At 51.4% G+C, this 56,046-nt stretch overlaps 1 pseudogene; it reads right to left on the bottom strand.

Annotated features, from left to right (window-relative positions):
- Positions 1–7,495: 7,495 nt before the first annotated feature.
- Positions 7,496–26,291, bottom strand: LOC127028267 (olfactory receptor 14J1-like; annotated as a pseudogene).
- Positions 26,292–56,046: the final 29,755 nt, after the last annotated feature.

Genomic DNA, 56,046 nt, shown 5'->3' with positions numbered 1-56,046 from the left:
GTCGCAGGCTACAGCGGTGATGATGAGGCGTTGCCCAGGAGGGCAAGCCAGGTAGATGCCCAGCAAGAGCCAAAGTGCAAGAGCTGCAGCTCCCGTGTCTCTGCGAATGCCAGGAGGAGGAACTCGTGATGGAGCTGCCGTTGGACATCTGATCCTTTTTCCTGAGGTACTGCCAAAGGAAGAAAGCACACTCACAAGTAGACTGCTCTGAGCAAAACTCTTCCCTTTCCCTGCCCCTCCAGCACCCCACCCCACCTCCCCAACACCCATTGCCTATATCCCTTCTTTCAGGACCTTCATGCATCCCCCAGGCTGGAGCTCAGGTTTGTGCTGGCTGAGTCTGATGTAAGGAGTAGGGCTCTGCCCATAGTCTCCCGAGGACTTGTCCCTGCTCTACAGCACTGGGAATGGGGGAAAGGGTGACAGCTGCTGAAATTCACTTTCCCTTAGGCTTACACAACCTAAGGACACGGCAGGACAGTTTGGAAGTGCGGAGAGACCAGCACTGAGAAGACCACGTCCAGCTGCTGTCCATGGCCAGTAGCTCCAAGGAAGCAGCCCTGACATGCAGATTATATCGGTAACCCCCTTGTAATATAGAGGAGCTGCTCAGCATCTTCCGGCAGCACAAGCCCAGGGAAACTCCTGGATTGCTAAAAGTGTAGGGACCTCAGCAGAGCCAGCTCAGTCCCCAGCCCCACACACTGCACTGTCCAGAGCCCCACAGCTTGGAAAACTGAGGCACTTTGCTCCCATGGACACAGCATCGCAGGACCTGCAGTTGGTGTGTGCTCTGCACCTGAAGCCTCCTTGTTGCCAGAGAGTCCGAGGGTAAGACCAAGGGAAGCATGGACAGGAGGGCGAGATGGAGAAATGCCTCAACACTCTTGCCAAGGGAGCACTCGGAGTTTCTCCTCCTTGGGCTGAACCTGCAGAGAATTCGACTCAGCTTGAGAACCCATGCCTTGATGGCAGAAACTCCGCCGGGTGGAGAGGAAGACCAGGGGTTGCTCAGCGGAAGGCATCTGCACTGCAAGGGACAGCAGGGAGGTGCCAGAATCCCCTCCCAAGACCTTGATGGTAGCAGCTCTCTCTCCCCTGCCCATGTCTGCTGCCTGAGCTGTCCCTGCCAGGAACCATTTCCCTGTCCCCACGCCTCCCCTCAGTGCTCACAGACCCCATCCCACCGCTCTGTGCTCAGCTCTGCCCTGCAGACCCCTCCTGGCAGCAGGGCACTGCCCAGGGCAGCTCAGGGTTGCAGGCTCTGATGGGAACATCAGACCAACCCTGAGGAGGCTGCCAAGGTGCCCTGGTGCTGTCGTAAGCAGGGTGTTGATTTCTGATACTCCCAGGTTGATTCATCTCAAGAAACAGATTTGGAGTTTAATGCTGCTCCCAGAGAGGTGACTTTCTATGTCCCATTGCCCACCAGACACCAAGAGAAAACAGAAAGAACGGAATCCTGAGCTTTCAAGTAGACATTGCCTTGATGTTCTTGAAAAGCCCTTGGAAATGTCCTGAGGGTGATGTGGGGCTGTCAGCAGCCTTGACCGTGCAGCACTCTCATGAAAGCAGAAGGATCGTGCCCTGTCAGGTGTTCCTTCTACCATAGCTTCTCCCCACACGCCATGGGGAGCCCAGTGCAGGGACCCTGCTTGGAAAGGACAGCCCTGGGCACCCCTGGCTGCACACCCTTCACACCCATGCAGCTGCCCTGGGAGAAGGCAGCTGCCATGCCCTCCCTCTATGGTGCAGGGCAGGGAAGCCTGCTCTGGAGCATCCTTCTGTACACCAGAGAGACATCCCATAGGCTGGGCTTGCCAGCTTTAGGAGATCCCTCCAAACTGCATTTGCATTGCCCTGCAGCCAGAGACTTACCGTGTCAAGGGCTGTGAAGGTTTCTCCTTGTTGAGCTCTCAGCATCCTCCCATCCCACACTGCCTTAACCTCTCTCTTTCTTGCATGTCTCCCCTCGGTGCCTGCAGGCAGTGCCCTCAGCCTTGCTGTGCTTTGCAGAGAGCCGCTCCTGGGCAGAGCTGTCTCTCTGTAGCACACTGCCCACTTGCCATGAGCTCCCTCCATCCCAGGAGCCCAGCCCAGCTCAGCAGCACAGGACCAGCCCAAGGTGGCTTTTTAATGACCCCTCTGGTGGGTTTGGTGCCGACTCCATGAACCTCAGACAGTGAGAGGAAGTTGAAGAAACCTCTCCAGAAGTCAAAGTCAGATGCAAACTGCAAAGTTCAAGGAGTTAATGGGTCCCACTGAGGGACATCATTACTGACAAAGCCTCCCTGGGTGTGGTTAGAGCACAAACTGGAGGCAGTGATGACAGGGAGGCAAAGGAAAGGAAAAGATGGCTCTCACGTTGACTGAACCTGGGTGTGTTCTATTAAGTCAAAGGCCAAGCCCTGACCCGCACCCTTGGGAGAGGAGATCCTGTCCCTCACTCATTGCTCAGGGCTCTTCCTGGGGCAGTGTCATGTGGGGATGTGCAATGCCTAGAGCAGGACTGCAGTACCATCTCTTCCAGGCTCATGGGTTGCCATGAGGAGGCAATGAAGTCCTGGTGCTATAATGATAAGGTGTCTCCTCCCAGGCATCAACTGCACAGGGAAGAGCCATAGCCCACGCAGAGCAACAGGCTTCCAGCCTTGCCAGAGCCTTCAGCTCTCTCAACCACACGTGTCCCACACCTGCACCTCTTTCCCTGCAGGCTGGTGACATCCACCCTGCTCACCAACCCTGGTCTCACCTGAGCATCTTCCTACCCTTACTGAGATCTCTCCATCCTCACAGAGTGCTCGTTGAAATACAAAGCTTTGGCTAATCCAGACTCTCTCTGGGTGGTCTATGTAACAGAGAACTGCACTTGGAGTGACATTTCTTTCTCCTCATTCCAATCTCAACCTCCTGTCCTGGTTTCGGCTGGGACAGAGTTAACTTCTTTTTAGTAGCTGGTACAGTGCTGTGTTTTGGATTTAGTGTCAGAATGATGTTGGTAACTGTCCTGGTTTCAGCTAGGACAGAGTTAATTTCTCCTAGTAGCTGGTATAGTGCTGTGCTTTGGATTTAGTAGGAAAATAATGTTGATAACACACTGATTTTTAGTTGTTGCTAAGTAGTGTTTATACTAAGTCAAGGATTTTCAGCTTCTCACGCCCAGCCAGCAAGAAGGCTGGAGGGGCACAAGAAGCTGGGAGGGGACACCCAGGACAGCTGACCCAAACTGGCCAAAGAGCTATTCCATACCATATGACATCATGCCCAGTATATAAACTGGGGGAGCTGGCTGGGAGGGGGATTGCAGCTCGGGAACTAACTGGGCATTGGTCAACGAGTGGTGAGCAATTGCATTGTGCACCACTGCTTGTATAGTTTAATTCTTTTAGTATTACTATTGTCATATTATTATTATCATTGTTTCATTCCTTCTGTCCTATTAAACTGTCTTTATCTCAGCTCACGAGTTTTTTTTCCTGATTGTCTCCCCATCCCAGGGGTGGGGGGGCAGTGAGCGAGCGGCTGCGTGGTGCTAGCTGCTGGCTGGGGTTAAACCACGACAGTAACACTCTGATTTTTAGTTGTTGCTAAGTAGCTTATCTTAAGCCAAGGACTTTTCAGTTTCCCGTGCTCTCAGCAAGCAGGTGTGCAAGAAGCTGGGAGGGAGCAGAGCCGGGCAGCTGACCTGAACTAGCCCAAGGCGTATTCCATACCATGGAACGTCATGCCCAGTATATAAAGGAGGGGGGAGCTGGCCGGGAGGCACGGATCGCGGCTCAGGAACTAACTGAGCATTGGTCAGCGGGTGGTGAGCAATTGCATTATGTATCACTGTTTTTTTCCTTCCCCCCACTTCCTTTTTGTTCTATTCCTTTTCATTACTATTATTATTATATTCATTATTACTATTGTTAGTATTGTATTTTACTTTAGTTAATAAACTGTTCTTATCTCAACCCACGAGTTTTACTTTTTTTCTTTCCTTTCCTCCTCCTCACCCCACTGGGGAGGGGAAGGGGCTGCGTGGTGCTGAGTTGCTGACTGGGGTTAACCACGACACCTCCCAAGCTCCCTTTGTGACATTTTTTCTTTCCCATGATTCCCAGTTTGGAGAAAAGCTCCACCTTCTCTGAAGCCACCCTGCAAGCAGTCTCAGGCTACTCCTATACTGCCCTGAGCCTCTCTGCTGCTGGCAAAAGGGCCAAAGAAGCCCAGGTCTCTCAGCCCCTCCACACAGGCTATCAGCTTAAGGCCCAAACCCCACCTTGCCACTTCTCCTCTACATTCTCCAGCTCTCCCAACTCCATCAAAATAGGGAGCTGATAACTGGGGCAAACCCGTGTGTGTGGGTCCCTACCAGTGCTGTGTCAAGGGGCAGAATGACTCCCCTGGTCTGGGTGAACATGCTCATCCTATGCACCCCGTATGCAACTGCCCTTGTTCCTGAGCATAAACCACTGGCTCATACGGCGTCCTCGTAGTTCCCAGGTCCTTCTCCTCAGAGTCACTCCAGAGGTTTCTGTGGGCCACACCGCTGAGTTTCTCAAGGTCCCCTGGACTGAAGCTCCATTTGGCCAGCTTTCATGTCTGTGTGCAGGTGGCTCCCCATGCTGCTGGGCAGGCTCACCATAACAGCCTGAGGAGCTGCAGGTCTCTCCAGAGCCAGGCAGGAATTGCCATGAACACAATCTCCAAAACACCAAAGGAGGGGACAAAGCAAGCAAAAGCAGGGTCAGCGGAGAAAGGGTAAATGAGGGTTGGGCTGTTTGTGTGCAAGGCTGTTTGTGGAAAATGTGTACCTATAGAGACAGACAGACAAATTAGATCCCTCCAGGAGCTGGTCTGAGACCCTCTGTCTATGTGGGAGCTGGCCCCACGATCCTCTCATCCCCCCATTCCCCCATGCACAGACACACACACATGCAAATGGCTCTCTCCAGCACAGCAGCACAGAAGCCTTGAGGCTGGAAGGCAGCCAGCTTCCACTTTCTCTGGGCTTCCTCTTCCTGCTTGTTTTTTCTCAGGAGCTCCTTTCTCATCCATGCCAGCCTCTGCCACCTTTGCTTGACTTTCTGCATGGGGGTGGAGCATTCTGAAGCTTGAAGAGGAGATCCTTGACCATCAAAGAGCACTCTGCACCTTCCTGTCTGCAGGGCCGTGTCCCATGGGATTCTGCCAAGCAGGTCGCCCAGCAGGCCAAAGCCTGCTCTCCTCAGTCCTGCTCTTGGCCTGTTCCCTTTCTCAGGATCCTACACTCTGCTTTCTCATCCCTGGCTGTTCCATCTCTGAGCAGTTCTTCCTTGTTTGTAAGTAGGAAGTCCCGCAGGCAGCTCACCTCACTGGCTCTTCTTGCCACTCTGCTCCCGTGAGGAGTGGTCTTGGGGGCAGCGAGGAACTTGCTAAAACTCCAGTGTGAACTGATTCAAAAGGACGGTGACCTATGCTTGGAGTTGACACTGGAGGTACATCTCTTACCTGAGAGGGTGGTTGCCTTTTGGTAAGCCCACGCCAGAACATGTACACCCCTGTAGGGACTGGGACGGAGTCACCCCCACCAGAGCAGGTATACCTCTGAAGACTGTGGCCTCTGGACAGACCCACACTGGAGTAGGAACAGCCACAAAGTTCCTTCTCTTGCCCAGGCGGAACAGTCCTAGTTCTCTCAAGCTATCCATATGAGAGATGCCTTTGTGGCCCTTTGCTGGACTCTCTCCAGTTGCTCCATGTCTCTCTTGTCACTGGGAGCCCAGATGGGGACACAGGCATTCGTCATAGCCAGCATGGGTTCACGAGGGGAAAGTCCTGCTTACCAACTGAATTCCCTTCATGACAAGGTCACCCATCTAGTTGACCAAGGGAAGCCAGTAGATGTGGTGGGTTTGGATTTTAGCAAAGCTTTTGATCCTGTCTCTCCACTATCCTTCTGGAGAAACGGTCCAGCACACAGCTAGACAAGTCCATCATACGTTGGTGAGCAATTGGCTGAGAGGTCAGGTCAAAGGGTTATAGTAAATGGGTTACATCGGGCTGGCAGCCAGTCACCAGCGGAGTTCCCAGGGCTCCATTTTAGGGCCAGTGCTCTTTAATGCTTTTAGAAATGATCTGGACACAGGAATCAAATGTCCATTAAGTCAGTTTGCTGATGATACTAAAGCAGGAGGAGCTGTGGAGTCCCTTGAGGGTAGAGAGGCCTTGCAGAGAGATATCATAGACTGGAGAGCTGGGCAATCACCAACCGTATGAAATTGAACAAGCAAATGTTGGATTCTCCACCTGGGATGGGTAGTCTGGTTATACATACCAAGTGGGGGACGAAGGCTGGAGAGCAGCCCCGTGGAAAGAGATTTGGGTTTTGGGTTGATGGCAAGTTGAACAGGAGTCAGCAGTGTGCCCTGGCAGCCAAAAGGGCCAGCTGTATCCTGGGTGCATCAAGCACAGCATAGCGAGCTGGTCGAGGGAGGTGATTGTCCCACTCTGCTTTGGACTGGTGTGGCCCACCTCGAGTAATGTGTGCAGTTGGGGCGCCTCAATATAAGGAGGACATCAAACTCTTAGAGTGTGCCCAGAGAAGGGTGACAAGACAGGGAAAGGCATCGAGGGCAAGACTTCTGAGGAGCGGCTGAGGTCACTTGGTTTTTCAGCTTGGAGAAGAGAAGGCTGAGGGGTGACCTCATCACAGTCTCCACCTTTCTCAAGGCGGGCAGCGGAGGGGGAGGTGCTGGTCTCCTCTGTCTGCTGACCAGCAATAGGACACAAGGGAATGGAATGAAGCTGCATCAGGGAAGTTCAGAGTGGACATTAGAAAAAGGTTCTTCACTGAGAGGGTGCTCAGTCACTGGAACAGGCTCCCCGGGGAAGTGGTCACAGCACCAAGCCTGTCAGAGTTCAAGGAGCATCTGGATGATGCTCTTAGTCATATGGTTTAGTTTTAGGTAGTCCTGCAAGGGGCAGGGAATTGGACTCAATGACCCTTATGAGTCCCTTCCAACTTTAGATACTCTATGATTCTATGATTCTATGAATTACATCTTAAATTACATCTGCATCTGCACTGGCATCTGCAAAGACACCTTCCTCTGAAATGGCGTCTGTATCAGCAACGCTATCTCTGCCTGCCAGGGTATCTGCAATGCTATCTGCACCTCCAATTTTTCTACATCCACAACGACATATGCAGGGTATCTGGAGTGGCATCTCCACCCGTAATTGCATCTGAACTTGTATGTGTGTAATGTCTGCAACTGCCATGGCATCTACAACGGCATCTTCATCTGCAATGGACTCTGCAGTGGTATCTCTCATGGTATCAGTGTTGGTGTCTCTGCCTATATTGGTATTGGTGTCTGTAATGGGATCCCGATGGGCACCTGCATGTCTAATTGTACCTGTATCTGCATCTGTACTGGTATCTGGATGTGTATCTTCATTCATTTTGTATGGTGCTATGTTTTGGATTTGTCATAACAACAGCATTGATAACACATCTATGTTTTAGTTACTGCTGAACAGTGCTGACTGTCACAAACATTCGCAACTGGCCCATGGCGACCGAGGAGAGAGGCTAGGAGGCAAAGTAAAGAATTACAGCGGCAAATATTTATTCATGCGCATGTGGTGTCCCAGCAAAATTGGAGCACCCGGAATGTGTTCCAATCCTTCGATTGAAGCAAAGTTCCTTCTAGAGGTACTGGCTGTAGTAGCTGTGCCCAGGCCTGATTGTGATAGTGTTTCACAGGGAGACAGCTTTGTTGTTTTTGAGGTCTTGCTAAATATGCATTAAGGCTAAAGGTAGTGCGTGCAAGAGGCAGTTACCTATTTGGCTGTGGCATAAATTCCTGGCACGAACCAGTTCTTCAGCACTGTCTGGGCTAGTGCAGCAGTCCCCAAATGCCCTGGATGGTGATGCGTTTTTGCTATGGGAATCCGGTGTTGCTCAGGTAAAACAGGAAGGTTTTCCGTCCCTCTCTCTGGAGTCTCTTCCCTGGGAGTCTTTGGTTGCTTCATACCTTCTCCAAGAGTCAATTTCTTCAGCAGGAACAGTCAAACAGATCTTTTCAGGAGCAGATAACACCAGGTCAGACCGCGGGACTGCTTGTAAGCCTGGTGTTTTGTACGGCTGTCGTGCTGTGGCTTTAGCTGCAACATCCGATAGATCTTTTCCTGTTTCTTCTTTTGTCCTTTCACCAGTATTGGCTGACTGATGAATGACAGCTAGTTTTTGTGGCAACTGTCTAGTTTTTAACGGTTCAGTACTCCCACGAGAAGTTGTAAACCCACGCCCCTTCCACAACTGCCCCCAGTGGCGTGGCACACTCTAAAGGCATATTGAACTCAGTGTATTTAACAAGTCTTGTCTTTGGACAGCTGGCAAGTCTTTGTTAATGCAATCCATTCTGCTGCTTGTTCACTCAGCTTTGGACTGAGTGGCAAAGGCTCCACCACTTTATTTTCAGGAGTTACTGAATAACCTGTAACCTGGTCACTGTTTAGATAATATGGGGACCCGTCTACACAGAGGTCAAATCCGGATCTGGAAAGGGCACTTCTGTAAATATTTTTGAGTCTTTTGGGCTTCACGGTTGTTACCACACAATCGTGATGTGGAGTTTCTTCCCCAGGTGGAAGGGAGTAGAGTAAGAGGTTCAGTGTATGACATCACTTCATTCTTATGGTTCCGCCATTAAGAGAATCAGCTCATAGCGATGTATTCGCTGTGGTGACAGTGGTGGGTGACAGCAGCATTTTCAAGTCCATGTGGTACTTGTAGCACTAGAGGGGATCCAAGCAGCACGTTTTCACTCTGTTCAACTAGGAGTGCTGCGGCAGCTGTCCTAGGGACACAAGCAAAGGGTCCTTGAGCTGCCAGACTGTACTGGTGTTGGCTGGGATAGTTACATTGCTTCCTGTACAAAACAAGGTAAATGGCTTCCCTGTAGTCTGGCAATCCCAGAGCAGGTGCAGTCACTAATGCGTGCCTCAAAAGCTCAGATGCCTTTACCTGTCTGTTGTTCAGTGGATGGGTTCTCCAGCACTATGAGCAGTAGTCTGTATCAGTGGATTTGCCATTTCCCCAGAAGCAGCTCTGCAGCAGCGGCAGAATGCTACAGCTCCTGAGAAGGCTCGCATTTGTTTTTAGTAACTGCTTGGGAAGATTTTGAATGGCTTGACTACGGTGCTCAGGTAAACGACACTCCCCTTGTTGGAGAATGTAATCCCAGGTGTTTTACACTTCTCTTACAAAAGTGTATCTTATGTGGAGAAGCCCCATGGCCCTTCTCAGCAAAGGCCAACAGTAAGGTGCGGTGTCAGCTCTGTAAGATTCCTTGCTACCAATAAAGCAGTAACAGATTGTATCAAAAAGGGATCCATTTCTTTAAAGACAGCATCCTGCAAATCTTCTAACAAAACTTTAGAAAACTAGTGGAGGATGCAGGAAAGCCCTGAAGGAGCCTTGTCCATGTTAGTTGGATCTTTCCCAGGGAAATGCAAAAAGGTATTGAGACTCCGGATGAATAGGTATACTGATTTCAGTCGAAACTGTTGCCCCTGTACCTGTTAGACAGGAGGAATTATGTTCATCAGTCAAAAGGTTTGAGACCAGATTCTCATAAGAAGAAGGGGAAAATATTTCCTATTCAGAGGCTCCTGTAGTGTCTGCACCGTAGGTCGCTGGTAGCTGTCAGTCCTGGGTGAAATGAGCTGCCCCTGGTGCAGAGAGCAGGGCAAGACTGCAGCAGAGGATTGAGAGGTGCTGTTGGGAGGCCCTTTGGTCACACTGGGCACTCCTGTTTCCCATGGCCTTACTGTCCACAATAATTACAACTGTCTCTGGTTCCTCGAGGTCCATTGCTCCTCCAATTTCCTCCTCTGACCTTACCTCAGAAAACCTCCATGTCCCTGTCCCTTTAGTCCAGGATTGCCTGTTTAATGCTGCTGCCAACTAGCTTTCTGTTCCTGTTTTTTCTTTTTTTTTTTTGCTTCAGCTGTCTTTCATCTCTTCCATTCAACACAAACATAGCAATGCTGACTATTTCATCCAATCCTTTGCCCTGCTATCCCTGCACATGTTTAGAAAAATATTTCTTAATCTCTGGGCTGACTGATCTACAAAAGAAAGATACCATTAAAGATCGATTTTCCACCTTCTCAATGTCGACCCCTCCAAACAGTCTTCTTTGTTTAACCAATTGGGCGTAACATTCAGAGAGGTCTTGGTGTTTCCTTGCTGACATTCTTGGACCTTAACCCAATTACACTCTTTCTAATGACTCTAACAATCCCCTTCTCTCTCTTTGCAGCATACCTCTGTTCACTGGTAAGTTGGGTCCCGTCCTGGGTCATTGCCTGGCCATGGGTTTCTGCCTGTGCTTCCCTGGCCCATCTGCAGTTTTGTCTCTCAGATTTTTCAGTTTTTCATTCTGCAGAAAAAACAGTCTCAAACAGTTGCTGCACATCGGCCCACGTAGAGTCACAAACCAGAAGATGCTGTGCGTGGTTTGCAGCAGCTTCTCTGGATCATCCCGCAGTCTGGGCATTTGTTGTTTCCCCAAAACCAAATCAGTGGTGCAAATGGCAGGCAGGCCTGTTCCCACAGAAAGCTGGCCAGGTTCCCGTCCTGGCCCTGGAATTTCTTCTCAGAGACGTGCTAGCAAAGCAGAAGCAGTAGCACTAGCTGGAGCAGAACCAGAGGAAAAGCAGAAAAAAGAGCAGTAGGATGGGCAGGTGGAGCTGAATGGGGAACATTCCTGATTTTCCCATTCGGCTGAAGGTTTTATTCAATTTCCAACCCAGAGGGGAAACTTCTCTCTGATATATTGTAAATTCCAGAATGGAAGAGCTCTTCTTTTTCCCATTCATTCAGAGATCTTTACTTTTTCTCTGCTCTGGAGGGAATGTTTTGGTTGTTTGGGTTTTTTTTTAATATCTGATATACCAACAGTCCAGTAATTATCCCAGATACCCCAAGAGTCCACCTGTGATGGGAACCAATCCTTCAATTGCTGGGATAAATGAGCTCAGCCTAATGTCATCAACAGAACCAGGCCGTGGCCACGTTTGGGACGCATCATCAAAGGCGGTCACTTCTGGCCAAATTTCCTGACACAGGGCTTGGGCTTTTGATGACCCGGCCATCCCATCAATGGATTTCCAGGGCTGCAGCAATTCACCTACCGGTGACCTCGTCACCATACTTTGTCTGCCTCCCATTATACAAACCATCACCTCCTTACTGCCAAGCAAGATCCATGCTTCACTGTCCCTGTGCCCAAGTATCTTGAGGGGAACTCACTCACAAGCCCGCAGTGGAGATCCTCAGGGTCCTGGTGGTAGTGAGAGGTTGGATCAGGTGAGTCGGCTGTGTCCCACCTGGGTCGCCAAACTGTTAGGGAAATTCACAACTGGCCCGTGCCGACCGAGGACTGAGGCTCGGACAGAAAGCGTAGAATTACAAGAGTAAATATTTAGTCAAGTGCCTGGGGTGTTCCAGACCAATTGGGGCACCCTGAATGTGGTTAATACAGAGGGTTCATACACTCTTCAAGCATTCAGGTACAACAGAATTTGACTAATCACTAATTAACACTCACACTACCGTTGCTAATCATAGTAAAACTTCACAAAGCAACTGCTTCTGCAGCACCATCATCCATCAGCAGTCTTATTGCGTGTCTATTGATCCAGAACATCCCTGGAGTCGGTCTTGCTATAATTACCTGTCTAAGATATCAGCCAACATTGGGAGGGTTTGAAAGATGTGTTAGAGGGGCTGGGCTGCTGGCATTATCTTGGTTTTCCAGGGGTAGCTTTTATCTTCATGGAAAGCTCAAAGATACTGAGAAGCCAAAGCTTTGTTTCAAGGGCTATGCTGTCCTTCTGGTCCTTGTGATGATCTGGTGTCCTTTAGTTTGCTTCCTCAAGCATGACTAGCAGTGTAGAATGCGAAATACATATATATTAAGAAATTTATACACTTTCATACTAGAAAGAGTGGTTTGCATACTAGTTAGGGAGGGAAATGTTCATAACACTATGTAGACACAGATACAGTATGGTTCCTCCCAGGAGCTGCTCTTAGAACCTCCATCTATCCAGGAGCTGGCCCTGGGATCCCCTCATCCTGCCAGTTCATCCCTGCACAGACAAGCACACACACACACACACTGAGATGGCTCTCTCCAGCACAGAATCACAGAAGCCTTGAGGCTGGAAGGCAGCCAGCTTCCCCCTTCTCTGGGCTTCCACATCCACCCACCACAGTGTTGACCATGAGCGTTCAGCTCTCAGCTGACTCGTCGTCCTCCCCAGGCAGAGCTCCACATGTTCCTGCTGCTCTCTGCCATAAAAGGCAAATTCCCCTCGGGGTCCACACCTATGTAGGACAGGCTATCGTGGAGATCATAAAGGTCTGAAGAAAGCTGGAAAAGCCCCCAACAGAGATGAGCTCTTTCTCCCCTTGGCTATGGCTGTTGTCTCTGCCACTGATGCCTATGAGGAAGCAGCTTATCCTTACAACACGAGGGTCTGACTGCCTCCCCTTCCCCACCCGAGAGCCTGGGAGGTGTTGGACCGTAGTCTTGCCATTGACATTGCGCGTCCCCACGTTACACTGCCCCAGGAAGAGCCCTGAGCAATGTGTGAGGGACAGGATCTCCCTTCCCAGGGTTTGGGCTCACGCCTTGGCCCTTTGGCTTAATGGAACACATCCAGGTTTCCTCAGAATCTCTTCCACCTTTACATTGCCTTTGTCTACCTGTCATCTGTGCCTCCAGTTCTGTGTTCTAACCAGACCCCAGGGAAGCTTTGTTAGTAATGGTCCCCAGTGGGACCCATTAACACTCCTTGAAACTTTGGAGTTTGCATCTGACTTTGACTTCTGGAGAGGTTTCTTCAATTTCTTCTCACTGTCTGAGGTTCATGGAGTCGACACCAAACCCACCAGAGGGGTCATTAAAATGCCACCTTGAGCTGATCCTGTGCTGCTGAGCTGTGCTGGGCTCCTGGGATGGAGGGAGCTCATGGCAAGCGGGCAGTGCTGCCAAGAGACAGCTCTGCCCAGGAGCAGCTCCTCTGCAAAGCGCAGCAGGGCTGAGGGCACTGCCTGCAGGCACCGAGGGGAGACGTGCAAGAAAGAGAGAGGTTAAAGGCAGTCTGGAATGGGAGGATGCTGAGAGCTCAAAAGAGGAGAAATCTTCACAGCCCTTGACACGGTAAGTCTCTGCATGAAGGGCAGTGCAGCTGCAGTTCGTGGAGGGATCTCCTAAAGCTGGCACAGTCCATAGCCTGTGGGATCTCTCTCTGGTGTAGAGGAGGAGGATGTGCTCCAGAGCACGGCTTCCCTGCTGCACCATCAGAAGGACAGGGCATGATGGCTGCCTTCTTCCAGGGACGGCTGCAGGGGTGTGAAGGTGGGTGTGCAGGCAGGGGTGCCCAGGGCTGTCCTTCCGAGCAGGGTCCCTGCACCCCAGGGGGCTGTGTGCTGGGCAGGCACTCTGCCGCCTGCCAGGGTCAGCACTCAGCCTGCCCGGGGAGCTCCCACAGCGCTGTGGGAGAAGCTGTGGGTGGAAGGAGTGACCCCTGTCAGGGCAGGGTCCTTCTGCTGTCGAGAGGGTGCTGCATGGGTCAGGGCTGCTCACAGCTCCAGATCACCCCACAACATTGGCAGAGGCAGCATTTTAAGAGGAAGGTCAAGGCAGGGGCTACCTTGAAGATGAAGACCTTTCCAGGGTCTGTGATCTCAGCTTTCTTCTAAGGGAAAGGGGAAAGGAGATGTCAGGTTGAATAAGTCACTGAGACTCCTAACTGTTACACGGAGGGATCAGCACATCTGCCAGAAGCCTCCTCAAGTGCCTTCCCCCACTCCTCTGCCTACAGGCAGCACCAGCATCACCTTTGCTTGCAGCATCAGTGCTGATCTGCCCTAGTGCTTAGGACCTGCTAAGAGGGAGGTGGCCGTGGGCAGTGCCCTGCTGCCAGGAGGGGTCTGCAGGGCCGAGCTGAGCACAGAGCGGGTGGGATGGGCTCTGTGAGCACTGAGAGGGAGGAGACCTGGGGACAGAGAAACAGCTCCTGCAGGGACAGCTCCAGGCAGCAGAGAGCCAGGCCACCCCTCTGCATCACTCTCTGCTCAGCTGCCTGGGGAAAGAGAGAAGAGTTTGGAGAAAGGGACTTTGAAACTGGACTCCTCGGAGCTCACTAAAGTCCAGTTTCTTCTTCAAGTACTTTGTTAGTGAGGTCATCCTGCAACGGAGAGAGGTGTAATAAGCACAGGGCACCTGTGTGGTGACCAGCAGGTCAGTCGTGGGCAGAGCAGCTCTCCTGACTGTGCATTAGGGCACAGGGAGCCCATTTGTCCCTCAGGACTCTGCAGTGTTCAGGCTGAGAGCAATGCGAAAGATGTTGACTTCTGCCCCTTCACAGAAAGTGCCTTCCCTCAGCAGCACAAACCTGAGCTCACAAACAAGAGCTGAACGAAGTTGCCCCAAAGAAAGAGAAGTAATTCTGAGGGGATTTTTTGGGAACCAGCATAGGACTGCCTCAAGGAAGTCTGCCCTAATGTGTCAATGTTTTCTCCTCTTCCAACAGTCCCCCATGCCCACAGTGAAGTAATGTCCAACGGCAGCTCCATCACTGAGTTCCTCCTCCTGGCATCTGCAGACACACGGAAGCTGCAGCTCTTGCACTTCTGGCTCTTGCTGGGCATCTACCTGGCTGCCCTCCTGGGCAACGGCCTCATCATCAGCACCGTAGCCTGCGACCACCACCTCCACACTCCCATGTACTTCTTCCTCCTCAACCTCTCCCTCCTCGACCTGGGCTCCATCTCCACCATTCTCCCCAAAGCCATGGCCAATTCCCTCTGGGACACCAGGGCCATCTCCTACACAGGATGTGCTGCCCAGCTTTTTTTTTCCTCTTCTTGATATCAGCAGAGTATTTTCTTCTCACCATCATGGCCTATGACCGCTATGTTGCCATCTGCCAACCCCTGCACTACGGGACCCTCCTGGGCAGCAGAGCTTGTGTCCACATGGCAGCAGCTGCCTGGGGCAGTGGCTTTCTCATTCTGTGCTGCACACTGCCAATACATTTTCCCTACCTCTCTGCCAAGGCAATGTCCTGCACCAGTTCTTCTGTGAAATCCCCCACATCCTCAAGCTCGCCTGCTCAAATCCTACCTCAGGGAAGTTGGGCTTCTTGTGGTTAGTGCCTGTTTAGCATTTGGATGTTTTGTTTTCATTGTGCTGTCCTATGTGCAGATCTTCAGGGCGTGCTGAGGATCCCCTCTGAGCAAGGACGGCACAAAGCCTTTTCCACATGCCTCCCTCACCTGGCTGTGTCTCCCTGTTGTCAGCACTGCCATCTTTGCCTACCTGAAGCCCCCTCCACGTCCTCCCCATTGCTGGATCTGGTGGTGTCAGTTCTGTATTCGGTGGTGCCTCCAGCAGTGAACCCCTCATCTACAGCCTGAGGAACAAGGAGCTCAAGGACGCCCTATGGAAACTGATGACTGGATGTTATTCTAAAGCAATCAACTGCCCATCTTCTTCTGCAGAGCAGTTATAATGTAACTCGTTACAGGCCCAGCTGGTCATCTGTAGTTTTTGGTGGTGGTGGTGGTGTTTTACTTGTGATAATGTTTTCATGCCCTTTCTAATTCACTCTCTGCTTTTCTTTTCTGACCAAGTGGCTGTGTAAATGAGGAGCTGTGCTGTCTGTGTGCTGAAACAAAATAAAGGCCCTGCAGCGACTTTTTCTTTTCTAAGATCGTTCCTCCAAGACCTTTTTGGAGCTGCAGGGACAGTCACTGTGTGCAGAGGTGGAGGGGAAGAGTGTCCCGGCATGGCAGCACTGCCAGGGAGCACTTGGTCTTCCACAGCTGTTCTCTTTTCACTTCCACACTCTTTCTGATCCCTTGGGTTTGGTGTAAGGCCTGATTGCTCTGGCACCTTGGTCATAGTCCTGCTGTGTGGCAGTCCTGTGACCGCAGGCAGGGACAGGCAATGGGCACTTCTGTGACAGAGCTGGCCTCGGTAAGAGCAGTTGCATCATGAAAGGGGATCTCCTGAGGGCAGTGCCTGAAGGCTTAGGTCTTCTTCCAAAGTTGCTCTCACAAACATGCCCAAGAAAGTGGCCCACAGAGAAGACACCAGTGTACAGCTAAACAGTGTGAGTGTGCAGGGTTGGGGCATGCAGCAGTGTCCTCGCACAGCCAGGCCTCCTGTGAGAGACCTGAAAGACCAGCAGAGCAGGGTGTGGTCTGTGCCCGCGTTCACTGGACACCCTGGGGAAGCTGCCCCAGGCAATCATCATGGACTAGCCCCTCACAACCACCATTTCCAGCACTGGCCTCTCATCCCTTTTCAGAGAGGTTCTTTGACCCTCCACGGAGGGACACCAAATGAGTAGCTCAGAAGTCCATGTTGGCACTGTATGGATGAGATGTAAGCATGCACATCATGCGCGTGAGGTGAGATGAGTCTGAGCGAGCACAAATGCCACCAGCTATTCCTAGGGCTTCCCTGAAGGCCTGAGAGACAGGCATCATCCTGAGGTCACTTCATGTTGGGAATAACATCCCATGGGAAACCACCTGAATGCAGCACTGGGATGTGCTTCCTTGAACGGAGGTCCCTGTGTCCATTTCTCTTGCCTTGGGGCATCTCAGATGAGTGCAGAGCAGGGCGACACACAGCAGGGCTGAGGTGCCTCCCAGCCTCTGGGAGTGGCAAGAGGAGGCCAGAGAGACAGGGTGACTCCTGCAATGCACTGCCTGTGCGTGTGCAAGGGAAGGGCTCGTGTCTCTGAACACATCTGTGTGCATCAGGAGTGCCTGAGGCCAGCTCAGCTGTGGACACCTGACAGAGCCCTGACACTGCTGTGTGTGACTCCAGGAGCAACCCCCACCCTCCCAGTGAGATTCAGCTCAGCTGCCTTGGACAGGCTCATTGCAGGTGCTCCTGTTTGCTACGTCACCCTTGCCTGTGATTCTGGACTGTGCCCTCAAAAGTGCCAGAGCAATGAGAGAGGTTGTGGGGTCCATGGAAAGGCAGACGTCAAAGTCATCTTCAAGAAGGACAGGAACGAGAATTGGGAGAATTACAGGCTGGTCATCCTACCTCCGCCCCTGGGAAGGTGATGGGACATGTCCTCCTGCAGCCGCCTCCAGGCACTTGAAGGACAAGAAAGGGATTGCTGAACCAAAATGGAGAGGGGAAAGAGGGGCATGTTGTGTACAGGGATTTTGCAAGGCCTTTGACATGGTCTCCGTGGTGTCCTTCTAGCCAGGTTGGTGCTATCTGGGCTGAAGAAGTGGACGTTATGGTGGGTGGGAAGTTGGCTGGATGATCAAGCCCAAATGTCATCAGTGGTACAAAGTCCTCCGTGCAGCCAGTTACTAGCGGCATCCCTCAGTGACGTGCACTTGGGCCAACACTGTTGACCATCTTTATTATCCCCCTCTATGATGTGACGGAGTATGCTTTCAGCTCCTTTGTGGATGATGCAAAGCTGGGCGGAGGCCTTGAACAACCTCATCTAGTTCACCCTGCCTTGAGCAGGAAAGTCGGACACAATGATGTTCAGGGCTCTCTTCACACTTGCGTTAACCTCTGCCCAAGTACCCCATAGGCCCTGTCCAGAAAGAGGGCTTGGATAGGGGCTGTCATGTCCATTCCGCCTGAGTACATGATGGGACAGCCGCAGGCACATGGCTTGGTCGCGTCTATATGAGAAGCTGAAAGGCCAGCAGCAGTCATGTGGTTTAGAAGATCATGGTGAGGTTACTTCTCTCTGGTCAGGTGAAAGGCCACAAGAAGGCTAACGGGTTGGGCTGCCTGCTTGAAGGGTCCTTTCTGAGATGGTCGAGCTTTCCTTGGTAGTGGAAAAAGTGAGCGAGAGTAAAAAATATGACAAAGTGCAACTTGGAAGGTGGAGACTGGCTATCAGGAGGAAGAAATGTCACTCGAAGGGTACTGCTGTGGTGCAAGAGGTCACCCAGAAGGAGTGTGGATCAGCCCATGGCTTTGTGTTTGAAGGAACAGTCAGTGAGGGTGGAGATACACCAGTGAACGTACGGAAATGGTGAGGTGAGAGCAAGGCGGGGAAGCGAGATGGGTGCCTAGAGCCTGCAGGGAAAGAGGGGCAGGTGTAGGACAGTGTAGAACAGCCTGCGGTGGAGATGGCAAGAGGTGCTGGCAATGCTGGAAGGCACCAACAGAACCAGGGTCTCTGTCCCCATGGCTCTGGCAGTTGTCTCTGCCACTGAGGTCTCTGAGAAGACATGTTGTCCTCATGGCACTGGCGCCTCGATACCTCCTCGCAGCCCCATGGCGAAGCTGGAAGTTGTTGTGCCATTGTTGACCTTCGCTCGGCCTTGCACACCCCACATCCCACGGTCCCAGGAAGAGCCCTGAGCCACGCGTGAGGGACAGGACCTCCCTTCCCATGGGCTGGAGATCAGGCTTGACCTTTCTGCTTCATAAAGCAAAGCAAGGGTTTTCTCAGCATTACAGCCACCTGCACAGTGCCTTTGCCTACCTGCAATCACAGCCTCCAATTCTCTGCTCTAACGAGTCCCTGGGGAGGCTTTGTCAGTAAAGGCCCTCAGTGGGGCCAATCAGTGCTTCAAGGTACTTTGGGTTTTGCTTCTGACTTGGACTTCTTGAGAGGTTTGTTCAATCTCCTCCCAGTGTCTGAGGTTCATGGATTCAGCACCAAACACATCATGGGGCTCATTAAAATACAGAAAGCCTAATGAACTATTTCTCTTCCTAATTTTCTTCAAGTCTTCAAGCCCTGTACAGCTAATTGGAGTCATTTCATACTGTAGAGAATGAAGAAGATTTCTAAGTGCACCTAATAAGAATGAGGTTTTTTTAAAGTATATTTTTAATTACTTTTCAGTTTAAAGAAGAGGTGATAGAAGCTTTCTCTGATTAATATTGATGCAGAGTGTCTCCTCAGGAGGTCTGGGCAGGTAGGAAAAGCAGTCCCTTGAGGTCTGACACTGTATGGAGAACTTTGCTCCTCACCTCCCCAGCCTCACCAGTTCTGACATTGGCCACCTGGGACTTGCATCACTCTTCCTTGCATCAGACTTCTCCACTGAAGTCTGCAGCTGGATGTTACAGCTCCTTTGCACCATCTCCCGCCTGCTCTCCTTAGAGAACTGGCTGCACACAGGCACAGAAGATTTTTTCCTATTTGTAAGACAAGAAAAGTAAAGCATGATCACTTTTCATAAACAATCAAACACACTCTGTAACCATAGGCTCAGTACAAGCTGCCTCTAGTGAGGTTGCCTTTTTACAAAGGATAATCTTGTCAGAAATGTTTTAGATGGGTAGATACAAAAAGCTGGATAGAAACATAACTAAAAAGTTGGCTACAGAGAGAATTAGACTACTGAAAGAGAGGCCAGCTTTTACTCCCGGAACCTCCAAGCAGCAGCATAGGTGAGAGGGATGTGAATGAACAAAGAGTAAGGGGAGGAGAAAAGTGGAGAATAACGGAAAGGGCCTTTGCCTTGGCCGTCTGCATCTGACAAGATGACTTCAGAAATGGTCATTGTATCAGGACAGGTGTAAGTATATGAAAGATCAGACAAAATAAATACACCGTAGAACAGGCAAAATGCTGGTACTGAAGTTACAGGGGAACGTTGATTATTTCTTTGGAATATCCCTTTTGAATTGGGATTAGTAGAGGTCTCTTGTGAGTGAGGACATGCCAATGCTGCACCCATCTTTGAAAGGGCCAAAAGTGCAACCCAGGGAACCACAGGCTGTACAAGCTCGCTTTGGTGAGGAGTGGGCCATCAATGAGAGGCCTCTTGAGGGACATTTCTGGGCCCTAAAAGAGAAGAATGTGTCCAAAAGCAGGCAGCATGGACTTACCACAGTAAATCATGCCTCAGTAAGGCAGTGGTGACAGTAAGGAAAGGTCCCAGGTTTTCTGCGACCGTGGAAGTCAGTCAGATGTTAGTATAATCAGAGCAGCGGCAGCTTTCTTGTGCTGCTCCAGGCTGTGTGGCTCAGATGCAGGGCTACTTGACAGGTATCCCCAAACAGCCCTGATCATTTCCTTTGCTTCCCCATTCACTCCCTCTTCACTCTTTCCCCACCTCTCCAGTCCTACTCTTTAACCAACCTTATCCACTCCCTTGCAAAAAGTCAACCCCTTTTCACCATTTCCCCACTGGCGCTGCATTTCCTCACTTTGCACCCTCCTTTCTTGTTTCTGAGATGGTTATCTCAGTGCTTTCTACCTTGATTAGCAACTCCATGACACTACTACTCTTTTCTTATCTGTAGTGTCCTGTCGCTGCTTAAGTTCTGGTCTTGTTAGAGGCATCATGCCTCAGGAGGGACATCAGCACATGTACTTTGAATGCCTGCCTGCTGGAGGTTCAGTGCAGAGGGACCTTGACCCCCCTGGGGATTTGGCCAACAGAAACCGGAAGGTTGAGAAGGAAAAGCTGCAGAAGAACTCCAGGCAGCAGCACAGGCAGTGAGCATAGCAGCTAAGGAGTGCCCTGAGGAGAAGGGCCTGCGAGTCCTGATGGCTGCCATATGAGCCAGTGGGCTTTGCCTTTCAAAAGGAAAATGGAGAGACTGGAGAGGGTGCGGAGGAGGCCTGCCAAGATGGAGTGAGGAGCCTAAAGCAGGAGCTGTGAGGAGAGTCTGAGGGAACTGGGCCTCTCTAGCCTGCTGAAGTGGAGGCACGGGGCAACCTCATAAGAGCCTACACCTACGTGGAGAGATGATGGAGCCAAGCTCTCTTCTGCAGTGGCCAATGATATGACAGAGGCAACAGCCACAAACTGCCTCTTGGGAGCTTCAGGCTGAGCCTCAAGAAAAAGAAAATGGACTAGGAGGAGCGTTGCTGTGATCTCCACCTTTGGAGCTCTTCAGGTTTGAGCTCCACAGCCACAGCCAGCCTGGAGGCTGGACTAGAGACCCCCAGAAGACTCTTTCCCACCAACCCTTCCAAGAGCCTGTGCCTTCACCACGTGCCCTCTGAGAAAAGATGAAGGTGGAGGTGAGGGTCTCTGCATCATATGCTCATAGGAGAATTCAGGGTGGAAGGCAGCTAAGGAGGTTGGTAGTGCAACGCCCAGCTCCAAGCAGGGCAAGCTCTGAGGTCAGACCAGGTTGCTCAGTACATGCCAGCATCCAGAGAGAGAGCTTACACGTGAAGCAGGCACCTAGGCCACCATTACAGACATGGAGATGAGGCATTTGACCAGCTCCATCAACACAGCTGACAGTATGCCATGCCTCCTGAGATTCCTGGGAACATCCACCTCCTTGTCCAGAGGAGTGCCTTCCTTCTGCAAGTTTCCTGGCATAGCTGCAGAGCATGGGGTGCTTTAGGGTGCAAACAGAATTGAAAGAAAGCCTCTGCCTTGGGTACTCTCAACTGAATTGCTGAAAGAGCAAAGGATGGAGGGATCTCAGCATTTGCAGGTTCCTGTGGGAGATGTAAGGCCTCCAAGAAAGGAGCTGAAGAGAACACTTTAGAACTAGCATAGCCTTTAGATCATTTTGGATGTGATGGCTCTGCTCCCCCAGCTCAATCATTGGCACCCACAAACCTCACCTGCTCTTCCTTTCTCTCCTCCCAACCCTGAGCAAGGGACAGGAGGAAAGGCAGCAGAAAGGCCCTTAGGGCTCTGTGAATGAGCTGGGGTCTGGCACTTGGCAGGGCCACAGTGTCATTGCAGTGGACCCCCAAGAAAGAACCAAGGTGGGAAGTGAGTGTGCAAGGCTGAATCCACAAAGTCCATGGGCAGGCAAGGCTGTGTCTCTGGCTGTGTCTGGAGAGCAGGAGAGCTCCAGCAGAGACCAAGGTGGGGCTGAAACTGAGGCCTGGCTTCAATGGTCTGCTGGGCCCATGGACAGAGGGGTGAGTGGAGGCCGCAGGTGATGCTGGTCAGGGCCATGAAGGCCTATGGATGGTGTCAGGGCCCTGACACTGCCCCCATGGGATCCCACCTGCCAGTGCCCTCAACAGGCCAAGTTCTCATGCCCTCATGTCCAGGGTCTGTGCTCTGCTACTCTCCTTCCCCATTTCCCAGGGAATCTGGGAGACCACAATTTCATAGTCCCTACCACCAAGGCTGACACTGGTCTTCACATCCCTGACCAGCTCTTCCTCGTTTGGGAGTACCAGGTCCAGGTGAGCATCAGAGTGGATGGCCCATTTCGAAGTTGACCCCCACAAAAGCTCCCACCTCACCTGTTGCCTGTCCCACAGAGAACTTCCATTTATCTGAGCTGCCCTGAAATCACACAGGGCATCCCCCACTTCTCACCTTCCCGTCGGTCTCTCCTAAAGGCGCTGTATCTCCATCCACCACAAAAGCCATGGGAGCTGTCCTTCCCTGCCTCAGCTCTCCTTCCCCTGATGTCCCAGCTCTGTGATGGCGCACGAGGCTCCTGCTGTCTGTGCCCCCGGTTGTGGGCTTTGGTGCACATTTGGGCTGCAGCACCTCAGATAGGGCAGCAGGGCCAAGGGCAGACTTGTCACGTGGAAACCTGGTACCCACGGACTCGACCCCTGGGTGGCAAGGCTTTGCTTCCCAGCAGAGGCATGCTGGAGGGGATGGCAGGTGGCAAGAGAATGAGGAAGGAGGTTGCCACAAGGAGAGCAAAAGCTGCAGTCCCCAAGGCCCGAGAGCAACAGGCCTGGGCTGTGCAGCCCCGGCAGGAGAGGGCTTTGCTGTCCAGGTGACTCTGCAGCGCTGTGTGGGGCCCTGTGACAGAGGGGAAGCTGCTGTCCAAGAAGGACAAGGTGCTGCTGAGAAAGTCCGTGCGGGAGGACAGCCTCTGATCCAGCCACCCTGTGGCCATCATGCTGGAGGCCGACCGGCTAGAGAGCAGCTCTGCAGAGAAGGACCTTGGGGTCCTCCTGCAGCGAGGACAAGCAGCTGAGCATGGGCCATCAATGCAGCCCTGCGGCAAAGGCCAACAGCCTCCTGGGCTGCGTTAGGAAAAGCACTGGTGGCAGATGGAGGGAGGTGGCCCTTCCCCTCTGCTCGGCACTGCTGAGGCCCCATCTGGAGTGCTGTGTCCAGTGCTGGGCTGCCCAGTACAGCCAACTTGTTGACCTCCTAAAGCAAGTGCAGCAAAGGGCCCCAAAGCTGGTTTAAGGGACTGGAGCATCTTTCCTAAGAGGAAAGGCTGAGAGATGTGGGACTGTTCAGTGTGGAGAAGAAAAGGCTTGGAGAGATCTTAGTCATGTCTATAAAATTCCATCTGAGCCCAAGAAAACACTGTTTGACTGTGAGGGTTGTCAATCACTGGAACAGGTTGCCCAGAGAGGTTGTGCAGTGTCCCTCCATGGAGACAGTCGAAACCCAGCTAGCCAAGGTGCTGAGCAAGCTGCTCTAGCTGACCCTGCCTCAGCTGAGGCCTTCAACTAGATGATCTCCAGAGGTCCCTTCCAATCTCAACAGTTCCATCATTCTGTGAGTATAAAGGAGAAAAGTAAGACAGAAAGACATGAACACCACATAGCCTTGGCCGCAAATATGGTGGGATCCCGTGGAGAAAACCAAGCTGGAGCAGGGGAAAAGTGTGAGGAAGGAGCGGCAGAGATGTTCTGTGCTGACTGTAACCCCCATTCCCCATCCCTCCCCCTGCTTGTCTTGGGGTTGGGTGAGTAGAAGTGCTGGGAATGAAGGAGTAATCTGAGCCTGGGAGAAAGGAGTGGCATGGGGAATGGTCTTTAATATTTTTGTTAGAGTTTCTGCACAATCCACAGCTTTTTTTAATTGGCAATGAATTAAATTGATCTTCCCCAAGTCAACTCTTCTTTGCCCAGTAATTGGTAAGTGATGACAATGACAGTAAGGGGTAAGTGCTCTCCTTTTCTTTACCTTGACCCATAAGCTTTTCTCTATTTTTTTCTCCCTTTGTGCTGTCGTTTTGAGGAGGGAGAGTGAGGGAGCAGCTGGGTGGCTGGGTGGCTGCTGCTCAAAGTTACCCCAGCACAGGAGCGCATCAGGCCTGCTGCATGCAATCTGGGCTCCCCAGCACAAGGAGGCCCGACAGAGTGGCGCGAGTCCTGCAGAGGCCAGAAGGATGGTTGGGGCCTGGAGCACATTACGGCCAAGGGGAGGCTGAGAGAGCTGAGTTTTTGAGAAATCCCTCAGAGCCCCACACCGGAGCAAGGACCCAGGCCACTTGGTGGGAGCTCAAACAATGCAGATTTTCGATACATGTCACGACACGGCCGTGAGCACCTGATCTAGCTGGAGGTGTCTGAGAACGGGCTTGGCTGAGAGACCAGCAGTGGCAAGAGCTCTGGGACTTGGTTTGTAATGAGTGTCAGTAGGAAACTGGTTTTCTTTTCATTACTAATGGCAGTGGAGCTGGGTATCACAGAGCCCCAGAGGAGAACAGGGGTGTCCATGCAGCAAAGGTCCCTCCTCAGGGCTGGGGTGTATGGCCAGAGCTGGAAATGGCCGGTGTGTGGGGTGGTCAGGGAAAATTGCCTGGGACAGCTTCCCTGGGGTGTCCAGGGAAGACGGCACAGACCGGGCCCCTCTCTTCTGCCCCTTTGGTGCCTTGCTTCCTTCACCATGAGGCCTGGCTCTGCACTGTGAGCACCCTGCCCTCACTTTGCATGCTCACACAGCTGAGTTCTCCACGGGTGTTTTCCTCTGCCAGACACTTTCCTGCCCAGCCCAGCCCCTCCCCAGCTCTCCCCACCTCCCCTGCATTCTGCCCAGCCCAGCCAAGCCCAGCAGCCCACTCTGCCCTGGCCCCACCACACTGCCCACCCCAGGGTGCTGCAGAGCTCTGCGCGCTCCCCCCACAGCCCCAGCCCCTCTGAAGGGCACAGCAGGTCCTGGGGGGCAGGGAAGGCTCTCAGCCTGCCCATCAGCCCCACGGCTGCTGCTTGCAACAACGACACAAGCAAACAGAGGCCACTCACTCCCAGGCTCTCCTGCTGACATTTTGTAGCTGAGCCTCAACCCCCACTGCATTTCACCTCTTCTCTGCCCCCATCAGCCCCACTCCCCAGGGCACCACCACAGCCCTGGGCCTCCTCACGCAGCTCCCGCATCTCTCCACTCTCCCTTCCCTCTGCCTGCTGCGTCCCCGCTCACTCCCATGCCACTTCAGAGTCCTTCTTTGGGCATACCTTGATTCAGTGCTTTACTTTTGGGGGACATCACCTTGGAGGGTGTTTCACCTTCTGAGTCTTTATTCCCTCCCAGCCCAAGGCACATGGCAAGTCCCCGTCCTCTCCCCATCCCTCCACATTCATTTTTGTATGTGCCATCAGTCCTGTCATACGTGAAGCAGCCTGAGGAGGGAATTGGGAGCCCATGCCCCATCTCCACTGCCACTGGACACCACAAAGAGAACCTTTAAAACCACAACGTTCAGTTCAATGGAACCCATGGTACCGTGAGCTTAACCCCAATCACAGGGAGAACACAAGGAGACAAAACTCTTTAAAAGACCAGTTCCGTGGACATTTTATTGGCAGCACCTTTGGAGGAAGAGCTCAGCCTTCAGGCACTGCACGTGGGAGATGCCCTTTTATTGCAGAGCTGCTATTGGACAGGCCACATCTGATCCAGTGTTGTACAAGGGTCAGAAACAGCTGGATCAAACCTCAAGACAAGTAGTAGAAGCCCAGAACATTATCTATAATAGGATTATGACAAGGGAAAAAAGCAGGCTCTTGGCCTCAGGGAAATGCGCAGAGCAGGGGAGGCAGGTTATTGTCGGTGAAACAGCGTCCATTCGGCCAGTTTCCGTAGGGCATCCTTGAGCTCCTGGTTCCTCATGCTGTAGATGAGGGGGTTCACTGCTGGAGGCACCACCGAATACAGAACAGTCACCACCAGATCCAGCATGGGGAGGAGATGGAGGGGGGCTTCAGGTGGGCAAAGATGGCAGTGCTGACAACAAGGGAGACCACGGCCAGGTGAGGGACGCACGTGGAAAAGGCTTTGTGCCGTCCCTGCTCAGAGGGGATCCTCAGCACGGCCCTGAAGATCTGCACATAGGACAGCACAATGAAAACAAAACACCCAAATGTAAACAGGCACTAACCAGAAGAAACCCAGCTTTCCTCATATAGGAGAGTGAGCAGGCGAGCTTGAGGATGTGGGGGATTTCACAGAAGAACTGGTGCAGGGCATTGCCCTTGCAGAGAGGTAGGGAAAATGTATTGGCAGTGTGCAGCACAGCATAGAGAAAGCCACTGCCCCAGGCAGCTGCTGCCATGTGGACACAAGCTCTGCTGCCCAGGAGGGTCCCGTAGTGCAGGGGTTGGCAGATGGCAACATAGCGGTCATAGGCCATGACGGTGAGAAGAAAATACTCAGCTGACAATAAAAAAAAAAAGAAAGAGAGCTGGGCCAGCACCCTTGGTAGGAGATGGCCGTGGTGTCCCAGAGGGAATTGGCCATGGCTTTGGGGAGAGTGGTGGAGATGGAGCCCAGGTCGAGGAGGGAGAGGTTGAGGAGGAAGAAGTACATGGGGTGTGGAGGTGGTGGTCGCAGGCTACGGCGGTGATGATGAGGCATTGCCCAGGAGGGCAGCCAGGTAGATGCCCAGCAAGAGCCAGAAGTGCAAGAGCTGCAACTCCTGCATCTCTGCGAATGCCAGGAGGAGGAACTCTGTGATGGAGCTGCTGTTGGACATTTTCTTCCCCTGGCCATGGGAGCCTGTCCAAGGAGGAAAATGCATCAATAAGTTGGGACAGATTTATCTGAGCAAAATCTATTCAGTTTCTCATAGAATCCTCCAAGACTGCCTCTCGCCTTTCCAGGAAGATGTGCCCTACAATTCAGGTACAATTGCCCTGTCAATCCTGCCCTACAGTTACAGGTAAATAGGAACATGGGTGATCTCAGGTTAAATCCACTTTTGATATCAAGGTGATTTCCGCATTGTTGCTCCCAATTCACCTGAGGGCAGAGCAGAGCTGAGGGGATTTTGGTTTGTTTCTTCTGTTCTAGTTGTCCCACCACACCTGAGGAGTGTTTTTAAGGCAGAAATCTTTGGCATTCCTGCTGCACTCCAAGTGAAACCTTGTGGGTCTTGACAGGCAAAGGGACTGTCCCTTAGTGCAGAGGGAGGACAGCCGGTCAGTCCATCAGCCCTGGTCTCAGCTGCCTTGTGCTGGCAGCTTTCTGAGCTGCAGGACTATCACACTGCGGTGTTCCCCCAAAAGAAATACTCAGGATACTGCTGAGAGCAGAGGAATCCAGTTTCCAAGTGCACATCTCCAAACCCCTGCTCCCATCTCATCGTACCTGAGGAGGATCTCATCTCTCCCTTCCCAGCCAGGGACACAGAGGGCTCATTCCAGCTGCCCGCAGACAGCCTCCAGCAGCATTTCCTTGGCCTCAGCCCCGTCGTGTCTTCTCTGTTGGGCACTTGGAAAACACAAGGTTGCCATGGGTGAGTTGTGACCTTCTGGAAGGCAGCCTGCAGCCCAGCAGGACCCCCCAGGGAAGGACTCAAATGTCCTCAAGATGGGCTGCCCTGAAGGGAGGGCCAGGTCTTCTCCAGCCCCACACACTCTAGTGCCCAGAGCCCCAAAGGCTGGGAGGGGGTTTGGTTGCTTTTCCTCCATGGAAGAATCGGCATGGCAGGACCCATAGCGCTGGTGTCTCAGCTGAACCTGAATCCCCACCCCGCTGTTTGTTGGTCGGGCTGCTGGGAAGGCAACCGATGGCCAAGTGCTTGTGATGCTGAGGGTAGGGAGCAAGGCAGTGAGGGAGAGGAGAGCAGGGAGTTGCTCCGGGGAAGATGCTTGCACTGCAGGGGATGGCGGGAGGTGCCTGAATCCCCCCTCCCACCACATTTCTGAGCTGTGCTCCCTCTCCCCCTCTGACAATGTCTCTGCTGCCTGGAGCTGTCTCTGCCGGGAACTGCTTCTCTGTGCCCAGGTCTCTGCCCTTTCAGTGCTCACAGAAAGACAGCCCCATCCCTTTCACTGTGTGCTCAGCTCTGCCCTGCAAACCCCTCCTGGCAGCGGGGAACTGCCCCGGGGCATCTCTCTCTGTACAAGGGCTAAGGAGCAGCTCAGCTAGATAACTCCGAAAGAGAAGGGGCATCTCCGTGCCTTCTCAAGAGTGCAAAAATAAATTCCCATCTCCCACTGCCCACCCAGCCAACCAAGAGGACTACTCTCAAAGCACGGACTCCTTCCCTTTCAGGTAATCCCCACTTTGACCATCCTCTGGAAAAGTTTCCTTGGAAATGCCCTGGGGGTGATCCCCAGGGGCGCAGGGACCCTCCGCAGAAGGACAGCCCTGGGCACCCCTGGCTGCAGACCCAGCTTTCTGCCCCTGCAGTCATCCCCAAGACAAGGAAACCATCATTCCCTGTCCTACTGAAGTGCAGCAGGGAAGCCCTGCTCAAGAGCACGTCCTCCTCCTCTGCACTAGGGAAACGGTGAGAATCCTCCTGCCAGGTCCTACAGGCTGTGGGATGAACCAGGTCTCGGAGATGCCGCCAGGAACACCGGGTTCAGTGCCCTGCAGCCAGAGACTTACCGTAGAGAGGGCTGTGAAGATTTCTGCCCCAGTGAGAGCTCAGCCATCCTCCCACTCCACACTGCCTTTAACCTCTCTCTGCCTCGCTCCTCTCCCCTTGGTGCCTGCAGGCAGTGCCCTCAGCCCTGCTGCGCTTTGGGCAGAGCTGTCTCTCTGCTGTGCTGCCCGCTTGCCGTAAGCTCCCCGCGTCCCAGGAGGACAACCCAGCTCAGCATTAGAGCACCAGCCCAAGGCATCTCTTTCTCGGCCCTCTTTGGACTCCCTTGAGATGTCCCTGGGGCTCCAGGGGAACCTGCTGTGAAACACGCTGAAGCAATCATTGATGTTCCCTCCCTCAGCTGGGGAGAGACACTGCTTTCCAACTGTGTCATTTCTCCTGTCAAAGACAGAGCTGGGCATGAGAATCGCCTTTCCTTGGCCCATCATCTGACAGGACAACCAGCCAGTGACAGGGAGGGATCTCCTTGACCCCTGCTGAGGCAAGGGATTCAGCTGACTCATTCGAGGCATCCCATCCTGAGCTGGAAGTCCTGGGGACTTCCTAGAAGAGGGCTCACCTCCCTCTCGTGCACAGCACCAGCCCACAGGAGGTGAGATTCCTCTTGCCTCAGTTCACGTGGGCACAAAACAGGCACCTGCATGGAGCTGCTTCTCTCAGCTCCCATGCTAAGTAATGCTGATTGAGGGAGTTGTTCAGGTGGGAACACCTGGTGACATCTGAGGGGACACCAGAGGTTGTCCAAGTTATGGGCAGGTGACTGCAAGCTCTCAGGGAGCAGTGCTGAGAGACGGGGCAGTGTCTGGGGGCATCGTCTTGGAGCCCGGTGGGGAATTCCTTTGGTACACCGAAACGACAGCAGATGTTTACGTTTAGGACAACTAAAAGCTTCCCTTTTCCTGATGTCCACAGCAGCCTATAGAGGTAGTCAGGTGACCAAATGGAGCTAAGTCCCTCTCCTTCTCTTCTCCATCAGCTCTATTTCCTAGATCTCCATTGACTGTAATGGCAGTTGGCTCATGGACATCCCCCCGTTGCTTCACCTAATTCAGGGCAGGTTCTCAATGGCCAAATACAGGCCTGTGGTGCTATGCGAGATGCCAGGGCTCTCCAGCACAACTGCGTGTGGCTGGTAGGGGCAGCACAGGACCTACGGGAAAGGCATCCACGTCCAGAGCGGTTGCGTGGCAGACACCTCAGGCAGCATTGCAGACAGATTTGATGCCTTTGCCCAAGCCCAGGTGGCATCTCAGAGAGATTCGCTTTCTGTTGGCCACTGACTGAATCCCAGCACTGCAGTGAGGCACAGTCTGACCCATCTCCACCCAGTCGATGCAGGGCAGTTCATGAACAGGAAGCCCATCACACTGGGATCTCCGCTCATTTGCCTACTCTCAAACTCTGCCCGTTCTTCTTCAAGCCGTCCTTTATTCCTCCACTTGATGATACGACCAAGGAAACGTCCAAGGATTTTCACAGTGTTCCTGGCTCACAGGATGTCCACACCCAAGGACATTTTCAGCAGCATCTGTCCTTCCTGGAGATGAGCTTCACCTCCACCACAGGCCTTCAGGAGCTTCAGCAACAGTAGAGACAGCAAAGGCTTCTCCTGCCAGGGCTCCAGAGCCCAGCGCTGCTTTTCTGGCCTTGCGGGGAGCAGGGTTTCCTCTTTTGGTGCCTTCACATTGCCGTCTGCCATCCCCTCCAGCGTGTCTCTGGTCTCAAGCACAGCACTTGCACACACTGGGTCTTGGGCACGTGGTACCGGATTTGCCTGTGACAAGTCTGAGCTGGGCTGCAGTGCCACAGCTGAGGTGCTGCAGCCCAAACGTGCATCGATGCCCCCAGCCTGGGGCACAGCCAGGAGGAGCTGGAGTCCCATGGGCCATCACAGAGTTTTGATATTGATGGAAGAAACGGTGAGGTGTGGTGGGACAGCTCACGCTGCTAGTGGGGCTGCAACGGTGCCTACGGGCTTTTCAGGAGAGATGGGCCAGGAGGGTGAGGAGGGAGATGCCCTCTGTGTGCAGGAGCTGCTTGTATGTATGGAGCTGCTCCCTGGGCTGTGCAACAGGTTGGGTGAGGCCTTGTGGGTGAGAGTCAGAGGAGAGGTCTGTTAGTAGGACATCCTGGTGGGAGACCAAGCACCTGCAGTCAGGGGAAGGAAGTGGAGGAAGGCTTATTCAGGAAGCCATGGAAGTCTCCAGATCCATGACCCCAAGTCTTATGGGGATTTTAGTGGTAGTCCCATGGGCAGCAGCACTCAAGGGCAGCAGAGCTCAGTACAGCTGATCTCTTAGGAAAGCATCTTCCAAGCACAAGAACTGTCCACACGATAAGCAGGAAAACAACCAGGCATTTCAGGAGAGCAGCTTGGCTAAAGAAGGAACTCATCAAGAAGCTCCATAGAAAAGAAAAGAAGCATTCAGGATGTGGATGCAGGGACTCAAGGAGGAATTTAGAAATCGGGGTGATTTTAGGGAAGCCAAGGCCTCCTGAGTGTGGGCCCCTGCAAGAGGTTCAAGGGCATCCAGAGGAGCTGTTACTACTTCCAAAACAGTTAAAGAAAAAATCCAAGATACTGTGTGGTCACTGCTGAACTTAGTAAGAGCAAGTGTAGATAGATCTGAGATTATTCTCTATGTTTTCTTTGCCTTAGTCTTCCCCAGCAAGGTCTCCCAAACCTTTGCTCCTTGAGGCAGGACTCTGGAGGAAAACAACCAGCAGTGGGCGTGGATCAATTCCGGTGTCACTGGAGCAAACTCAGTCCTTTCCAGTCCGTGGGGCTGGAGGGGCGGCATCCCAAGGAGCGAGCAGACCAATGTCAGAGTGAGGCCACTCTCAATCATCATTGGAAGGTCATGGAGACTGGGGAACTTCCTGATGACTGGGAGCACCCAAACATTGCATGCACCTTTCAAAAATGCCCAAAGGTTGAGCAGGCTGTGCCCCTGAGTGTGTCCACTCGGATCCCCTTTCTGGGTGTCTGAAAGGCAGGCGACTGGATTTACCCACAGGAGATTGTGCCCGGCCAGCCTCTTTGCTTTTTCGGAAGGAAGGGCAGGATTGCTGGACAGGGGAGAGCAGTGGTGCTCTTCTACCTGGAGGTCAGCAAGGCTTTCAGCATCGTCCCCTGCAATATTCAGTAGTAGGATATTATGGCCTGCAAGGGGGATAAGCAGATGGGTAAAAACCAGCTGGAGAGGTGAGCTTGGAGGTACATGGACAATACGTGGTCCTCTGCCTGGAGGCATCTAGCTAGTCGGGTCCTGCAGGGCTCTATTGGCAACCTGCCCTGCTTCATGTCTTTTTAATGACCTGGAGGAAATGCAAGAGTGATTTTTCATGACATTTGTAGAAGACATCACACTGAGGAGAGCAGACGCTACACTGGAGGGCAGGGTTGCCACCACAAAGGACATAGACAGGCCGGTGGCACGGACCAATAGGAACCTCATGGTATCCAATAAGGACAAATTCAAAGTCCTTCCCCTGAAGTAGACCAAAGCTCTGCAATGAGATAGGGCAGGGACTGCCTAGGTGAGTCCTTGGGTTTCATTAGGCAAAAGATGAGCCATCAACATGGAAGGCCAACAGCACGCTGGGCTGCACGAGCAGGAGCACAGCCAGGGGAAGTCATTAGCTCCCTCTGCTTACCACTTGTTTCACCACATCCAGACTGCTTACCCAGGTTTTGGTGCCCCACAAGGCCAGAGAGACATTGGCAAACTGGAAGCAGTTCGGTAAAGGGCCACAAAGATGGTCAGGGCTGGAGCACTTGTCCTGGTAGGAGAGGGGGAAGGAGCTGGGCTTGTTCACCCTGGAGAATGGAGGGCTTTGAGGGCGAGGACCTAACAGCCTTGCACTGCCGACGGTGAGGTTTCCAAGAAGTCACTGTGGTGCAAGACAGGAGCACAGCAGGCAATGAGCTGAAGCACGAGAGGGTCAGGCTCAATACAGGGAGAAACCTTTGCAACATGAGGACAGTCAGACACGGGAAGCTGTTTCCCAGAGAGTGCGCGCTGCCTCCGTCCCTGGAAGTGTCTCAGACGCACCTGCATAAAACCATGAGCAACCCCATGTGACCCTGCTTTGAGTTGGCTTGTCTACAGACATCTTCCAAGGTCCCTTCCAGCCTGGATGACACTTCCATTCCTTCCCCTTCATGGCCGGAACATTAAGGAAAGCACTCAGGTTCCCTCTGGCTGTGGCAATAATTCCCATCAGGTACAAGGCTGCATCACCGGCACCCCAAAGAGCACCAATGACATCCTTGGCCTCCCCTTTCCTTTCCTGCTTCCCTTTTCCCCCTCTCAAGTTCTTCACTGCTAGCACCCTCAGAGCTCCCAAAAAGTCCATCCGACCCTGGCTGGTTGGGAGGGAGTTAATTTTCTTCATCGCAGCCTAGTAAGGCACCAAGTTTGGATTTGTGATTGAAAGAGTATTGATAACAAGCCGATGTTTTAGCTATTGCTGAGCAGTGCTTACACAACAGGAAGGCCTTCTCTGTTTCTCACGCTGCCCCGCCAGCAAGTGGGCTGTGGCTGGGCAAGAAACTGGGAGGGGATAGAGCTGGGACAGCTGACCCCAACTGACCAAAGGGATATTCCATACCGGATAACGTCATGCTCAGCAGTAAAAGCCTGGGGAAAGGACGAGGATCGGGGGGCATTTGTGGTTATGGCATTTGTCTTCTCAAGTCACCGTTACATGTGATGAAGGCCTGGAAGCTTTAATGGAAATGGCTAAACATCCTCTGCCGATGGGAAGTAGTGACTGAATTCCTTTTTTGTTTTGCTTGCAAATGGAGCTTTGCTTCACTTATGAAACTCTCTTTATTTCAACCCATGAGTTTTTCTTGCTTTTACCCTTCCGATTCTCTTCCCCACGCTGCTGTTGGGGGAGCAAGCAAGTAACTGGGTGGGGGCTTAGTAGCTGGCTGGGGTCAGCCCACCACCTCTGTTAATCCTTTCTCTGTTGGCCATGCTTTTCTTCTTTTGCATCCTCCTGTCCTGGTTTCGGCTAGGACAGAGTTAATTTTCTTCCTAGTAGCTGGTATAGTGCTGTGTTTTGGATTTAGTAGGAAAATAATGTTGATAACACACCGATGTTTTTAGTTGTTGCTAAGTAGTGTTTATACTAAGTCAAGGATTTCTCAGCTTCTCATGGCCAGCCAGCAAGAAGGCTGGAGGGGCACAAGAAGCTGGGAGGGGACACCGCCAGGACAGCTGACCCAAACTGGCCAAAGGATATTCCATACCATATGACATCATGCCCAGTATATAAACTGGGGGACTTGGCTGGGAGGGGGATCGCGGCTCAGGAACTAACTGGGCATCGGTCAATGAGTGGTGAGCAATTGCATTGTGCACCACTTGTTTTGTATAGTTTAATTCTTTTAGTATTACTATTGTCATATTATTATTATTATTGTTTTTTCATTCCTTTCTGTCCTATTAAACTGTCTTTATCTCAACTCACGAGGTTTTTTTTTCCTGATTGTCTCCCCCATCCCAGGGGTGGGGGGCAGTGAGCGACGCGTGCTTAGCTGCCGGCTGGGGTTAAACCACGACACCTGCCCGTGGACTTTGTGGGATTCAGCCTTGCACACTCACTTCCCACCTTGGTTCTTTCTTGGGGGTCCACTGCAATGACACTGTGGCCCTGCCAAGTGCCAGACCCCAGCTCATTCACAGAGCCCTAAGGGCCTTTCTGCTGCCTTTCCTCCTGTCCCTTGCTCAGGGTTGGGAGGAGAGAAAGGAAGAGCAGGTGAGGTTTGTGGGTGCCAATGATTGAGCTGGGGAGCAGAGCCATCACATCCAAAATGATCTAAAGGCTATGCTAGTTCTAAAGAGTTCTCTTCAGCTCCTTTCTTGGAGGCCTTACATCTCCCACAGGAACCTGCAAATGCTGAGATCCCTCCATCCCTCCCTCTTTCAGCAATTAAATTGAGAGTACCCAAGGCAGAGGCTTTCTTTCAATTCTGTTTGCACCCTAAAGCACCCCATGCTCTGCAGCTATGCCAGGAAACTTGCAGAAGGAACGCACTCCTCTGGACAAGCAGGTGGATGTTCCCAGGAATCTCAGGAGGCATGGCATACTGTCAGCTGTGTTGATGGAGCTGGTCAAATGCCTCATCTCCATGTCTGTAATGGTGGCCTAGGTGCCTGCTTCACGTTTAAGCTCTCTCTCTGGATGCTGGCATGTACTGAGCAACCTGGTCTGACCTCAGAGCTTGCCCTGCTTGGAGCTGGGCGTTGCACTACCAACCTCCTTAGCTGCCTTCCACCCTGAATTCTCCTATGAGCATATGATGCAGAGACCCTCACCTCCACCTTCATCTTTTCTCAGAGGGCATGTGTGAAGGCACAGGCTCTTGGAAGGGTTGGTGGGAAAGAGTCTTCTGAGGGTCTCTAGTCCAGCCTCCAGGCTGGCTGTGGCTGTGGAGCAGAAACCTGAAGAGCTCCAAAGGTGGAGATCATACCAACGCTCCTCCTAGTCCATTTTCTTTTTCTTGAGGCTCAGCCTGAAGCTCCCAAGAGGCAGTTTGTGGCTGTTGCCTCTGTCATATCATTGGCCACTGCAGAAGAGAGCTTGGCTCCATCATCTCTCCACGTAGGTGTAGGCTCTTATGAGGTTGCCCCGTGCCTCCACTTCAGCAGGCTAGAGAGGCCCAGTTCCCTCAGACTCTCCTCACAGCTCCTGCTTTAGGCTCCTCACTCCATCTTGGCAGGCCTCCTCCGCACCCTCTCCAGTCTCTCCATTTCCTTTTGAAAGGCAAAGCCCACTGGCTCATATGGCAGCCATCAGGACTCGCAGGCCCTTCTCCTCAGGGCACTCCTTAGCTGCTGTGCTCACTGCCTGTGCTGCTGCCTGGAGTTGTTCTGCAGCTTTTCCTTCTCAACCTTCCGGTTTCTGTTGGCCAAATCCCCAGGGGGTCAAGGTCCCTCTGGACTGAACCTCCAGCAGGCAGGCATTCAAAGTACATCTGCTGATGTCCCTCCTGAGGCATGATGCCTCTAACAAGACCAGAACTTAAGTAGCAACAGGACACTACAGATAAGAAAAGAGTAGTAGTGTCATGGAGTTGCTAATCAAGGTAGAAAGCACTGAGATAACCATCTCAGAAACAAGAAAGGAGGGTGCAAAGTGAGGAAATGCAGCGCCAGTGGGGAAATGGTGAAAAGGGGTCGACTTTTTGCAAGGGAGTGGATAAGGTTGGTTAAAGAGTAGGAGTGGAGAGGTGGGGAAAGAGTGAAAAGGGAATGAATGGGGAAGCAAGGAAATGATCAGGGCTGTTTGGGGATACCTGTCAAGTAGCCCTGCATCTGAGCCACACAGCCTGGAGCAGCACAAGAAAGCTGCAGCTGCTCTGACTATATGAACATCTGACTTCCATGGTCACAGGAAACCTGTGAACTTTCCTTACTGTCACCACTGCCTTACTGAGGCATGCTTTACCATTGGTAAGTCAGTCCATGCTGCCTGCTTTTGGACACATTCTTCTCTTTAGGTGCCCAGAAATGTCCCTCAAGAGGCCTCTCATTGATGGCCCACTCCTCACCAAAGCAAGCTTGTACAGCTTGTGGTTCCCTGGGTTGCACTTTTGGCCCTTTCAAAGATGGGTGCAGCATTGGCATGTCCTCACTCACAAGAGACCTCTACTAATCCCATTTCAAAAGGGATATTCCAAAGAAATATCAGTCTTCCCCTGTAACTCCTTTACCACCATTTTGCCTGTTATATGGTGTATTTAGTTTCTCTGATCTTTCATATACTTGCACCTGTCCAGATACAATGAGCATTTCTGAAGTCATCTTGTCAGATGCAGACGGCCGAGGCAAAGGCCCTTTCCATTATTCTCCACTTTTCTCCTCCCCTCACTCTTTGTTCATTCCATCCCTCTCACCTATGCTGCTGCTTGGAGGTTCCAGGAGTAAAAGTTGGCCTCTCTTTCAGTAGTCTAATTCTCTCTGTAGCCAACTTTTTAGTTATGTTTCTATCCAGCTTTTTGTATCTACCCATCTAAAACATTTCTGACAAGATTATCCTTTGTAAAAAGGCAACCTCACTAGAGGCAGCTTGTACTGAGCCTATGGTTACAGAGTGTGTTGATTGTTTATGAAAACTGATCATGCTTTACTTTTCTTGTCTTACAAATAGGAAAAAATCTTCTGTGCCTGTGTGCAGCCAGTTCTCTAAGGAGAGCAGGCGGGAGATGGTGCAAAGGAGCTGTAACATCCAGCTGCAGACTTCAGTGGAGAAGTCTGATGCAAGGAAGAGTGATGCGAGTCCCAGGTGGCCAATGTCAGAAATGGTGAGGCTGGGGAGGTGAGGAGCAAAGTTCTCCATACAGTGTCAGACCTCAAGGGACTGCTTTTCCTACCTGTCCAGACCTCCTGAGAGACACTCTGCATCAATATTAATGAGAGAAAGCTTCTATCACCTCTTCTTTAAACTGAAAAAGTAATTAAAAATATACTTTAAAAAAACCTCATTCTTATTAGGTGCACTTTGAAATCTTCCTCCTTCTCTACAGTATGAAATGACTCCAATTAGCTGTACAAGTCTTGAAGACTTGAAGAAAATTAGGAAGAGAAATAGTTCATTAGGCTTTCTGTATTTTAATGAGCCCCATGATGTATTTGGTACTGAATCCATGAACCTCAGACACTGGGAGGAGATTGAACAAACCTCTCAAGAAGTCCAAGTCAGAAGCAAAACCCAAAGTACCTTGAAGCACTGATTGGCCCCACTGAGGGCCTTAACTGACAAAGCCTCCCCAGGGACTCGTTAGAGCAGAGAATTGGAGGCTGTGATTGCAGGTAGGCAAAGGCACTGTGCAGGTGGCTGTAATGCTGAGAAAACCCTTGCTTTGTCTTATGAAGCACAAAAGGCCAAGCCCTGATCCCCAGGCCATGGGAAGGCAGGTCCTGTCCCTCATGTGTAGCTAAGGGCTCTTCCTGGGGGCAGTGGGATGTGAGGTGAGCAATGCCAAGTGTACGAAAACTGTGCCACACCTCCCGGTCTCCCCAAGCAGAGATGAGGAAAGAACCAAAGTTCAGAACCTCACAATAAAGTTCCTCCTGCTAGGCCTCAGTGGCAGAAGCAACTGCCATGGCCAAGGGGACAAAGACCTGGGTTCCTTTGGCCTTTCAGCCTTGCCAGAGCACTTGACCATCTCTACTGCAGGCTGTCCCACACTGTCCCATGCCTGCACGTCATTCTCCTCTTAGGCTGCAGACATCCGTCTTTATTTCCCGCCTTGCTCTCACCCTGGCATTTCTGTACCTTCACTGATGTCTCTCGACTCATCGCCGGCTTTTCCTTGAAACACAAAGCCATGGGCTGATCCACGCTCCCTCTGGGTGACCTCTTGCACCACAGCAGTACCCTTCGAGTGACACAGCAGTGACCCTTCTTCCTCCTGATAGCCAGTCTCTACCTTCTAAGTTGCACTTCGTGATATTTTTTTCTCTCTCCTGCTTTTTCCCACTACCACGGAAAGCTTGACCATCTCAGAAAGGACCCTTCAAGCAGGCAACCCAACCCGTTAGCCTTCTTGTGGCCTTTCACCTGACCAGAGAGAAGTAACCTCACCAGGATCTTCTAAACCACATGACTGCTGCTGGCCTTTCAGCTCCTCATATAGATGCAACCAAGCCATGTGCCTGTGGCTGTCCCATCATGTACTCGGGTGGAATGGACATGACAACTGCTATCCAAGCCTGTCCTGGTTTAACCCCAGTCAGCAACTAAGCACCACGCAGGCACTTCCCCTCCCCCTCCCAGTGGGGTGAGGAGGAGGAAAGGAAAAAAAAAGTAAAACTCGTGGGTTGAGATAAGAACAGTTTAATAACTCAAGTAAAATACAATACTGACAATGATAATAATGAAATATAATAATAATAATAGTAATGAAAAGGAATAGAACAAAAAAAAGGAGGAGGATGGGAAGGAAAAAAACATGTGATGCACAATGCAATTGCTCACCACCCGCTGACCGATGCCAGAGCAGCAATCCGCACCTCCCGGCTAACTCTCCCGTCTTTATATACTGGGTATGACGTTCCATGGTATGGAATACCCCTTGGGCTAGTTCAGGTCAGCTGCCCTGGCCATGCTCCCTCCCAGCTCCTTGCACACCTGCTTGCTGGCAGAGCATGGGAAACTGAAAAGGCCTTGGCTTAAGATAAATGCTACTTAGCAACAACTAAAACATCAGAGTGTTATCAACATTATTCTCACACTAAATCCAAAACACAGCACTGTACCAGCTACTAAGAAGAGAGTTAACTCTGTCCCAGCTGAAACCAGGACAATATCCACCCTTTATTCTATACCATTTATGTTATGCCCAGATCCCACACTTTCTGATACATCTCCAATTAATCACCCTCACTTTTCCTGTCTTTTAATATATACACACAGATATCATTCCCACAGTCTATGGCCATCTCTATCAAATGTCTGTTGAGTTCATTCAGTCCATGACTTTGAGCTCCATCTATCGTAACAGTCTGTCTGGGCAGGAGGATGATGCAAAGTTCCGCTCAGTCGGCAGAACAGGATTGGGCTTCGGTGTGGTGTGGTAGGCGGGTGACATTGGCGCAGCAGGAGGATGGTGTGTGGTGTCGGATTGTTGCATGCTGAAGTCAGTCCTGGTTCCATCCCTACTGCACTTCACTCAGTTTTGTCAAAGTTCATTCTTCATTAATCTAAGTAATTCTTACTGTAATACCATTAATATAGCATATAACAATTATAATAATGATGACATAGAGTGGCAAGATTATTATAGCAATTGATATCATACAATTTAATCTGTTGGCTGTTCTCACCTAAAATCAAGTCCCCTTGAGGCACACATCGGACTTCCCCATCCTTCTGCATCACCCACCAAGTGCACCCAGGCCCTTGAGCAAAAGCAATCCCACAAATGGGTTTGCCTTTGCCTGAGGCAGGAATAACCCAAACTGTTTTTCCTAGCATATTTTTTATGTGCACTACAGGAACTTTATAGCCTTCTACTGTACGTAAAAGTTCTAACTGGGCAGGGCCAGCTCGATTGGCAGACCCTCTAGTGTTTGACTAACCAGGTGGCCTTTGCTAGATGTGTATCCCAATGTCTGAAGGTCCCACCACCCCTTGCTCTCAATGTAGTCTTTAACAGTCCATTGTATCGCTCGATTTTCCCAGAGGCTGTGTGCATGATAGGGATGTGATACACCCACTCAATGCCGTGCTCTTTGGCCCAGGTGTCTATGAGATTGTTCCGGAAATGAGTCCCATTGTCTGACTCAATTCTTTCTGGGGTTCCATGTTGCCATAAGATTGCTTTTCAAGGCCCAGGATAGTGTTCCGGGCAGTGGCATGGGGCACGGATATTTTTCCAGCCAGCCAGTGGTTGCTTCCACCATTGTAAGCACATGGCGCTTGCCTTGGCGGGTTTGTGGGAGTGTGATATAGTCAATCTGCCAGGCCTCCCCATATTTGTATTTCAGCCATCGTCCTCCATACCAAAGAGGCTTTAACCGCTTGGCTTGCTTAATTGCAGCGCATGTTTCACATTCATGGATGACCTGTGCGATAGTGTCCATGGTCAGGTCCACCCCTCGATCACGAGCCCATCTATATGTTGCATCTCTTCCCTGATGCCTGAGGTGTCGTGGGCCCACCGAGCCATGAATAATTCACCCTTATGCTGCCAATCCAGATCCACCTGAGCTACTTCAATCCTAGCAAGCCTTGTCTACCTGTTGATTGTTTTGATGTTCTTCAGTGGCCCGGCTCTTAGGTCCATGAGCATCTACGTGACGTACTTTCACAACCAAGTTCTCTAGCCGGGCAGCAATATCTTGCCACAATGCAGCAGCCCAGATGGTTTACCTCTGCGTTGCCAGTTACTCCGCTTCCATTGCTGCAACCACCCCCACGGAGCATTTGCCACCATCCATGAGTCAGTATAGAGATAAAGTATTGGCCATTTTTCTCGTTCAGCGATGTCTAAAGCCAGCTGGATGGCTTTCACCTCTGCAAACTGACTCGATTCACCTTCTCCTTCTGCAGTTTCTGCAACTTGTCGTATAGGACTCCATACAGCTGCCTTCCACCTCCGATGCTTTCCCACAATGCGACAGGACCCATCAGTGAACAGGGCATATTGCCTCTCATGTTCTGGCAGTTTATTATACAATGGGCCTCTTCAGCACGCGTTACCTCCTCCTCTGGTGATATTCCAACATCTTTGCCTTCTGGCCAGTCCGTGATCACTTCCAGAATTCCTGGGCGACTGGGGTTTCCTACTCGACTTCGTTGTGTGATCAGTGCAACCCACTTACTCCACGTAGCATCAGTTGCATGATGTGTAGAAGGGACCTTCCCTTTGAACATCCAGCCCAGCACTGGCAGTCGGGGGTGCCAACAGGGAGCTGTGTTTCAGTACCAACCACTTCTGGGGCAGCTCGAACTCCTTCATATGCTGCTAAGATCTCCTTTTCAGTTGGAGTATAGTGGGCCTCAGATCCTCGATAGCCCCGACTCCAAAAACCCTAGAGGTCGACCTCGGGTCTCCCTGGGTGCTTTCTGCCAGAGACTCCACGTAGGGCCATTCTCCCCGGCTGCACTGTAGAGCACATTTTTAACATCTGGTCCTGCCCGGACCGGCCCAAGGGCTACTGCATGAACTATCTCCCGTTTAATCTGTTCAAAGGCTTGTTGTTGTTCAGGGCCCCATTAAAATCGTTCTTCTTCCGGGTCACTTGATAGAGAGGGCTTATAATCAGACTATAATTTGGAATATGCATTCTCCAAAAACCTACAACACCTAAGAAAGCTTGCGTTTCCTGTTTACTAGTCGGTGGGGACATAGCTGCTATTTTGTTAATCACATCCATTGGATGTGACGACGTCCATCTTGCCATTTTATTCCTAAAAACTGAATCTCCTGTGTGGGTCCCTTCACCTTGCTTTGTTTTATGGCAAAACCAGCTTTCAGAAGGATTTGGATTATTTTCTCCCCTTTCTCAAAAACTTCTTCTGCTGTGTTGCCCCATACGATGATGTCATCAATGTATTGCAGGTGTTCTGGAGCTTCACCTTTTTCCAGTGCAGTCTGGATTAATCCATGGCAAATGGTGGGGCTGTGTTTCCACCCCTGGGGCCAGTCGATTCCAGGTGTACTGGACGCCCCTCCAAGTGAAAGCAAACTGTGGCCGGCACTCTGCTGCCAAAGGGATTGAGAAAAATGCATTAGCAATATCCCTTGTGGCGTACCACTTAGCTGCTTTTGACTCCAGTTCATATTGAAGTTCTAGCATGTCTGGCATGGGAGCACTCAGCGGTGGTGTGACTTCATTCAGGCCATGATAGTCTACTGTCAGTCTCCATTCTCCATTAGACTTTTACACTGGCCAAATGGGCCTGTTAAAGCGTGAGCGAGCCCTGCTGATCATTCCTTGGCTCTCCAGTCGACAAATCAGCTTATGGATGGGGATCAGGGAGTCTCGGTTGGTTACGATATTGCCGCCGGTGCACCCTTGTAGTAGCGATCGGCACCTGTTGTTCTTCGACCCTCAGCAACCCCACAACTGAAGGTCCTCAGAGAGTCTGGGCAAGGTGGACAACTGTCCAATTGCCTCTGTCTCCAAGGCAGCCTTTACCAAAGGCCCACCGATACCCCTTTGGGTCCTTGAAATACCCTCTCCTGAGATAATCTATGCCAAGAATGCACGGAGCCTCTGGGCCAGTCACAATGGGGTGGTTTTGCCACTCATTCCCATTTAGGCTTATTTCAGCCTCCAATACAGTTAGCTGTTGAGATCCCCCTGTCACCCCAGAAATACAAATAGCTTCTACCCCTTTACAGCTTGATGGCATTAGAGTACACTGTGCACTGGTGTCTACCAGAGCTTTATACTCCTGTGGATCTGATGTGCCAGGCCATCGAATCCGCACAGTCCGGTAAACCCGGTTGTCCCTTTCCTCCGCCTGGCTGGAGGCAGGGCCCCTCTAGTCCTGGTCATAAGAGTCTCCACTCACTATTGTAAAAACGGATTAGAGTTCCTTTTCATAGAATCAGGAGTAAGATCAGCCCTTCCACTCTGTCGGCCACACTGCTCGCAGTGCTCGCTGGAGGCTGAAGCAACCATTTTCCTGGAAGAACCCTCATTTGTGGTTGGTTGTCTTCGCAATTCACTACCCGTGCATCTAGGACCGAGGTAGTTTTCCATCCCACTTCCTCATATCCTCTCCTGGTCAAGCAGGTAAAACCACAGGGTACCCCGTGGTATATACCTTCTCTCTCCTCTCTCTTGCCCAGAAGAATACCTTCTCCTAATAGCTGAGGTATTGGTCCGTACAGGTGGGCGGCCAAACTTATCCTCAATCGCTGCAACTCTTGGACCATTTCTCGGCTAGTATGTCTGGCAGTTTCTCCACAGCCGCTACGAGGGAAAGTGAGACTTTCTTCGTACTGCTGAAGTCAGCGAGCCAATTCATCTACTGTCGGTCCTCCTCGTCTTTCCCCTCCTCGTCTTTCCAGTCCATTACTGCCAATGCATTGGCATATGATGATGGTGTGCTTCGTACAAACTTCCGCCACATGGGTTGTGCACATTGGACTTCATCTGGATCTGTGGGTAACTGCCCATCATCTGGTCATAATAAACCATCTCCCGCATGGCTAATTCCCTCAGGTACTGGATACTTCTCTCCATGGTGGTCCACTTGCCTGGGTGACATACAACATCTTCCTTGAAGGGGTACCTTTTCCCTCATGCCTGATAGAAGTCTCCTCCAGAGGCTGAGGCTTGCGGTTTTTTTCCAATTGTCTTGTCAATGCCCCCTTCCCTAGAAAGGGATCCCAACTGCTTGGCCTCCTTTACCCTCTAATTCCAAGCTACTTGCCCCATTATCCCAGCATCGGAGCAGCCAGGTGATAATGTGCTCGCCTGGATGACAGCTGAAGTCTTTGCGCATATCTCGCAGCTCACTCAGGGATAGTGACCAGGCGATTATCTCCAGTTCTGCCTCTTCCTCCTGTTCTCGTGATGACCCTGCTTCACCTCATCCTTCGCTAAGCGAACTCTTTTTTTGTATATTTCCTCTTCTGTATAGGGGCGATGATTGATATTGGCACCGGTTGATTCTCTAGTTCAGCTGCATCATCCATTGCCAAGGTTTGAGTTGCCACAGTGCCTGTTGCTGGGGTTTGAGTAGCCACCACTGCTTGTCGCTGGGGTTTGGAGTAGCAGCCAGTACCTGTTGCCAGAGTCTGCAAGTGGCCGTAGTGCCTGTCGCCAGAGTTGGAGTAGCTGCAGTCGTGGAGGCTGATCTCTGGTGGTATTTTTAAATAGTTGTTTAACCCTAGGCAAGATTCTGAATCACATTCAGAACAGGCTGATTCCTAGCAATAGGACCATACTAAGTTCAACATCCCAAGGATATTCAAAATTTACAAAACTCCTTCAATGCTATTGCAATTAACCTGGCAGAGAAAGGAAGATGTGGGAAGATGTCTCTCCCAACAGGTTGGCTCCCCGAGGAGAAAAGGTAGAAAGTGCAGTTATTAATATTCTCTAGGAGATAGCACCCGAAGTACGGAGATCTCTCCTCCACAGATTGGTTCCCAGAGGAGAAAAGGTAAAAGGTACAATTATTAACAGTCTCCCATAGGCAGCTCCCGAAATACAGAGGTGACAACAATGCCGAGTACAAACACTGCCGATTAGTTTCACGGCTTGCACTTCTATCATATCATAAAACCAGTGTTACAAACAACAACAACGTGATAACTCTAGCCCGGTTCCCACAGATGATAAACAGCACAACAGGGAGCAACACTGCAAGTAGGGCATTACATAACTCAACTTTCAAGAACCACAACACCAACTTTGAGAGCAAACGAACCCACATTGTAACCAGTAACTATCAAACCAATACAATGAATACTTACAACAAGTTTGTTTTAACACACTCTGACCAGATCTGTCGTTATCTCAACCCTTCGGGCCCCACGTTGGTGCCAAAAAGGCTGTTGTGGTTTAACCCCAGTCAGCAACCTCAGCACCACGCAGCCATTTCCCCCTCCCCCTCCCAGTGGGTGAAGAGAGGAAAGCAAAGGAAAAAAAAGTAAAACTCGTGGGTTGAGATAAGAACAGTTTAATAACCAAAGTAAAATATAAATACTAACAATAGTAATAATGAAATATAATAATAGTAATGACAAGGAATGCAACAAAAAGAAGGAGGGGGGAGAAAAAAAAACCAGTGATGCCCAATGCAATTGCTCACCACCCACTGGCCAATGCCCAGTTAGTTCCCGAGCCCACGATCCGTGCCTCACGGCCAACTCCCCCTCTTTCTCTACTGGGCATGACGTTCCATGTATGGAATACCCCTTGGCTAGTTCGGGTCAGCTGCCCCAGCTATGCTCCCTCCCAGCTTCTTGCACACCTGCTTGCTGGCAGAGCATGGGAAACTGAAAAGTCCTTGCTTAAGATAAAGCGCTACTTAGCAACAACTAAAACATCAGAGTGTTATCAACATCATTCTCACACTAAATCCAAAACACAGCACTTGTACCAGCTACTAAAAAGAAAGTTAACTCTGTCCCAGCCGAAACCAGGACACCTAGTCAGTCATGGACTGCCTGTGTGAAAAAAAGGGAGGGCTGAGGCAGGTGGAAGGGACATGTCTGGGTGCTGGCTCTGAGACCCCTCTGTTACAGCCACCCAACCTGCTGTGGCAGGCAGGAGGGCAGCCACGCTCATGGACACCCTGCTCAGCCCTGTCTCCTCTGAGCAGACCTGACACCAAGCAGCATGTCACCTCAGAACCACCCCTGGGCCTTCAACTTGGCGGGGTTCACCTGGAAAGGAGAACAGTCCCCCCACAGCCCCAGACCCTGTGAAGGCACAGCAGCTCCTGGGGGGCAGCCCCACGGCTGGACGCTCACCGTGGCATGAGGAAATGGAAGACAGTGAAACTGCAGGACTCCTGGTCCTGGGTCCAGGAGATCCCCATCACAGACTGACTGCCCCCTCCATCTCAGCCCCTCTCCACAGGCCAGCACAAGAGTCCTGGCCAGGGGACAGAGCAGCCTGCCCTGAGCAGGTGCCTGCAGAAAGAAGTTTCTCTCTTCTCACGGATTCCTCCCTGCAGGCACACAAATGCTCCCTTGCTCTTCTCCACAGTCATCCCTGCTCTCCAGAGAGCCTTTCCTCAGGTAAGTGTGTCCATGCTGGCCTGGCCGGCCGTTCCTGCTTCCCTCCCCATGGTCCCTGCAGGGCCCCAGGCTGGCGGTGCACTCTGCAGAGCGAGGGGCTGTGGTGCCCTTTGGCCACGGGGTGAGCCTGCACTGCCATGCTGGTTGGGGTGGGATCAGACCCAGCCAGAAAGGGATCACTGCTGCTGAGCCCCTTTCCATCTTTTGTGATCTTCGGAGCAGAAAAAGGAGTCCCAGAAAAGCACCAAAACATTTCAAAACAGATGCTGAGTGAAGTGCCAGTAAGAACCAGGCAAGTGCTTCCTGGCAAGGAGTCTGTCCTGAGAAGGGGTCCAGCCTCTGCCACTCTGGAGAGCAAAAACCAGCAGTGTCCATGCCCCCGGACACAAAGGGCGACCTTTGCAAGACCACCCTTCCTATGAACCGTTTTAGATGTGTCCTTGAGGACGGGGTATAATGGCTTACATTGGAAACCCTGATTTAATTGGCATTGCCCAGAGATACTTCATCTCTGGCCTTTGTAGATACTGATACTCTCAGGAAAATTTCACCAACACCTGAAGGGTTATTGAAAGAAGCTCCACCGTGTTTGCTTCTCAAGACATGGGATAGCAGAGGCCAAGGAAGGATGTTTTGGGTAGTGTCCTGGGATTGGGAAAATGAAGCCTTCTCCCTCTCCCTGAGACCCTGCCCTCCTCAGTGAGCTGTGTGAGAAACTCTGCCAACTCCATCTGAACTCACAGTCATGTCAAGTCATTTCTGTCTAACTGCAGCCACTCTTGTCCTGCCAGCTCATGATCTGAGCTGCATTTGAGCCCAAACCATTTCAGTTCACACTACCTCCATCTTCCTTCTGACACTGGCTATTGCGTGACACGACTGTCCTGGATCTCCAGCAGGATGGGCACGAGTTGCATTCCTGAACTGGAACATTTTCCCTTGCTTGAAATGTGAATGCAGCAGGCTTGAGCCAAGAGGCCCAAGAAACCCGGCTTCCCATAGGGCCCACTAATGAAAGCATCCCACAGGCTGTGGGGCTTTCTCTTTACTGGCAGACAATTGGGGAATATGGACAATACAGCTTCACTTATTTTTCTTCTCTCTTTTCTAACTTGGCTCTCACCATTTAAGATTTAGCCATCTTTGCTACTTGAAAACTGTTTTTGAAAAACTAGTACAGCAGTGTGAGGTTTTTTTAATGTTTGCTGCAGGAGGTGTCTGGGATCTTCTTCTTGGGAACCCTTCTGGGGTTGTGTCATGAGTTTGGCTGAGCCCTAATGATTGTTCTGCCTCCAGCTCCTTTCTAGAGAAGCCTGAGCCGGAGTTCGAAGGACTCAGAGTTATGGGGAAAGGCAGGCCTGGCCAGAGCATTTACAAACGTGCCAGCAGTTCAGAAGGTTCAGCCTCCTTTGAGAGCCAATGAAGCAATGCTCCCTGTCTGCAGCCCCTGGGGAGAGCCGAGGTGTGCCTGGGTCCTTAAAGGAATCCTTGGTGCTATAAAACCCCCCGGGCACTGTGCAGAGCAGGAGCATTTGGGTGCTGCTCAAGACTCCCCACAGGAACCGCTGGGAGAAGAGGACAAGGGCAGAGCAGAGCATGAAACCTGGCTCAGGGTGGCAGAGAGATTGAGGAAGGAAGGACATGGGAGGGAAGCGGCAGAGGGTGAGAGCCCAACCATGGTCTTTGTTCCCAGCACCATCAGCGCAGAGGTCACCCCTTCCTGCTGAGCATTGCGTGGTGGGTGCTGGATGTCCTGAGGCCCCGTGGTGTTTATTTTGCTTCTGAGTGTTTGTGCAGTGAAAGTTTGGAAGACCTCAGTTGGGGGTGGATTGCCTCAGCGCTTCGCTTCTCTGCCCTCAGACTGTATCATTTCCCTCTTCCTTTCTGTTCTCTCCTCAAAATCATGCAAGCTTTTTTGTCTCCACCCCTCCTTTTTTCTAACAGTTCTGCAGAGGGGAGAGTTGGGAACTTCCATCATGGTTGTAGTGATTCTGGAAACCTTTCCTGTTCCCCCCGTCATTATCAAACGGCAAAGTAATTCGTCCCAGCCTGGGAGGTGAGTGTAAGAGTGTTTAGGGGAACAAGTATTTCAGTGGGCACGGACTTTCCCAGCCATGCCCTCAGGCAGGTGCTGGGCATGGCCTGATGGCCCCGACCCTTCTCCCTGTACCACCTCACCAGCAGGCACCCTGGGACTCCCTCCCGCTGCTGGCAGTGCTGAGCAGGGAGCCCCAGGAGCACAGCTGGCTGTGCTGAGGTCCTGCTGCTGGGCTGGGATGTGCAGGGAGGCAGCCCCGAGGTTCTCAGGAACTGCTGCTGAGGAGGGAAAGATGTGAAGTCCCTTTCCGTTCTTGCCTGCACAAACTCTCCTTCACGCTGCCTGCTGACCCACAGCTCCCCCGACATCCCTTTTTTTCCTTCCTCCGTGCTTGTGTTGGGTTTTTTTTGATCTCTGCAGTCTGACACACAAGGTAGGTTCAGGCATCCTCTGCGCTTGTCCCACTGCACAATCCCATGTTCATCGAAGCAAGAAACTCTTCACCTGCTTCTTGTCAATGGAAGAAACTGTTTAGGGCTTGTTTAGGGCTGGGGTGGGGCAGGGTGGGGAATCCTCTCCTAAAGCAACTGTTTCCACGAGCTGACACCACTCACCTTGTAATTTCCCAAGCTTCTCCTTCTTGGAGAAGGCATAGCTGCCTTAACTTTTTCACAGAAAAGGCTTGTTTCACAGCACGGTCATTGTCTTCCCTGACACATCTTCTCTCGCCAAAGAGCAAAGGACCTGTGTCCTCCAGAGCTATTCTGGTTGTACTGGGAAAACCTGTGTTCACAGGAACACACAATGTCTCAGTATGAGCAAACACGCAGGGTGTTTCTGTAGTCCAAAGTGAGGAAGAGGCAGCTCCATGGGGCAAATCACCACTGTGATTAGAAGGCGTTGGCTTTGGATGAGCAGATTTGTCCTCTGGAAGAACCTGCGTCTCTCCTCATGGTGTGTGCAGGGGCAAAACCAAACTGTGAACAAAGGAAAAAAATGGTTTGGTTTTTTCTTTCTTTGTTTCTTTTTTTAAGCAGTAAAGTCCACCCCAACTCTTCCTTAATTTAACACAAAAACGCTGTAGGAGGGAAAGACAACCAGACAGCTGGACATCACCAAGGGAGCTCCTGCTGCTGGGACTGGGAAATGTCCCTGAACTCCACACACCACTTCTCCTCCTCACACTCATGATTTACTCAGTGGCTGTGGTTAGGACATCCTCATCATCGTGCTGGTGGTGGCAGACCAGCATCTGCACACTCCCATGTACTTCTTCCTGGGCAATCTGTCCTCCGGGGCAGTGTGAGGAACAGAGAAGGCCTCGGCACTGTGCAAACAGTGTTCAGCCATAGCTAAAACATCGCTGTGTTATCAACACTGTTTTCATCACAAATCCAAAACACAGCACACAAATCCAAACACAGCACCATACGAGCTGCCGTGAAGAAAATTAGCTCCACCCCAGCCACACCCAGTGCACTGAATCTCCCCTCCCTCGTCATTCCTGACAGCAGCTCTGTCTCATTCCCTGCCCATTGCAGACCAATCATCTGCAATATAAATGTGGACACCAAAGGAACTCCTCCCAAGGCCTTGCACAAGCACTTTGACCTCAAAGAGCACAGAGGTGCCTCAGGGAGGTCCCCCCTCCCCAGACATGCTTCCTCAACTGGTGTTTGTAGGACGCATGGATGGTGAATGGAGAAACGTGGCCACCCCCTGAGGATGAGATGGAAAGCCTTGAGAGCTTCTGAACTTTGCAGTTAGTGATTCGGCAGTGATTGGTCGTGTGTCGGGATGCGAGAGAGGGTGGAGGAACTCAGCGAGGAGCAAGGTGTTGGGTTGAGGCCTTCAGCAAATCCTTACAACCATGTCTGAGCCCAGAAACGGAAAGCACTTGGTGTTTGTTGGTGGAGGAGGAGTAGGTGTGCCCTGGGAATGTGGCTGAAAGCCCCTGCACAAAGCAGGAAGGACAGAGAAGTTTCCAGCATGTGTGCGTGCCTCAGCCTTGGAGATGGAGAATGCCAGTTGTGTGAGGGTGGCTGGACAGTGCTCATCACGCCCCATGAGCTGACCTTCCTCTCTTCCCCTCCTTCACTCTCCACACTTGCCTACACTTCAGGAAAACATCCATGAGTCTGGAAAACACATGAACCTCCTAGAGCAATGGCCCATTGCTGCAGGGGAAGAAGGAAGGTTTTCTGAGAGCCGTGGGAGCGCAGGGAGGGAGCAGTGTGTGTGTAGTGGGTGTGTGTGTTAAAGACAAGAAAAGGACCTGTAAGAGCATGGGCTGGTCATGCTAATGTGGAAGAGACTGAGGTTTGGTTTTATGGGTAGCAGCAGAATGAGGACGTGCAGTGCAGTGCTGGGATATGGAGCCAAACTGAGGACGCAAGTTTGGGACTGGGACATCTTAGGTGATTGAGGATCATTAGCCTGACTATGAAAGAAGCTGGATGGGTTGGGGAACTCACAGGCATTGCCACATGCCCAGAAAACCACAGCTTTATGATTAAAGCAAAAAGCACCTGGCACCTAACACCCCACACACACACACCACCCCCCCCACACACACACTAGCTCACACTAGCCCTAGGTATTCCCCTGAGGAACACGTGAGGAAAAGGATCTCCTTTCCCAGGCCCTGGGGTCAGGCTTGGCCATTCTGGTGAGGAACAGACACCAAGGCTTACGTGGCATCAGAGCCACCTGCACATTGCCTTGGCCACCTGCAACCAGCGCCTCCAAGTGTTTGCTTAACCAGCCCCCAAGACAGACACCTTGCCTGGTCGTTCCCTTCATGGCTTTGTCAGTGCTGGCCCTCAGTGGGCCCCAGCACCCTCAGAAACTTGGTGTTTGCTTTGGCTTTCCACTTCTTTAGAGCTTGTCTCTGTAGTTCAGGAACTTGGCACCAGAGGGCTCATTAACATGCAAAACACCCTAACAAGCCATGTCTCTGTGCCTAATTTTCCCTAATTCTTCAGTTCCTGTGTGGCTAATCTGAGAAATTTCAGGAGAGTAGCCAAGCAGAGAAGACTTGAAAGAAAAAGGAACAATAAATCAGGATTCCTTCTTTTTCCAGTTTTCTTTAATTTGCCGCTCACAGAACAAGTGATATCAGCCTTCTCCAATCCAGAGCATCTCCTGATGAAGGCTGACTATGTAGGAAAGGTAAGATCATTTCTGTCAGACACTGATATGGGCCATCTTTGTCCTGTGTCCCATTGTCATTGCTGCTCCCTCTCCTCCCCCCTCCACCACTCATTTCTCTCAGTGGCCTCCTGGGACTCGCATCATGATGTCTCAAATCGAAGCTTTTCCCACTAAAGTCTGTAGCTGAATGATTCAGCTCATTTGCCCCAATTCCCACCTGCTTTCTCTGAAGAACCAGATGCACACAATCACAGAAGAATGTTTCTCACCTGCCAAGAAAAAATAAAAATAATAATTAATAATAATAAAAAAGGATAGAAAACGAAAGGACTAGCTCAGTAAAAACTAATAGATGAAGTCCACGTTTCCTCCACTGAAGTCCACTTTCCACTGTCGTAACCTTAGTGAACACTTTCAGTGAGATACAGAGGAGACCAAGCAGAAACACAGTTGGGGAGGTGGCTGAAGAGACCATCAGGCAGAGTGCTGAAAGGCAAGGCAAGCTTTAAACTGCCTGAAGCTCAGGGCAGCGCCTGGGTAGGTGAGAGGTGTCTGAATGGGAGAGACCAATGGGAAGAGGGAAGCTGGAGGACACTGGAAGATGCACACGCCCAGGCAGTCTGCTGAAAAGGTGCCTTTTAGGAGTGGTCGGTTCAAGCAGGACATGTGGAAACATGTGAAAGAGTGGTGAGAGCCGATACACAGTATACTGGCAGAGCAGTGCCGTGGAGGGAATAGGGAGATCAGTATTTCTTCTCCAGAGCATAGCACATGAGCTGGAAATGTCCATGTTGGCATCATGGGAAAACACTGCCTATGGATGAAAACTGTTAGTGCACCTCAGCTGATGGAACACTGTGCTCGTCTCTTCTTTCAATGTTGAGAACCGTTCCTCATTCTTTCCAGCAGGGCTCAGTGCCCAGGCACAGCCCTGTCACTGCAGGCTTGTCCAGCTGGGCCCAGAGGGTGCTCTGCAACAGAAAGGGAGGCACCAAACGTAGGAGCCTTGCACAAGCCCTTGGAACTCAAGGAGAGATGTGCCTCAGGGAGGTCTTCCTCTCAACACCATGGGCTTTCTCAACTGGTAGTTAGGGGTCCATGAATGTTGGCTGGAGAGCCAGGGTCATTTCTGGAAGGGGAAATGGAAAGCCCTGCTGAGAAACCTGGCTGCTGCCTGGTGCAGGTCCAGGGAATCAGCCGCCAGGGAAGGAGGTGCTGTTCAGGAAGATGTCCGAACCACGTACCTTACCCTGAGAGGATGGGTAGCTTTCACCCACACCCAACCTTCCTTTTGCCTCTTTCCAGCAAGCTCTTGATTCAGAACATTGGCTTTCCTCATTGCTCTCCACAGTGTCTAGTTTTCTTTATTGACAGCATCACCCACCCATTCAGAAGCCTCATTTAGGTGGTCTTATTCATCCCGTGGCATGTCGATCTAAGACATCCATAGCAGCATTTAGGTGCCTCAGTCCCCTTATGTTCATTTGAGGTTTGCACTCCTTAATTAAGAATTGCATCAGTAAAATTCACCTCTTCTCCACAGATGTCTGCCAGACAGCTATTTATGTTTGATGATGCTTTCTAGACCCTCTGTATTCCTTGCAAAGAGCAGCACGCAGTAGCTGAAACACTTCCAAAAACCCTGCTTGGTAGCAAAATGAACCTGAATTAAACGCTTTGCTAGTAGACAAAAGTCAGCTTTGGGTGGACTGAAAAAGCAGTGATGACCCCCTCTCCTTTCTTCCTTTCCTCCCATCGCTTTTGCTCCAGGTTTGGGGAGGAGAGGAAGTTACTAAAGGGCAACATTCTTGAGGTGCCAAGGATTTGAATTCTCCCATGGGCGACTGATGTAGAGACCCTCAGCTTCAGCTGAATCTCTTCTCCTTGGGAACACTGCAGGGCAGCAGCTAAGATGTTACAGTATGTGTGCAGGTGCCCGATACTCTAACAAGATAACAATGTGAGCAATTGCAGGAGGCTACAGGTGATGAAAGGGGCCGCCTGTTTCAGAGTAGAAAGTACCACAGCAACCATCTCAGCAACACATAAGGAGGATACAAAAGAAGAAAAGCATGGCCAACAGGGAAAGGATTAACAGAGGTGGTGGGCTGACCCCAGCCAGCTACTAAGCCCCCACCCAGTTACTTGCTTGCTCCCCCCAACAGCAGCGTGGGGAAGAGAATCAGAAGGGTAAAAGCGAGAAAAACTCATGGGTTGAAATAAAGGAGTTTCATAAGTGAAGCAAAGCTCCGTTTGCAAGCAAAACAAAAAAGGAATTCAGTCACTACTTCCCATCGGCAGAGGATGTTTAGCCATTTCCATTAAAGCTTCCAGGCCTTCATCACATGTAACGGTGACTTGAGAAGACAAATGCCATAACCACAAATGCCCCCGCTCCTCTTCCTTTCCCCAGGCTTTTACTGCTGAGCATGACGTCATCCGTATGGAATATCCCTTTGGTCAGTTGGGGTCAGCTGTCCCAGCTCTATCCCCTCCCAGTTTCTTGCCCAGCCACAGCCCACTTGCTGGCGGGCAGCGTGAGAAACAGAGAAGGCCTTCCTGTTGTGTAAGCACTGTTGAGCAATAGCTAAAACATCGCTTGTTATCAATACTCTTTCAATCACAAATCCAAAACTTGGTACCTTACTAGGCTGCGATGAAGAAAATTAACTCCCTCCCAACCAGCCAGGGTCGGATGGACTTTTTGGGAGCTCTGAGGATGCTAACAGTGAAGAACTTGAGAGGGGGGAAAAGGGAAGCAGGAAAGGAAAGGGGAGGCCAAGGATGTCATTGGTGCTCTTTGGGGTGCCTGTGATGCAGCCTTGTACCTGATGGGAATTATTGCCACAGCCAGAGGGAACCTGAGTGCTTTCCTTAATGTTCCGGCCATGAAGGGGAAGGAATGGAAGTGTCATCCAGGCTGGAAGGGACCTTGGAAGATGTCTGTAGACAAGCCAACTCAAAGCAGGGTCACATCGGGTTGCTCATGGTTTTATGCAGGTGGGTCTGAGACACTTCCAGGGATGGAGGCAGCGCGCACTCTCTGGGAAACAGCTTCCCGTGTCTGACTGTCCTCATGTTGCAAAGGTTTCTCCCTGTATTGAGCCTGACCCTCTCGTGCTTCAGCTCATTGCCTCCTGTGCTCCTGTCTTGCACCACAGTGACTTCTTGGAAACCTCACCGTCGGCAGTGCAAGGCTGTTAGGTCCTCGCCCTCAAAGCCCTCCATTCTCCAGGGTGAACAAGCCCAGCTCCTTCCCCTCTCCTAACAGGGCAAGTGCTCCAGCCCTGACCATCTTTGTGGCCCTTTACCGAACTGCTTCCAGTTTGCCAATGTCTCTCTGGCCTTGTGGGGCACCAAAACCTGGGTAAGCAGTCTGGATGTGGTGAAACAAGTGGTAAGCAGAGGGAGATAATGACTTCCCCTGGCTGTGCTCCTGCTCGTGCAGCCCAGCGTGCTGTTGGCCTTCCATGTTGATGGCTCATCTTTTGCCTAATGAAACCCAAGGACTCACCTAGGCAGTCCCTGCCCTATCTCATTGCAGAGCTTTGTCTACTTCAGGGGAAGGACTTTGAATTTGTCCTTATTGGATACCATGAGGTTCCTATTGGTCCGTGCCACCGGCCTGTCTATGTCCTTTGTGGTGGCAACCCTGCCCTCCAGTGTAGCGTCTGCTCTCCTCAGTGTGATGTCTTCTACAAATGTCATGAAAAATCACTCTCGCATTTCCTCCAGGTCATTAAAAAGACATGAAGCAGGGCAGGTTGCCAATAGAGCCCTGCAGGACCCGACTAGCTAGATGCCTCCAGGCAGAGGACCACGTATTGTCCATGTACCTCCAAGCTCACCTCTCCAGCTGGTTTTTACCCATCTGCTTATCCCCCTTGCAGGCCATAATATCCTACTACTGAATATTGCAGGGGACGATGCTGAAAGCCTTGCTGACCTCCAGGTAGAAGAGCACCACTGCTCTCCCCTGTCCAGCAATCCTGCCCTTCCTTCCGAAAAAGCAAAGAGGCTGGCCGGGCACAATCTCCTGTGGGTAAATCCAGTCGCCTGCCTTTCAGACACCCAGAAAGGGGATCCGAGTGGACACACTCAGGGGCACAGCCTGCTCAACCTTTGGGCATTTTTGAAAGGTGCATGCAATGTTTGGGTGCTCCCAGTCATCAGGAAGTTCCCCAGTCTCCATGACCTTCCAATGATGATTGAGAGTGGCCTCACTCTGACATTGGTCTGCTCGCTCCTTGGGATGCCGCCCCTCCAGCCCCACGGACTGGAAAGGACTGAGTTTGCTCCAGTGACACCGGAATTGATCCACGCCCACTGCTGGTTGTTTTCCTCCAGAGTCCTGCCTCAAGGAGCAAAGGTTTGGGAGACCTTGCTGGGGAAGACTAAGGCAAAGAAGGCATAGAGAATAATCTCAGATCTATCTACACTTGCTCTTACTAAGTTCAGCAGTGACCACACAGTATCTTGGATTTTTTCTTTAACTGTTTTGGAAGTAGTAACAGCTCCTCTGGATGCCCTTGAACCTCTTGCAGGGGCCCACACTCGGAGGCCTTGGCTTCCCTAAAATCACCCCGATTTCTAAATTCCTCCTTGAGTCCCTGCATCCACATCCTGAATGCTTTTTCTTTTCTATGGAGCTTCTTGATGAGTTCCTTCTTTAGCCAAGCTGCTCTCCTGAAATGTCTGGTTGTTTTCCTGCTTATCGGTCTGGACAGTTCTTGTGCTTGGAAGATGCTTTCCTAAGAGATCAACCGCTCTGGACGTGGATGCCTTTCCCGTAGGTCCTGTGCTGCCCCTACCAGCCACACGCAGTTGTGCTGGAGAGCCCTGGCATCTCGCATAGCACCACAGGCCTGTATTTGGCCATTGAGAACCTGCCCTGAATTAGGTGAAGCAATGGGGGATGTCCATGAGCCAACTGCCATTACAGTCAATGGAGATCTAGGAAATAGAGCTGATGGAGAAGAGAAGGAGAGGACTTAGCTCCATTTGGTCACCTGACTACCTCTATGCACTGCTGTGGACATCAGGAAAAGGGAACTTTTTAGTTGTCCTAAACGTAAACATCTGCTGTCTTTTCGGTGTAC

Source organism: Gymnogyps californianus, unplaced genomic scaffold, assembly GCF_018139145.2.
Source record: "Gymnogyps californianus isolate 813 unplaced genomic scaffold, ASM1813914v2 HiC_scaffold_31, whole genome shotgun sequence".
In the NCBI taxonomy this organism is placed as follows: Eukaryota; Metazoa; Chordata; class Aves; order Accipitriformes; family Cathartidae; genus Gymnogyps; species Gymnogyps californianus.
Note: the sequence above shows the minus strand (reverse complement) of the source record. Positions and strands in the feature narration are given on the sequence as shown.